This window comes from Vulpes vulpes, chromosome 1 (genome assembly GCF_048418805.1).
Source record: "Vulpes vulpes isolate BD-2025 chromosome 1, VulVul3, whole genome shotgun sequence".
NCBI classification, from domain to species: Eukaryota; Metazoa; Chordata; class Mammalia; order Carnivora; family Canidae; genus Vulpes; species Vulpes vulpes.
In genome coordinates, this window is record NC_132780.1 from 144,647,258 (window position 1) to 144,698,484 (window position 51,227).

A 51,227-nucleotide genomic window follows, 5' to 3' on the forward strand; every position below is an offset into this window, starting at 1 on the left:
CGGGCTCCCTGCATGGAGCCTGCTTCTCTCTCTGCCTGTGTCTCTGCCTCTCACTCTGTGTCCTGAATGAATAAATCAATAAAATCTTAAAAAAAAAAAAAAAAGAACCTAATGTAGTTAACTACACTGTATATTAACTAACTGGAATTTGAATACAAACTTGTAAAAAAGAATTTTTTGTGTAGTGACCTTAAACCTCCATTAAAATGGAAACTATGAAGGTGGAGCCAACTTTGTCTTTTACTGTTGTATCCTCAGGACCTAGTAGATTTCCTGACTTATAGTGGACAAACTGATATTCTTTTCTTTTAAATAGAAATATTACCCTTTTTGTCATATGGATACTATTATAACGTGTAGACAATGTCAGCATCTTCCAAAACATTGTTTTCCTCCTTGAAATTCCAGTATTTGGGCCTCTCCTTGGTCACTTAACTCTGACTTTCTGTAGCTGTTAGTTATCTTTTCATCTAGACTGTAAAGATAACTAACCCTGGAACCTCAGTCTGCTGAATCTACAGAGATTTCATTTTTTGGCAAGCCTGAATTTATACACAAGGTATAGTATAAATTCTACAGTGTTGCCTTGATTATAGTAGAATCTATAGGCAAATCAAGGAAGTCAGTGTTGTTTGTACTGTTCTGTACCTTCTTTCACAACCCATTTGAGCATCTTTTTATTATTCTCATTCTAGCATCATTCTTTGGAGGAACATAGCTTTTAGGTTAAAGAAAATCATACACCTCCAAGAAAGATAAATTTCTCCTCTAAGCCCAGGCTTTTAAAAACTAGGTATCTTTTCTCCAGGTGTAAGTGGGTGAGTGGGAAATGAATTGAGGCATGATTCATGATAAGAATCTTTTCAAAAGTGGAATCATATGGATAGCCAGGAAACAACTTAAGTGTTCATCAAGGGATGAATAGGTAAAGATACTTGATATATATATCAAGTATCACATTTATATATATAAACACACACACATACATGCACACACATATGGAATGTAATATTATTTAGCCATGAGAAAGAAAGAAATCCTTTTGTAACAACATGAAAGGATCCTGAGGGAATTATACTCCGTGAGATAAGTCAGGCAAAGACAAATACTGATGGTGTATCACTTATATCTGGAATCTAAAAACAAAAAAAAAAAAAAAAAAAAGTCAAACTCCTAGAAATAGTAAAAAAGTGGTTGCCAAGGCTGGGTGTTGGGAGAAATAGGAAGAGGTTGGCAAAGGTACAAACTTTCAACTATAAGATAAAGCCTGAGGATCTAATGTAAAACATGGTGACTAAGTTGATAACTCTGTACTACTAGACAGTTGAAATTTGCTAAGAGAATAGAACTTAAATGGTCTCACAAAAAAAAAAAAAGATAAAATATGTGTGGTGATGGAGCTATTATTAATTCAGTGGAAGGGAATCTTTTCACAATGTGTATGAAAGCACCATCATGTCCACTTTAAATATCTTAGAGTTTCGTATGTCAGTTATACCTCAGTAAAACTGAAATTAAAAAAAAATGGGATCATATGATTGGAGAAGCACAATTATGGTGTTGATAGGATAGGATAAGATATTTAAAACAGATTAAATTGGAAAATCTGGAAATATTTATTTTTAGGGCCTGGTCTGAGCTCACCTTATCTTTAAGAAGGCTTGCCTAAAATGATTGTGTTTAATTGACATGTCACATTTTTTCCCTCTAAAATAAATGGAATTTCTCTGTTTTCTCAATGAAAACTTGTTTGAAGCACTTTTATGTGTGGGTTAAAGGCTTCACTGGCTTAGTCAGCCAATGTTTAACAACATTCTGCTCGGAGCTGAGCAGCAAAGCCTTGCACAGGTGCTGAATTTCTCTGCATCTCAGTATTCTCATTGTCAAAATAAAGGATAATGACAAAACCTTCCTCAAAGCATTGTTGTGGTAGTGTGTGGAACGCTAGGCACTGGGCCAGTTATGGGGAGTGAACCTGTTCGGTGCTGGACATTCCATCCTGTGGCTGCCTCATGCCAAAGCACAAAAGCTTCATTTTTAGTGCTTGACACACCTTTTAGGGCTGTAATCCAGGTCAGGACAAAGTGTTAACTTCTATATTTTAAAAATGACGTGTGAGCTTCTCTTTTTCTATTTTAGTGGTCTTTCTTAGGCAATTATATGAGGCAATTGAACAGAGTATGTTTTGGTTTAAAAAAAATGGCCTAAGAAGATAATTAATAAAAGCTTTAGGATTTAATTCTTTATTATTTAAAGATTGATCTGAGATGTTTAAAATTGAAAAGAAAAAAAAAAAAAGCAAGAATATGGTGTTTTAAAGCACAGTCAGCAAACGGTGTTATTCTAGTTTCTGATCAATATAGGGGCCAAGGAGCTGCTGCTGGTTTTTTAATCACCAAAAAGTTAAGCTTCCAAAAATTGCATCTCTCCTCATAATTCAATAAGATGAGATTATTTTTTCCAAAGATATGATTGGTCCTTTCAGCCAAGGGGTGGAGAGAGCAGGAAAGTCTAGAAAATGAATACCTTTCACTTGACAATGTTTAAAAGCAGCTGAAGTGCCCAGTAATAGAGGTTGCTTTGGAAAGAACCAATAAGAAGACATAGCAACATCCGAGCAAACCCAGCCTGAGAAGCCCAGGGAAAGAAACTTCTTTCTGGCAGTCTCTTAAATTGGTGAGTTTAAACCAGAGGATGAAATAACTAAGAAACAACAGATTCTAAGATTTACTGTTTGGAAAATAGGACTTTGAATTGAAAGGTCAGTCGAAGGGAATTACTAGGGTAGAGGATAGGTGAGGCATGATTCATGGGGTACATAGACAATGGGATCCCCCTTTGTCTTTGTGGCCGTAAGAACTAGTAGCAAGTTAGAGTCCTCGGTCTGAATCTTTATTCTGAATAGAACTGTGGAAATTGATGAAGTTAATTGGACTTTTTTTCTCCTGTTGAGTTTAGGCCGAAATCTATCAACTAATGCTTACCAACTTTATATGCTACGAAGACATCTCAGAAACAGAATTTCAGATCAGGAATAAAACAAGGCAGGCGCCGAGCAGTAGAACAATGAGAAACTGTAAAGCTGCTGCTGTTTCTGATCCGTGTGAAGTACTCTGGGTTTCTTGCCAAAAACTGTGTGTCTTTTTGTCTATTTGTTCCTCCCTGTTTTTTTTTTTTTTTTTTAAACCTTGTGTGATGTGGTTTATTTCTTTTCGAGAAGAAATGAATAGATTCAATTGCTTGAAATTCTTCATGTACTTGTGTTGGCCATTATAATTACTGAGGGCAACTTCATTACCATAGATCACAGCTAACTGGATCTGTAGAGGTGTATGAGCTAGAGTATGTGAATTTGAGGAATAAAAAAGGGAATTTCTGACCTTTTTTTAAAGATGATTTTATTTTGTTCAAGTGTCTTTTTACACTAAAATTTCAGGGCGAGGATGCAGACAAAAATATTCCCAGTCCGAGCAGGATGCGCAGGTCTGGTGTTCTGTAATGATGCTGACAGGAATACTGAGGTTCTGGTTTAATCTCTGGGGTTTACAGTTTCCATAGGCTCACGCCAGGCGCTACCTTGATTATCTGTAGACTTTTGAGCTGTTGGATTGCTTCCTTAGGAAGGGCTCTTGGGTGTATTAGGTCCCCTGGGAGAGGGAGAGAAGAATGGGCCTCAGGTCAGAGCCAGGCAATGTCATCTGGAACTTGAGTCAGAGGAGCCTCTTGTTCTGTGAATGAAAGGTATTGAGGGCTGGCAATTCAAATAGTAATTATTTTATAAAATTTGGGCCTCATCCCTTTTACCTGGGGGAAGTGAGTGGGTTGGAAAGAATGTGGGGGTAAATTAGTGTAAAACTTATTACTCAGAAATGCAGGAGATGAGAGATGGTTGAAATAGAAGTTATGACAGTTGATACTTAAAAGAATTAATAGGAACAATTTATGATAATACTAAAGCAGGCCTTTCTATCGCTCACAATTCTCCTGTTACCTGAGGCTTGTCAATTTGCTTCAAGCTGAACCTGCTTAGGAATAAATTGACCCAGTGGTTATTATTCTGAACAGACAACTCTGCTTGTTTTTTACTTGACTTAGAAGTTATTGAGTTGAATTGATTGCTCTCTTGCTGGCTTGGTTTTGTAGGGGAAAATATTCTTTTCCTTCCTTTTTTGCCTCCCTCTATCCTTTCCCATGTTTCCTGCCCTATTTCTAGTTAAGTGGGTTGAAAAGATTCGAGGTATTTTATTTTCTTCTCTAGCATCGTATTTAACCATGGCGGAAAAATCCAAAGAGTGTATGTGCAGTTTTGTGTGACGGCTAACCTCAGCAGATCAAAAGTTTTCTTTGTGGTTGTGAACAGTTCCCCTGAAGAGAAGGCAGGGATCTCATTAGCACCAACTAATAGGTAAAGGTTCCCTCTCTGGCAACCCGGATTGGGGGTTTCTGAGCCCCAAATTATTTTATTTCTTGATTGCTACTTTCCCTGTGGAACTGCTGTAGCTTTTCTTTTAACATATAAAAGAAAAAACACAATATCCTTAATTATGCCGAAGAATCCAGATCTTTGGATTTTGATTTGATCGACAATATATTGGTAAGAGTATTGTTACTGCTTGATACACAGAAAGCACCTGTAGCTGCTGGCACAGAAAAAAAAGAAATCATTTATGAAGAGCACGGCTTGTGCTTATTGAATTCATTAAACACTCAGTGAGAAAGAAGAGACACAATTATTGGGGAGAAAATCCCCAAGGTGTCACCTGGGGCTCTGACCTGTGGCTGACACACATCCAATGCAGTGCTGGCACATGATCGGGAGCATGGATTTGAGCTGCTACTTGTGTGGTGGGATTTCAGACTCTGAGTAGAATCCTTTGCAGAAAAATCTTCTATCTCAGCTCCTGTGACGTGCCCCATTAACGGCAAAGCCCTGGGGGAAATACCCCAGCAGACTCTGTAGGGGCCCACCACATAATCTGTGGTCATTAAATATTTATATAAATGAATGTGTGGATAAATGTAAAAATTTCACTAATGTTATAAATAATTTGTAACAAATTCTTTGTTAGACATGTGGACAATAAGTCTGGAGGTAACATAGCAATGTTGCATAAATAGAAAATGGATATATCATCAACCCCTCCCAATAAAAAGTAAAGAAAAACTTACTCCTAGCATCCCTATACGTAATAACTATATGACATTATTCATAATAAAGCTTGAATCCCTTGACATATAGTTTCCTAAATATTTCTTTCTATACTCTCTTAAAAAAGTTTCATAGTTCTTCAATAATTAGGTTTTTTTTTAACCAAATATATTGTGAGCAACCTACTATGTCAACAGAATGTATCAACTCTATCTTTTTAAGAGAAGAAATTGACAGGAAAGGAAAGGGGCCATGGCAGGAGATACCTATGCCCAGCTGGGAGGCAGACTGTGAGGTTGAGGAGGGCAGAGTAGAACAAAGGAGCCAAGGAAATCTCTCCTTCCTGGTCTATAATAATTTCTTTCCTGCAAAATGATGGACCCATACTTGCTGATCACTGGGGTTAAGGAGCAAAGATGTTTGGTTCTGTATTGGTGGCCCCTCACTATAAAACAATAGCCTAATGAGTAGCACAAATTTCTGGAGTTGATATCAAAATGAATCTAACCACAGATCCTCTCTCTTGTAGGCTTATTGTGGGTAACCCTTAAAGATAGTAGTAAAAATGGGCAAAAACCCACTTGATGAAGACCTATAGAAGTCATCCACAGGACTTCTAAAATTTTAAAAGCCTGTGTTGCCTTGCTTAAGTTTTATCAGCATTAACACTAAGAAAATTTACTCCTAAAATTTGAATATTTCAATTCTTACTGCTCATCTTTCTTTGACATCCTTTCCCTAGCTCCTGGTTGCTCCTTTGTTAACTTTCTGGATATTTCATGACCTTCATGCTCTTTCAAAGGTACCCATGGATTAATTGTTTCCAGCTCCTTTCTCTGTGCCATAATTAATAATAGCCATATCACAGCTAATTTCAGCTCCATTGGCTGCTGCAAGGTATCAAGTGACTAATTTCATAAACTCCTTCACGTTAAAGTTTTCATGGGGGTTGATAGAGTAAAATCTTTTATTCTCAGATAACATATACCTGGCAATAAATTTCTGGCAAAATTCCTTAAGGCAAAAAGTGGTAAAAGTCTCAGAGGCCAGAGGAGGCCGAAAGCACGTGGGGAAGCTTGTTTTGAGCAGAACACTCTCAAACATCTTGCATAAATAGCCATCCGCATGCCCAAGCCTTTTGTTAATTCCTGCTTGACACCAGTGACAATTTAGCAGATCAAAGGGAAGATTTCTTGCCTAACTTTTTTTTTTTTTTTTTTTTAAGATTTTACTTATTCATGAGAGACACATAGAGAGAGGCAGAGACACAAGCAGAGGGAGAAGCAGGCTCTCTATAGGGAGCCTGATACAGGACTCTCTTGGGACCCCAGGATCACAACCTGAGTCGAAGGCAGACGCTCAACCACTGAGCCACCCAGATGCCCCTTGCCTAAACATGTTTTGCAGTTAATTTTAATACTGAATAAAGTGAACAGAATTGTACTACCATCCTTGATAGTCATTGTTTTTATTTCCTCTTCAGAGGTGCTCCTTTGTCATTCTCTTTTCCTTAGCTGCTAAATAGCTGGTTTTGTAAGTGTGTTCAGTTTAGACATGAAGATTTGGGTCTGGCTATGCTTCAAGTTACCTTTCAGTTTTTATTGTGGAATCATAAAGGATTTTTTTCAGGTTTATTTTAGTAAAACAAAATATTTAAAATTTTTATGAGTGATGAGAGTGAGGATGTTTTCAGATTTTTCTGTACTAAGCTATTATGAGAGCAGTCTTGATAGTATAATTCATGGTCAAAAGGACCATTAATTAGCAAATGTGAGGGCAGTAGAGTATATTTTATTGCTTAAAGGCTTATGCTGATGTGAGTAATGTGAATAATCACATATAATTTACTCCAAAAGGTTACTTTATATCTTTGCAGAGAATCATAAATTCAGCAGCGATCTTGAGAGGTCATTTATTTTTTTTTCTCCACTGTTAGACAAGATGCTTCTCTTGCAACCTTCTCACACCTTCCCTGAAATATTAGACTCTTCAAATAAGTTCTTCTGGTATTATGCAATCTTTCCATAGCAGCCAAACACTTCTATACTTCAACTTAAGGCTACCTTTCTCTACATGCCATATACTTTTAGAAACTCTAGTCACAAATATGTTATTTTAGTTCTTGATTTTTAATGCAATTTATTAAAGCAGCATTTCCCCGGGTATGCTGTCTCTCTGAGCACTAGTAATAGGAGATACTGTGACAGAAAAGAAAGTTTCCATGGTTACAAAATTTGGTAGGCTCTGAATACTATTGGACTCTCTTGGAAATGATCTTTCTGTAGCTCTCACACAGTCTCTGGAAGTTGTCCCTAGACCACAGTGTCTAGAAAACAACTAGAACACAACCAATAGCTAACATTAAAACAAGAGCAAAAATAAGTGTGCAGGTGATTCAGATGTGTAGCTGGTTGAGAACCACTGGTTTTGATTGCAGAATGCTATCCCAGGGAACGGAAATATGGCGGTGAGGGTTCTGAGCTCATAGGAAGACGGAATGGGAAGCTATGTGCCATAGGCAGTCTTCAAATACAGGGATAAAACAGGAAAGCAAATAACCAAATAGTCTTGTGGTACTTACACAGTGAAGTAACTCAGGCCCATTCAGTACCAGAAAAGGAATTCCCTAAGATGGATCTCCGAACAAGCAGAATCATGACTTCTTTTAGCTTACTCCAGTGATGAAACAACATACCCACAGAGTAATGAGAATGATACCATTGCCAGTGATTGATTGATTGATTGATTGATTGATTTCTTCCTTCCTTCCTTTCTTTCTCTTCTTTTTTCTTTCTGCCTGTATTTCTGTCTATCTGTCCATCTTTCAGATTTTATCTATTTATTTGAGAGAGAGGGAGAGCATGCCCGAGAGAGAGCATGAGCAGGGTAAGGGGCAGAGGGAGAAGCAGACTCCCCAGTGAGCAAGGAGCCCAACACAGGGCTTGATCCTGGGACTCCAGGATCATGACCTGAGCTGAAGGCAGATAGATGCTTAATCCACTGAGCCACCCAGGTGCCCAGGATGCTCTGTTTCTATGCATTGATACCTCTGCCTTTTCCCTGTAGAACCAAGAGCTTTACACATGGGTAGGTAAACAAGAAGAATTAAGTAATTTAAGCATGATGAAGTACCACTCAGGAAATGTTAAGGAGTGAAGAGAAGAGAGGCTCTTTTCTCAAGTAGATATTGAAGGAGCCAGATTCACCTTCTGAAGGATATGGACTATGGATGGGGGCCTGAAGGTCAAGTGTAATAAGACTAGGAAGAAAGGGAATAGATGCTACATGTAGTGGGAACCCCAGGTGCAAAGTGTGGAGTTGAAAATGAGCTTGCAGTGTATGAAGAAGAGTCCCCAAATAACCAATACATTTAGGGTTTCCTACTTCCTTCTCTTACTCTGCTTTAGGAAACTACCTAAGTTGTATTTTTGAAAAGAACTGGAAACAGCTCCCCTTAAAGGATTTATTGCCAAACTTGCATAATACAAATTCTGATCAGTGGATCCAGAAAAGAATAAGCCCACATATGATATGTCAAAAGCAACTTCTCTGCCAGGCCCTCCAGAACAAGACCCCATTTCACCAAGCCAAGATGGCTCTCACTTCTCACCATCATGGGCCCTCTTCCAGTGAAGCAGATGTCTTCCATTCCTTACACGCTTTACACTAATTTTTGCCTCCAAATACTTGCTTATGTCATCCCCCCACTGAAAATACCCTCCATTGTTCTTATTGTCCAATAAAGCTCCCTGTCTAGTAAATTTTTCAGATCATATAATTATTTCCTTGCTTTAAAAATTATTGTCTAAAGCCAAATATATCAGCATTCTATTGTTTTATATTCTCATATTATTCTTTTCTTTTCCCCTTTAACAAAATTAAACTCAATTTGCCAACATATAGTTCATATTATTATTTTCTGATCATTAATTGTGTTTTTTTTTTTCCTGTCCAAAATGATAATCATACTCCTTAAGTCTAAGCAAGTCTATGATACATACATCTTATCCTACCTTATCTTGGTTAATAGTAGATGCTCAGTAAGTACTTCAGTTGTTACTCAAGGATACATTTATTTGGCATGGAACCCTGAGGAAATTCATCATTTAATAGTTGCATTCTCATGGATGGGCAAGTTTGGGAAAAGTGTGTCCCAGCATGTAATAACCAGACAGTACTCCCTATTTGCAATGTGCTTTCACATCCAATGTTGTATTGTTTCTACAAGAAGCCTGAGTGGTGGGTAAGAATGACATTACTCATTTTATGAATGAAATGACTGGGGTTCAGAGAATTGAAATAATAGAGGATGTATATCACAGTAGGTCTCAAATCCTCATCTTATGATTTTAAATCTAAAGTGGAGGACAGGACTGGTCAGGTAGTGGGAGTGGGGAATTTGTGGTGAGGAGAGAATTTACCAGAATACCAGAAGGAGATGCAATTAAAAGGAAATCAGGAGTTCTAAAGATAAATTTGGATTCAGGGCAAGACTTGAGATTTTGGGGGATGTCTAGGATAGTGAGGTTGGGGAGAGGGGGGAGGTTGGCAGCCAGAGGTTTCTCCTTCTGGCAGCTCCACTTCTTACAGCTTGTAGGAAGAAGGATTTTGAATGAACATTAACCACATGACTGTCCTCAAACTGTGTGTGGAAGGTGACAGTAGATTCAGCCACTAGGCACTAGGAGGGTCATGGGTGGGTTGAGAATTCCTATGAAGCTATAAGTTGGAAGTTAGAAAAAGATTTAATCTGTGTCTTTTGGAGGTTGAATGGCTTCCTTAGACATCCACTCATCAGTCTTGCCACCAATTGTGGGGCATAGGACTCTATCTAAGTTCTACGGGAAGGCTAATGGGTTCTGTCCTACAAGGCTTCCTAGAGGGCTGAACAGTGACATCTATTGGTTCAATTGAAATAACAAGCTCAAAAGTGGTAGAAACATTCATGATTCATATTTCTCCCTTGCAAAACAAACAATAATAATCATTCCAGAGGAAGTTATGACATCAGCAGTATGTTTTATCTCCAAAATAACACAGCAGTCAACTTTCAGTATTAGGGGTAGTATGTGACTTTTTTTTTTTTTAGGGATCATCAAAGACTTCTGAAAGGCTTTTATAAAATCAAAATTCAATAGAAACACTTCAAAGGCCTGTGTGTTTTGGGAGTTTCTTATCGCTCAGCTCAAGATTTCATCCTGGAACAGGGCTGAGCAAATTTAGGGAATGGATTTGAAGGGTGGTGGTGGGAAATAATGAAATTGTTTTCTGCTTTAGGAAACTATAACCCAAATCATCCTGTACATGAGCCTTGTGAATTACAGACAAGATTGAATTCATTTCTAAAAATTTCAATATATCCTTTAAAATCTCTAGTTTTTAACTTCACTTAGTGAAGATTCTATGTTCCTTTGCACTCAATGTTCTAGTAACTAATGACTCTATTTTTTCTTTTGGAAAGCTTCTAAAGCTCATTGAACATATAAATAGAGATGCTCTTCTAGGCAATTTGGATAATGAAAAATATATTCATACTCTGGTAAATTAAAAAAATTATATATTTATATTTTAATTATTGATGGAATGTTTTCCCTCGCTCCCCTTTTACATATAGATATAGAGATCTATATAGACATATAGATATAAGTACACTCTCTATAAATCTCTTAGCTCAGACTTTTATAAAACTTGCTAAGAAACAGTAAAATGGATACGGTTTGGCCTTCAGTGTTTTATTCACCTAAGGGAGAGGTGAAGAGACACAAGAGAGTAGCATGACAAAGAAATGACATAATGTAGGCTTGGATACTCTATCTGCACACTGAATAGTTAATTAAATACTGATATATTTGGGTCATTGAAGAAAAGTGTTAAGATACTCACTGTTTATTAATTAGGTAATCAATCATGATCCTAGAAACTCATTTTTATTTTAAAATAGGAGTATAAGGGTACCTGGGTGGCTCAGTTTTTTAAGCATCTGCCTTCAGCTCAGGTCATGATCCCAGAGTCCTAGGATAGAGCCAGCCCCACATTGGGCTCCCTGCTCAGCAGGGAGCCTACTTCTCCCTGCACCCCCCCCCCCACCACTCCTGCTTTCTCTCTCTCTCTCTCTCTCTCGGGTAAATAAATAAAACCTTTTATTTTATCTTTTATTTTTTTTTAAAGATTTAATTTATTTATTCATGAGAGACACACAGAGAGAGAGAGAGAGGCAGAGACACAGACAGAGGGAGAAGCAGGCTCCATGCAGGGAGCTCAATGTGGGACTTGATCCCAGGACTCCAGGATCACATCCTGGGCCAAAGGCAGGCGCTCAACTGCTGAGCCACCCAGTGTCCCAAATAAAACCTTTTGAAAAGATAAAGTAGAGGGCATGGTTATGAGATGGTTCAAGTCGGCTTATTCGGGTCTGTTGCCATCTCTACTGGTTTGCCTTCCAGACTCCTGGTCGATTGAGCACAGCATGGCGCTAAACCACACTGCCCCGCCCCAGGATGAGCGCCTGCCACACTACCTTCGAGAAGGGGACCCCTTTGCTTCCAAACTTTCCTGGGAAGCGGATCTAGTGGCTGGCTTTTACTTAACAATAATTGGTAAGCTTCCTTAATTTTTCTGTGCAAAGCCTGCATCTAGAAAATTCACAGGTTAATATGTTGATTTTGCACAAAGATAGATATTTTGACTGGAGGTGGAGAGTGGGAGAAAGGTAGAAGTTGGGGTGGCATTGTGGGGTTCAGTGAATGTTACATGCAAATGACTATTATCTTTATAATTAGTGATGGATATCCCTCGATAATCAAAGAAGTTTTACAGCAAAATCATTTATCCTGAGACTATTTTGGTTGCCTTACAAGTAGGTTTGTCTTTTGAATAACAAAATTAATGATAATGAGATCTTATTTAAATAGAGTGCTTTTACTTTTAAAAAAAATGCTGTTGGTATAATTGTAAGATGATAGGCTCAGAACAGACCTTAGAAATCACCAGATCAAATTCCTCTTATCACAACTGAGGAAACCGTCCCCAGGCTGTGGTCACAATGGACACACTAAGTTTATTGCATTTAAAGTAGAGTTGCACCATGATGGTATCACTAAGTGATTTTGGTGAGAGTTGAAAAAAATGTATTGGTAATAAAATGGGAGTCAGCCCAGGGTCAAAAAGTTTTGTACATCATCCAAAACATGGTGCACCTGTTTCCAGACTATGCTATCCAATGTGGTGGCCACTTGTGGCTGCTGAGTACTTGAATGGTGACTTGTCCAAAAGATGTGCTGTAGTGTGGATATATGGGAGACATTGAAGACTTAGCACTAGCGAAAATAATGTAAAACAGTTCATGAATAATTAAAAAAATTGACTACATGTCAAACCCATAACATTTTGTCTGTACTAGGCTAGCAATATTATTAAAATTAATTTAGTGGTATTTTTACTTTGTTTAATGTGGCTATCAGAAAAAAATTGAAATACATATTTGGCTCACTTTTCTGCTTTACATTGTATTTCTATTGTACAGCACTAGTCTAGGCCATTAGAATTAGACCACAATACTTCTTAAATTTAAAACTGTTGTTTTAAATTTGGGTAACCAGTGCACAGGTGGGTTATGTCTTTAGGTGTGTCTGCCTTTAATCTTTTCAGATTTGGGTCAAGCTTTCTCTCTCTTCCTCTCTTTCTTCCTCCTTCTCTCTCTCCCTCCTTCCTCCTTTCTCATCTATTTATTACGGGCTAAGAATTTCATTTAACCTCCTGAAATTAGCAAAACTCATTAGAAAAGTCTGGAGACACCTCTATGGTCAGTGCTTGAGGCAAAAGAAATCAATGAGATTGAATCAGAAATTCCACTGTAACGGGGTTCCCTGGGTCCTTGGCTTTATGATTAGCTATTATCACACTGATTTAAATTCTATTTCTTATAAATGGACCCTCATGTCCTTTCAAACACAAGTATATATTGACTGCTCATTCTTTGCCACTGTTTAAGTTTCTGGGAATATAGCAGTGAACAAAATGGGCAAATTCTCTTTCTGCACAGGGACTATCTGGTAGTAAAATCTACATTGCATTTTCATTAAACATAAGTACTTTCAATTATCAGAAAAAGCAGAAAAATTGACATCTTATAAATTGAATTTGTCTCAATCAATTGCAAAAATTGACTTAAAACATAGCACTCCAGAAAGCACAAAAGAGGGAGGGATCGCAGTCCATTCCCCGCCCTGGTATGGAGGAGCTCAGGAAGAGAGGCAACCAGGAGGGGTGGGTGGGGGTGTCAGGAAAATTTGTCACTTGTATGTGGGGATGGAAGGAAAATCCACAGTCAGATTCAAATGAGCATGCTCAGGTGGAGCTAGAAAAATGGGTCCAATAAGAGTCCCCAAACAAAGGGAACATTAGGTGACTCAGGGAGCTAGGGGTGGAGCCAAAGATATGTTCCAGAACAGTCATTCAGAGCGAGGCCAGGGTCATTTGCAGGGATTTGGACTCATCTAGACTCAGTCTTGGATTTGGTGCTATGTCTGGTTTTCACCCCTCCTAGGATAGGTATGGAGATATGCCCCGATTCTTTTTTTAAGGGACCAGAGTGGAATGACCTTCTTGGTGAGTTTTGTTAAATACAGGAAGTCTTAGGGAAAACTGGAAGATGAAAAGAGAAATCTGAGTTTGGAATAGAGGAGAAATAAATTCGAGACCCATTTCCATCAACTCTTTTACTATAGATTAGATACTTGATTTATTAACAGTTTATATATGAGATTTCATCATTTTGTATTCCTAGGAAGATTCAGGATATTGATAATCATAAAATGTCCCTCCCCACTTCCACTCCTGCCTTTACCCTTTAGCTTTTTTAATCTTGTTTTCCTTTAACTATCATCAAATATGTTTGCATTCTTTTGATAATCCCCTACAGATAAGGTTGCCTCTGGGAATAATCTACATGCAGCTCATAGTTGACTATTTTTTGATAATGCTTTGGGCACTGGGTAAAGCCTTATGAAACACTAGTAAAGATAATTTTAAAAAGGACAAGTAAGAAAATCAATATTCTCAAAGGAGTAGTAGCAGGGCAAAGAGTGTTCAGAGGAGCTTTGTGTATCAAATGCATGCTTATTTTTAATCTTCTTGGATACAAAGTAGAAGGCATTTGTTTAAAAGTCTTCAAGCCAGGTTTTCACATTTTAATTTCCCAGTGTGCCTTGCTAGCTGGTTTCCTTTAATGAGATGCAAGTTTCATTTTAGTTGGTTTGCTTGAGAACTCCATAATCTCTTCTATTTTTTCCTCTTCTCTCTTAAGAAAGCTAAAGAGGTTTTAACAGACCATTAGGCAGCACTGACTCCAGGGATTCATAATTTCCTGAGAGCACAATGCAGTCTGTTCCTGGTGGTTTCATACCATCAGTGGAAACACACATTTCTTTCCTTGCCCCCAAAATGAATTGTGGTGGAGAAGTAGAAATTAAAATAGAAAAATCTGGGTTTCTCCTGTTAATGCTCTCCTTATTCCTTACTACTAAAGGCAGCTGTACCAGATTCTCATTTATACACAGCTACACTATGAAGCAAGAATTCCTGAAGAAATCTACTCTACATGTTAAGCTATGGAAGTAGGTGTATTCTTTTCTTAAATAAAGTCAGTAGGGATTGGGTCTTTTTGGATTTAAACTGGGTTTGTAAGAACTTTTGAACAGTATCATTGTAATGCCAAAGCCAAGTAGTCATTAATAAAAGGATATAAAAAAGTGGGAACACATTTATACCATTATTGGTAGGTTGGTGGGTTGAGGGTCACTTTCTCTCCCTTTGGCGGGAGGGGGAGAGCCCATATTATCCACTGTCACCTACTTCCCCTTCATACCTAGTCCAGTTGCAGCTGCAGACACCCAGCGTCCATGTGTCCTCAGGAGGCAAAAAGTCCTGGGATGTGTCCCCAGGAGAGACTCTCCTTGCGGGGGGTTATGCCAGCCCAACCTGGCCTCTGCCTCTCCTGAATGCTGGGGCTCCCTCAGGCGCCCACAGTGGTAGTGAGAACACCTTGTCTGGTTGGGGTCACTTCAACTTCAGAATTTATCAAGAGCCTAGGGGCTAACCCTACTTCTTAGAGGGAGGGAGTTCTATAAAGCCGATACTCGGTAAAAAATGGCTGAGGAAATACTCCATCCTGGGGGCCAGTACAAGAACTGACCATGGGGATTCCCACACCCTCCTGAGCTTCACTGGGAAGTTAGCATTTCCTTTTTCTGGGTAAGTTCAGTCTTATAATCCCTGACTCCTCTCCCTTTGGAGGCAACCCATCCCTCACCTGTCACTTGCAACTCATGCTTTTTACTTCATCTTCTTAATTTAGATTTTTATTTAGAGTCCTCTCACTACCCTCCTAAGTCTATGGTGTCCATTTTTGAAGTTGAGAAGTGTTTCATATCTGAGTGAACTCCAAATCCTAGTGTTAACGGTGGGAATTTATATTTTTCCTTGTAGGGATTCTGTCCACATTTGGAAACGGGTATGTCCTTTATATGTCTTCTAGACGAAAGAAGAAGCTGAGACCTGCGGAAATAATGACTATCAATTTAGCAATCTGTGATCTGGGGATTTCAGGTAACACAACCGTTTCTTCTTTGGGGGTTTGAGCTCTGCCCCATTCTAAAGTCCTCAGAGGTCTCAGAGGTCACCCCTCCCCCATCTCCTTTAGCTCCTCCCTTCACAAATCATCTTTACTGAGTTTGTGGTAAGTCAACTGAGTGAGTGTCATCAGGCCAAAGACATCATCCATTTAACATTTCTGTGTGCCCAGCACGTTACATGCTAAGACTACAATTTGGAATAATGCATGATACCTTGTAATGCTACACCTCAAAGTGAACCTGCTAAATGATTTAGGAGACAGAAACTTACAGATCCCTGTGTTGAGCTCCTTCACACCTCTGCCATCCTTATGGGACACAGTTAAAATAAACATCAAGGGGCTAGGTCTTGAAGCTTAAATGATGGGTGAAGACAGTCTGAGAGGTGAGTGTAGGAAGACAGGAGAGCTGCCCCACTGGTACATTCAAATGTGGCTTTCAGACTGATTACAAGTATAGGAAGCCTCTGGTTCAGTCGTTTTTGGAGTTGGACGCACAAAAAAGTCACGTGGGGAACTTAAAAAACAAAACAGAACAACAGAAAAGAAAAAGAAAACTTCATGGCTGGGTTTTATACCCAGAAATTTTTATTTGATTTGTTGAGAATGTTACCTGGGCATCAGGATATTTAAAATTAGTATTATCAGGTAAGTTAATGTGGGGCCAAAATTGGAAATCACTGGTTTATTTCTTGCTTCTTTGGCTTCTCTGATAACCCAGCCAAGGAGGAATGGGAAAACAATTTCTCTTTAACTGTAATTCATTTTTATAGCTATAAATGATTTTAGATAAGTAGCCTCCCTTTTTTTTCAGTCCCAGGGTTGGCTAGATACACTCAAACCTGACTTTGGAAGCCTAAATTCTGCTAAATTGGGGAAATTTGGGTATGAACAGCACACAACTCCTCTTTCTACTGGAAACTTTTTTTCAGCAGTTTCCCACCAAAAAGGCCCCTTTTAAAATGTTTTCTGATATTTGTTTCTCCCTTCATAAGAGGATTTTTTGTCACTGCCATTCTCCAAAAACAAGGCTCAATAATAAGCCTCTACCTATGGAGCCAGTATTTATCACTAGCAGATGTGATGCTCTTTAGAGTCTTCATTACTTGGGAAAGCTTTACTCAGTATGGACAGGGTAAATATCATGAGCTCTTATCAGAAATGCTCATGCACATTAAGAGAAGCATATTATGTCAGGCCTCCTCGGTGAAAATAGCTGAAATGAACCCTGGGCAATATGCGAGGCTGCAGAATGGTTGCTATTCCAGTAATGGCCACACGATGGCAGTGTCGCAACATGAATGATGGCTCTCCCGGTCCTCTCCCCGCTGAGCCCCGACAGCTCTCTCCCTGGTACTGAACGTAAAATGCTCGAATGAAACCTGCCATTTCATCCACATCCTTCACTGGCGAATAATACCAGGTTCATGTTTAGGCTGAATTAGACGAAGCTTGAATAAAAATGGCCTTAATTGGTCTGATACATTGAAATTGCTTTCCACCAAGCAAATCTGCTCTAGAGTTGCACAAATCACCTCATTACTCTGCATGTGTCTTCAGAGCAATTCAACAAGAAAGCATTTTCGTCCACGTGATAGCTTTTGCTGATGAACCTAGATCATTTTTCAACGTTGAGTATCTCTAATACATTTCCCATTCCAATAAATCTTAAACATTTCTGTTTTTTTTTTCTTGGTCAATTATATATATTCCATTATAAACACCTTGAAGTACATAGAAGAGACCAGGTGTTCATCTATATAACTAGTATTTGTTGTTTATATCCTGGTGGCTCACAAGTGTATAAGTGTATTAGGATCACTGGAGAGCTAAAAAGAAAAAACAGTATATTGAAATATACTGATGCCTGAGCTTGCTCCCAATAAATTAAATCAGACTTTCTAGAGGTTAGGCTCCTGGAAATTGATATTTAAAGTAAGATAAAGCCAAGTCAAGCAAAGCAGAACAAAACAAAACAACTCCTCCAGTGATTTTAGTGTGCAGCCAGGCTCAGAACTATTAAGTGAAGAAGAGGGAGGCAATCTAGATGACATTCCAAAGGTTTACCAAAGGCTCCACTCCAGAAGGAAGCTTAAAATAGTCCCAGGCACAACAGATAACTAATTTCACTGCATCCGAGTCACTTTCACTTGTCTTTTGCTGTCTTTAGCACCCACCCAGCTGACACCTAGCTCAAGCTTTGCATTCGTGTCTCCTCTGCCTACAATATTTCCCCTCTAGACATTTGCCTGAGATCTCTACCAGTGATTTAGACATCTCCCTAAATGTCACACTCTCAGAGAGGTCTTTCCTGATCCCCTTATATAAAATAACAGTTTCTATCTCCTTTGGCTTCATTTTTTTTCCCTCACAGCACTAATCACTATCATTCCATCATATAATATCTTATATTTAAAATTATGTATTTCTTTTATCTGCCATCCTTACTATAAAATATGTTTGTTGATCTCGACCTCCACGTTGTCCTCTTTCACCTTGCTCTGTGGTTGTTACATAAGAGGCACGGAATAATTATTTGCTGGATAAGGAACAGTTTTAACACTTGGTTTCCTCACTGACAATGGGGCTAGACCTCTGGGATCAGGAAGTTCTAATATGGGGGTGCACAGTCCAGCAAGATGGAATGCGACACTAGCTATCCAGACAACCAGAGGAGGTGTTGGTTCTGACCTACAGAAGCACTCAAGAAATATTTTCTGACCTATAGAAGGCACTCAAGAAATATGTGTTCACTGACTACACTGACAGGAACTTGAGTGTACCTCTGCTATGGAAGAAGGGACACACCTTGGAGGGATGCGGCAGGACTGGCTCCTGTGAATATGTTTTCCTCAGGTGATACGTTTCAGGAACCTCATGATACATAGATCACAAAGAGCAAATAGAGGCCATGGAGAGCTTCCTCAGCACATTCCCTTCTGGAAGGGTGAAGATGGAATATAATAGCTGAATATGAAGGGCACGGGGTGTGACTTAAAGTAGAAAAATGCTTTCTAGAAAGCAAAAAAACTCAAAAACACTAATGGAAGCTGAGGAATAGTTTATTTTTAATTATTTTGAAATTTTTGCAATTTAATTTTCTTAAAGTTTAAAGTCAATTAATTAACATATAATGAATTATTCGTTTTGGAGGTAGAGGTCAGTGATTCATCAATCTTATGTAAGACCCAGTGCTCATTATATCCCATGCCCTCCTTTCTGTTTTTTTTTTCCTGAAGATTTTATTTATTTATTTGAGAGAAAGAAAGAGAGCCTATGCAGGCACAACCCAGGGGATGGGGGGCAGAGGAGAAGCAAGCTCCTTCTGAAGTGGGGCTCAATCACAGGACCCTGGATCATGACCTGAGGAGAAGGAAGATGCTTAACCGACTGAGCCACCCAGGCACCCCCTTCACATGCCCTCCTTTTTATTTTTTATTATTTATTTATTTTAATATTTTATTTAAATTCAATTTGCCAACATATAGTATAACACCCAGTGCTCATCTCATCATGTGCCCTCCTTAGTGCCTGTCACTCAGTTACCCCATGCCCCCGCACCCCTCCCGGTTCCAAGAGCTCAGTTTGTTTCCTAGGATTAACAGTCTCCTATGGTTTGTCTCTGTCCCTGATTTTGTTTTTGGGTCTGGTTGTAAACAAATTGAACCTTAACTTGACTAAAATAGCTGTCTCTTGCCTGAGTAGAATATAACTCAACAGTGAGTTGAGGCAGGTGGGTGATTTTAACTGGAGGGAACTTCCCTTGACAAATTGCTTGGCGCTCTAGTTGTAGGCAAACCGTTCACGATCATCTCTTGCTTCTGTCACCGCTGGGTGTTTGGCTGGATTGGCTGCCGCTGGTATGGATGGGCTGGATTTTTCTTTGGCTGTGGAAGTCTTATCACCATGACGGCTGTCAGCCTGGATCGATATCTGAAAATCTGCTATTTATCTTATGGTAAGTACGAAGGTTTCTCATTCCCTGATAGTCAAAACTAGTGGATTGTCAGACTGTAAATACTGTACTGATAGGTGATGAACAAAGATTACTAATAACCTAGGACACCAAGAGTATCTCCATTTCTAGCCTATTTTGTTCTAACATAAGTTTAAAGCTTTAAACCTGTGCTGACGTAGATTTCTTTTAATACTACTTTTATAGGAATGTCTGATGTTTGGCTACAATGCTTTTGGCAAGTATCATTTCCTTGTATGACGTGTATAAGCTTCTACCATATTTTGTCATGCAAACAGAGAGATAAGACGCATTGAAAGGATGTTAGGTCTGAGATGTTCTAGCTGGTTCCCCATATGGTAAGTGTAATTAGAAGAAAGATGCTTCTGATCCTCCTTTCAGAGATGAGGAATTCCAAAATGTCCAGCTCCAAGTTAGAGAGCCGTGCAGCTGTGCCGGCAAGAAAGGACACAGACAGAAATATCACTCAACATTCTTTTTGTGGGATTGTAGGTAGAAAGATGAGTGACTATAAGAATTGGTGAGGGGAGAGCCAGCTATAAAAAAGTTTTCGGAGGCTCAAGATTTTTAAAAAAATAATGTTAAAATAAATTTTTATTGTTTTTTCTTCTTGGGGTTCTGGGAACTTATTGAATCCAAAAGAGAAGCATTTGGGCTCTTAAGTTTAATACTGAGAACCAGGTGCAACTGGGGAATAGTATTGGCTCCTTCTGGAAAAAGCTTCTCTGTTTGTTAATCTGTCAATCAGAACAGTTGTGACCATGGAGATGGAGGATGGCCTGGAGCCTGAGATGGGAAAGATCAAGTTGACTTGATACTCTCAATGTGGTAGAATTTTCCTTTATATTTTAAAAGTTTATAGTCCCAGACTCTAAGGAAACCATGCAGGGGAGGGTAAGGTCATGGACCATCATCTTCACGAACTAGCACTATTTTTTTTTTTAAATCTGCATCTCTTTTTCTAAAAAGCATAACACTTCCAATAGAAATAACTTAAATCAGAGTTTCCAATAATACAAAAAATATTCAGTTATGTATATTCTGGATGACTTCAGAGTCATATACTTTCTATAAAATTGTTTTTGGTCATAAAAGTAGATTTTAAATATACTTAATAGATTTTACAAATGAGAAGTCAGAATTTCAGCTTCCTGGGGATATTTGAGGAATACTATACCTTGATGTCTCTGCTTTTAAAATATTTTCTTGAATTTAGGCTTGGTGTCCATTAAAGAGGTGAGACTGCCCACTCCCCAGAATCATTGCAGGGCATCACTCCATATGGGAATTGTGTATTTTTTTCCAGCTTCTTTTAAGATTGAACCTCAATAGAACGGTTTCACCATTTGATTTGACTCATGATTAAACCCTCTACACAGTGTCTTAAAATGTTGGAATTAGAAGACCGCTTGGGAACATGGAGACCTTTCTCCCATTAATGTGATAAACTGTTTTAAGGCATCCCTGACAGACAGCCACTTGGCCTCTTCTTGAATAATTCCAGTGACCAGTGACGGGGAGCTTACTACTGCATAAGGCAGCCCATTCTCTGATTGGTCTGCTCTCATTGTTACAATGTTATTCCTTATATTGAGACAAAACTGCCTCCCAGTAATCTCCACCCATTGGTCCTAGTTCTGACTTCTGGAGCAACACAGAACCAATCTACTAATCTACTCCCTCCTGTACTTGACAGCCTTTCACCATACTCGAATGTAAGTATACAACACCTCACCAAGTAACCCTAACCATAAATGCTTATACGTATGCGTATGCACATTCCCCTAAATATATGTGGTTATCTGTGCCAATGTTTAATCCATTATAATGGATAATCAGGAGCTGACATATATTGTGGTTACATAATTGTTACCTCCCTCTGGTTGGGCTTGAGAAATTTGAATTTTATAATACAAAATGCCATATATTTTTTAAAAAAGAGACAATAGAGTATAGACACACAATCCATTATATTTCTTGTTAGTGCTGAGACAAACACAGGAGTAAAAATTCATGTTAATATAGTCCTTCATAGTATGCAAATCAGGCCTTGTATTATTTGAGTGAACCCTTAACAAAACCTGTAAGCAATGTATTCTTATTTCCTTCATCTTACTGCTAAGAACATGGGCATCTAGAAAGGGTACATGAAGAGGGTCAAATGCTAGAAATGAGAAGAATTAGGCCCTACTGACTTCCCCAACAGCATATGGCTCTAAGCGGAAGCAGGCCTTGTGTCTATGTTGAAGGGGTCATTTGGCTTTTGTTGTCTGTGTTCTGATATTTTTTTCTGTGCTACTCCAAACCCAAGGTAGTGAGGATTCACTACTCTGACCCTTTCTCTTTGAGGTGATACATGGGGGGATGGAGATAATTTTCTTAGTGGGCCACAGCAGTATATCAGGCTGCCCCATTTTGGTGGTTATGTCAAACTTTGGAAGATGATCACTAGTGCTCTACAGCTTTTCTTAGATGACTACATTATTTCTTCTTCTTGGAATGCTCTTTTGGTTGATGGAAACTAGTTCTGAAAAACCTGGAGCTCATTTTTTGTTTTTCTGAAAGTATTTTCACAGACTTACTTTTGCAGAGCTTGGTAAAATCTACCTAGATTCTCTACCTCTCTTGCTATGGCCATGTGAACATGACTGCTGTGTTAGTCATGTTTGAAGATTCAAAATTTGGTCCTGTAATGCAGGGTCAGCCAATTTAATGTTAGTGCACACAGTCATGGTCGTGGCCCACCAACCCCCAACAACAAGTACTTAGGAGGATGCATGAGATGAGAGACATGAAAGCCTTTTGGGAGAAGGGTATCTAAAGGCACAAAGAATGTGTTATTATTTGTCACCTCCCCAAAGGAGTCTACCTTGGATGAACCATTAATAAATGCTTTTGGGGGCTTGGTCCTTCTATTCTACCAGTTGGCCCCGTATTGGATAGGATCTCAAGGACATTCTGGATGCTTTCTTAAGCATTGTCTTCATTGTCTTTGGCATCTTCTTATCTCTCTACTGTCCCCTTTCCTCAGCTTTTGTCACTTACCCGTCCTAAGGCTCCTGCGTGCCTATGGAAACCTTCCCTGTGAAAGCACTTCTGATTTTATTCTCTTGGAAAAAGGCCCATGCTCTGGAACTCTTCTCCCTTCATTCCACTTTCCCTCAGAATTCAGTTACCTGACCACTTCTCCCAGAATCCAATGGAATAACTCTTTGGATGTGGAATTTGACATATCGAGGGGAGGTATTTGGGTGTAGGGCAGATTACATCCCGGTAATGCTTTTCTTCTACCTCCAGGGGTTTGGCTGAAAAGAAAGCACGCCTACATCTGCCTGGCAGTCATCTGGGCCTATGCTTCTTTCTGGACCACCATGCCCTTGGTAGGTCTGGGGGACTACGCACCTGAGCCCTTCGGAACCTCATGCACGCTGGACTGGTGGCTGGCCCAGGCCTCCCTGGGTGGCCAGATTTTCATCCTGAACATCCTCTTCTTCTGCCTCTTGCTCCCAACGGCTGTGATCGTATTCTCCTATGTGAAGATCATTGCCAAGGTTAAGTCCTCCTCCAAAGAAGTAGCTCATTTCGACAGTCGGATACATAGCAGCCATGTGCTGGAAATGAAACTAACCAAGGTAACTACAGGAATAATTTACAGAGGGGTTTTCTGATCGATTAAAACTTCATAGGGCAAAAAGGTTAGGGAATGTTGGGGACTGAGAGAACTTAGAACCTCTATTCTTTATGGACTTCTGAACTTTGCTATTATTTATCCAAACCTTTCTAGTATTTCTTTTCCCTGTTTCTGTCTCTCTCTCATTTACGCACACACACACACACACACACACACACACACACACACTCACACAGAGCATCACACATTTCTAATATCTACTAAATTTGGATCTACTGGGAGCTTTTTCTCTCTATTGAATAAGACATTCTTGGTTCTCAAAAATTAAGTCATAATAATAATAACTTAATAATATTATTAAGTCATAATAATAATGACTTCTATGCATCATAAAATGCCTCATAGTACTTACTATTTTGTATGGACTTTGGTGGGTGTGATTAGGGACATCCTGCCACCCCATATTATTTACAGCATAAGAGCTTACCACATCTACTATCCTATGGGAGCTTAACATAAGAGCAATTTCTGCAGAGCTTCAGAGTCAACAGTTCCTTGGATATTGTAATGTAATGAAAGGAACACATAATTTGGGAACAGATTAGGGTTCTCATTCCATCACCAATACTTGCCAGGTTTGTGACCCAGAACTAGATACTAAACTTTAAATCTATTTTCTCACTTGTGTGACAAGAATTGTAACATCTATGTCATTGGATTATGGTGGAGATTCAATGAGATAAATCATGTTGTTCTGTCATTTGGGGCCTAGAAGGTGTTAAAGAAACTGTAGTTCCTTCATTCTCTTGCAACTTTCAGGAATTCTGGGGAAGTATAAGGTAGGGATCCTCCCACTTTCATCCTGTCTTACTCTTTTTAAGAAAAATTTATTTATTTTTTCATGAGAGACACAGAGAGAGGGAGAGAGAGGCAGAGACTCAGGCAGAGGGAGAAGCAGGCTCCATGCAAGGAGCCCGATGTGGGACTCAATCCTGGGTCTCTAGGATCACACCCTGAGCCAAAGGCAGACGCTTTAACTGCTGAGCCACCCAGGCATCCCCTGTCTTACTCTTATATTGAAAGAGATATTTTCCCAGCAGGTATCTCAATATAAATGACATGCAGCTAATACCATCAAACTGTATATTTAACATTAGCATGCCCTAATTTCTATTTTACTTTTAAAGATAAAAAAATTAAATGTAGATTGAAGCTCTAACTATTCCTTCTGGTATCCCAATCAGTCATATTATTGACATCCCAACTTCACGTGTCCTCACAGCCTACTTTGGAGACCACTTGTCTCAGGACCTATAGTAACAATTTCCTCCAGACCTGAGATCACTTCTAGTAAGTCAGGGCCTTCATTTTAGTAATATTCCTCTCTTTGAATTGCAGATGTTTTGAGATGGTACAAGGATCTTTTGGGTACACAACGTGAGCTAGAGATTTTTGTTGGTTCCAGTTGACCTTTACTTCCTCAACTCCATGTGCTGAGTAACAGCTCCAGAAAGTTTTCAATACTTTAAATCTATACTCATAATCTCATAATAGAGAAGTCCTACCTGGACAAAAACACAGGATCAGGAATCATTATCTGCTTTTTATCTTTTAACTGGCTATAAAATAGAAAAAAAAAACTATTTACATAAAATCCAAGGTCATGAACTAAGTTCTTCATTTCTAGGTCTCCTTTTAGGTCTTACCTATAACTTAAAAAAAATTAACCCAAATAAATGAATCCAAGATAAATTTGGATTACGTATAATCCAAACCCTACTCAGAATCAAGTACTGTCCTAGGAACAGGGTGAATGCAACAATAATAAAAATTTTCCTTTTTAATACTTTATGGAAGTATGTTCAGGAAAATGATGTGATATCCATCACATTATTAAGTGGATTTGAGTTTACTTTGTAGTCCTGCAGTTTGGCATACCAAAGCTGCTGAGATGTCATATGACTCTCTCTCTTCTTGCCACCTTCCAGTGGTGTTGGACTCCAGACATTTTGATGGTTTTGATTAGCGAGCCTGGATCCTTATTTCCATGAGGTCCTTCTCCAGTTTTTCTGAGTCTGTTGTTCATCATCTGCTCTCCTGTTAGTTAAATTGCCTAATTCCACCCACAGTTAGCTTTTATAAATACCCTAGCATCTGGTTCTTTGAGTATTCTGGACGGTGGGCAATTTGCTTAGTGAGGGATTCTGAAGCTCATTATACATATGAGGTGAAACTTGGCACACACTGTTTAATTTGGTTTGTGGTTATTAGTCTCCTTGACCTGGAATGGACTATATAGATCCAATAGCCAGACTCACCCAGACCAGATTAACCAAAGAGATGTTAAATGAAAAGTGTAGGGCAGCCCGGGTGGCTCCGCGGTTTAGCGCCTGCCTTCAGGCCAGGGCATGGTCCTGGCGTCCGGGGGTCAAGTCCCACATCAGGCTTTCTGCATGGAGCCTGCTTCTCACTCAGCCTGTGTCTCTGCCTCTCTCTCTCTCCCTCTCTGTGTCTCCCATGAATAAATAAATAAAATCTTTAAATGAAAAGTGTAGGCATCTATATGTATGATTTTATTTTATGCATATCTTCTTTTGACATATACTAAATGACACTATTACATATAATGTCTACATTATATAATATATTTCATTTTTTTTTTTTTTTAAATTTTATTTTTTTTAAATTTTTATTTATTTATGATAGTCACAGAGAGACAGAGAGAGAGGCAGAGACATAGGCAGAGGGAGAAACAGGCTCCATGCACCGGGAGCCTGACGTGGGATTCGATCCCGGGTCTCCAGGATCGCGCCCTGGGCCAAAGGCAAGCGCCAAACCACAGCGCCACCCAGGGATCCCATATAATATATTTCATATATTATACAATATGTCTGTACCTCATTTATATATATAAAACTTATATTAAAATAACCTGAATATAAAAAGCTTCTAATTATTAAAACTTACGCAAAAAACATAAATCAAAATTCAACCCACAATGATAAACATAACTTTCTATTTTGGCATCTCTGTGCTAAATTTAAAATGTTTTCAATTACCATTTAGTTTTTTTTTTTTTTTTTTTTTTTTTTTTTTTTTTTTATGATAGTCACACAGAGAGAGAGAGAGGCAGAGACACAGGCAGAGGGAGAAGCAGGCTCCAAGCACCGGGAGCCCGACGTGGGACTCGATTCCGGGTCTCCAGGATCGCGCCCTGGGCCAAAGGCAGGCGCCAAACCGCTGTGCCACCCAGGGATCCCTACCATTTAGTTTTTATCTTAACTTTTTTCTGAGTAAAAATAAGTAAAAAAACAACCTTACACTGCACCTTTTCATAGTCTTAGAAAGCTTTTCCTGCAACTACCTCCCAGGATTGGTGGTTTGCTTATTCATTTGGTGCTTTTGATCTTTTAGAACAGCCTGGTCTAAAAGCTTACTACTTAAAGGCCACCTCCTTGGATTCTGGAGTCAAAATAATTTACTTTTCTGGGTACTCTAATGATTTCCAGCTGGGTTATTATCTGGGACTGCATTTTGCCAGTCTGGTCTTATCCACCTGAAAGCTGACAACCCATCTACAAATATCTTTCTGCTTTGTAATTTCCCTTGAATTAATTTTTTTAAGAACCATGGTCTTGCTAGACTTTTGTAGCAGGCTGAAATTTAACAGACTGCCAACAGAGGTCTGTAAAAAAAGCTCAAGAAATAAAAACAAACAAAGACTCTCTTTATATTTCTAGGACTCCGTACCATCTCATTTTCATGTCTGCATTTGACTTTGTAAAACAAACTTAATATTAAACAATGAAGATAAATTCAGTTGAGGAGGATTTTCCTCCTCCTCCCAGGGCCATGTATAAATTCTAGAGAGGCTTTTATAATTCTGTGGTGTTAATGGGTGGGGGCTCCTGGTCTAGTTGTTTTAATTTATTGACCATGGTATTGCTGAGATATTTAAGTTTCTTTCCGGTCTCAGTCATCAGTTGTCATGAGTCACTTCGCATTCTTTTTGTTCCAACTGGAAGTCCTCTTTAGGTTCATCAGCAATTCCAGCTATTTCTCTGTCCTTCCTTGTTTTTTGACTGCATATGTATGTTGGGAGTTGGCTGGGACCCTGGGAAGCAAGGCACAAGTGTTTGGCTCTGAGATCCCCAAATGCATTGAGGATCTTTGCTCCCCTAGCACCATCCCTGGCCCTTTGTGCTAAGCTCAGTGGAGTAGCATCCGGACAGTTTCTCAAGGTCAATTACCAGCTCCTCCAAGGTCCTCCCTCACCTTCAAGCTGTATTCTGTAGTTCCTTTACACACTTTGGGGTGGGGAACCTATAATCATGTGCATCCCTCAAAAACTGTTCCCATTTAGTAAGATTAATGCCTCTGGTCCTACAAGTTCTGGCTGTGGATACTCTGTCCTTTTTTTTTTTTTTTTTTTTTGCATACTCAAACCCCCTTTCTCTCAAGTATTTTTTTTTTCTGTAAGTTTCAAATTTCTATTTTAAAACTCACAAGCTGAGAAATGAGTGTTTTACTTCTTTGGGTTTTTCTGCTTGAAAAAAAATCTTCACACAATGCAGTGAACACTCTTGCTTTTGCTTTAATGAGGGGGGCGGTGGAGTAACAGGCAGAAAATACCAGAAGCATAGACTAATTTTTCCAAATATTGTTCTGCTGTGTGGATTAGTACTTAATATTTGTTTATTTAGCACAAATAGATTATCTATAAGTTCTAGGTCTATAAGTAGTATCTTGATCCTTTGGCATCTGGATTTCTTTTATTTTCCCTTATTTCCACCAGAAAGCCTTCCTGATCCTCCCTGGCTAGTTTAAGTCCCTCTGCAATTGGTCTTCAGAGCACTTCATACATTCACTTTATTGAGCCACACGCTTGTCCTTCTTTGCAAGTAGTAGGTAGGTGAACAGTAGTGTAACATCCTGTTTGCTACTGAGCCTCACTGGCACCTACTAGATGCTTAATCAAGATTGCTATAATGAATACATAATTGAATAAATTAAGTTAATCTAATTACCTTGATGAGTGTTAAGTGGTCCCTTGACCCCTGACTTGAGTTCCTCTGTCCCTTTTATTACTGACAGGCATTTTGTTTCGCTTTGTTCTTTTACACTGATTGTGGAGTCTTTTTAAAAATCATAAATGTAAATCTCTGCTTTCCTCAAATGATTCCTCTCTTTGCTCATCCAGTGTTATTTATCACTGAGGGTTCATATTCAGAGAACCTTTTAGGAGAACTCTAAGGGCAGTTTGTAGGAAAGCTGAACTGCGTTGCTTTTTATTTTTTAAACCAATTAAGTTATTTTCTCTGATTCTTCGTAAGTGTTCTTATCTTAAATGCCACTCCCAGAAAAGTATTCCCCAAATTCAATTCAGATCTTCCTATTACAATGTGTCAATGCTGTCTTTACATTTTTTTAAAGAATTGGGCATAATTTATAATTAATTTATAATCACATACTTATTTTTGTGATTATTTGCTCAATGTCTGGCTTTAGCATTAGTCAGTAAGGCCTGTGGAGTAACAACCATATCACTTTGTTCATTTTGTGTCCCTAGGGTATAGCACAATGTCTTGAACATTTTAAATTAAACATTATAACATGATATGACATAAATCAGATAATATATAATTAATTATGTTATATCAATATAAATGAAATATAAAGATATATGTAAGTAAATGCATATAAAATATGTATTTGTTGAAGGAAAGAATTTCAAATTAGGGGTGAATCTGTTTTGCCACTAGCCCATGGAGAGTCTCATATAGCTGACATTTGTTATTTTAGTTGCTAGTGGATAAATTCCTTTCTGTGCTGAGGAATTTCCAACATTTTGAATCTTGGGGAATGGAATGGCGGGGAGCAAGACATCTGAGCAAAGGCTGACTCCTAAATTAAAAGATACAAAAGGACCAGTCACTGATTTTCCAAGATTCCTTTGCAGTTGGAGTACAACTATGACCCTAGGCTCCAGCCAGTGTATCTCAGGAGCTAGTGACTCCAGTGGAGGAGCAGGGAGATGTCTCCTGAGGGTATGGCAGCAGCAGCAGTGGTCTCTGTATCAGAGCTGGTTTGGGCCACCATTTTGGGTATCATTTCTGTCTGCTGGGTCTCAGTTTTGAGTGTAGTGCTCCCAATGATGCTCTAACTAACCCATTCCTTTCCTGTCTCACTCAGCCAAAGTCAATTTCTGTTGTTTGGAACTCAGAATCCTGACTGATTCACCTTGGACAAACCACTTTACCTCACTGGGCCTTGTGTTTCTCATCTGTGAAAGGAGGTGGGGGAGGGGAACTAAATGCTGCCCAAGTTATCTTCTAAAACTCTTAGGTTGTATAAAAATGGCTAGATTGGTTGAATTGTTTAAGGGTAGACAGCAACAACTCTTACTGCTAAAACCACCTGGCCTCACCACCTATGTTACCCTGCTGAGTAGCAATTTCTTCACCTTAAGGGTTTGGTTCATCTACAATGAACAGTAAAATCTCTCTCATTTGGTTGAGCCAGATAGAGATTTGTATCTCTTATTGTTTAAGCCAGCCGCTGCCTCATTGGGGAATGTTGTGTTCAGTTTTAGACCCAAACCCCACAACACAGATGTACAGAGTGACATGACCTAATTCACATCCTCTCCTTTCAATCACAGCTTTTGCTTGTTTATAGAAGAGTGGTATTTTAAGATTTGAGAAAATTGCAGTGGGGAAGTACAGACCCCTCCTTCTATGTCTTTTTTTTTTTTTTTAAAGTACAAGTTAATATTTTCTACTTGGATCACAACCAGGGCTCACATGATGGTAGACACAGCAAAGCTCTCAGAATTCTTTTCTTTCTAAGTGCATGAAGAAGGACCTAGGACAGTTGTCTTCTTTGTCATTCTATCAATAAATAGAAGGAAGGAAGATACTCAAATTACACACGCTTAGGGTCAACATTATTTCTTCAAAGATGGTGTGAAAGCTAAATATCACCCCTATTTTTATACATGTCAGGAACTGAGGGCCAAAGAAGGTGGATCATGGTTGCTAAGCAACCCCCCCCCCCCAGTTGGTAGTGTCTCTCAATGGCAGGCTGCCTGCATGTGGGGGTAGTGGCCTCATAACTAGCATTTATTCTTGCATTATCATCTTTTCATATCAATTTTTTGATCAGTTGGGAGCAAATCCATATGCTTGCCAGCTAGACTCAAGATAGGAAAACCAAATCTTATTATCCTCGTCTTCTGGTCAATTGTACGCTCTCCCGCCATTTTCTCAATGCATACATGTAGTGATCTTGCTCCTTGTGGTCTTGTCTCATCCTAGCCACTGCAATATCCTTGTTATCACTAGTTTGGCTGGTTCTAGGATGTGATCAATCTTGTTATTGGTGGGGAATTTATTCCATCTTATTGCCTCTCTTTTTATTTTTTTTTATTTATTTTTATTTATTTTTTTAAATTAATTTTTATTGGTGTTCAATTTACCAACATACAGAAAAACACCCAGTGCTCATCCCGTCAAGTGTCCACCTCAGTGCCCGTCACCCATTCCCCTCCAAAACCCGCCCTCCTCCCCTTCCACATTCATTTGGGGAATATGAATAATTGCCTCTCTTTTTAAACTTCACTTCCACATCAATTCCATGTCCTCTTTTCAACCGTTTTATTATTCAAGGTAGTACACAACTTCAAACATTGGCTGAGGCCCTACTCATATCCAGGCAAAGGAGCCTGATGGAAGGAACCAAAATGGTTGTTTCACTCACACTGGTCAGTGGAGTTGAACCACAATTGGAATCCAAACCTGAGTACATCTATCCGTGATGTTTGTGCTATTCCACACTGCTTCAGCACAGAGACAGGGCTGGACTTTGCTTCTTGGAAACCATATCTGCTGGAATGGTTCAGATGAATTAGGTCCAAAGACAGAGCCTTATATAATATTTACTTCTAAGCCCATAGTTCTATTAGTACTATGTACAATATTGCCTATGTGACACTTAAGTTAATGCCTATTTGAATTGTAGCTAGAACATATAGATATTCCTTAGTCCTCTGCAGCAAGATCTATTTAAAGTGAACTGGGTTGCAGATGTGTGATTCTTTTGTAGAAGCAAAACACATATTCTGTGAATTTCCTCCCACAAAAAATTGCCTAATTTAAGAATTGAAATTTTACTGCTTTTCCAGTAAACCAAAAGGCAGTGATAAAAGTGAAGTGACTAAAAAATAAACAACTTAGAAAAAGTTGACAGGTACAGGTGTCTGTGTTAGAACTGGTTTAAGGATATCTGGAATAGAAATTCTGGAAAATGAAAATGAGGACACACTCAGAAATGAGGAAAGAACTGACTGATGAAAGATTAAACATGTTCCACATTGAGTAGAAAGCACTGGGAAAATGGTGTAACATGCAAGTTTTGTAAGTTTTTATAGAGTATATCTTAAAATGCCTTTAATATTTAATGTTTTAATATTTTGTGGAGTATATTTTAATAGGAAAATATTGTAAAAAATAAATGAGCCTCATGTTAACTTTGTATTCACTTCAAATACATAAGTAACATTCTGCAGCGTTTTTAGATCTAGGCTTTTATCCCTCTTTCTGCCTTTTAAACTTGATTTCTAGTCATTCAATTTAAGGCACTTAAATCCAATGTCCTTTTAAAAAGGATAATGTAATGCACATGTTTGAAGTCCTTCCTCTTCCCATTGCACACCCTCATAAAAGCAGAAAATATGTAAAATGTAGAAAATATTATGGACTAAGTGCTAATCTATTTTTTTGTCAATGACTTTGACAGCAACACAAAACTTTTGAGACACCGTGAAATCGTCAGATGAGTCACCAAAGAGAAAGGGTGGAGCTATGTTAAGTTCCCAGACATTTGCTAAAGCAAGTTTTATTTATACAGTTATTGGGAATTGTTTATTGGGAATTTAGAAAAAAGACCCTCACTTTGAGCCTTGAGGCATCCATTCCATTTACAAATGTAAGTCACACAGACCAAACTAAACACAATTTCTACTGGGTAACCCTCTGCAGAGAGGTGGAAAAGCAAGCAAGCAGGAGATCGCACATATGATCTAGGCCTGCTTGATAACTGTTAAGCATAGATAAGAATTTTGGTTCAGGACCCTAAAGCAAGGCTGCAGGACCCTGGTGCAGGGCTTCAGGACTTGAAGGAGGTCTGAGCTCACTTCATTCATTTCTTTGAGATTTAGAATATTTGTAAAATGGAGTGAAATGGTTATAACTAAGGTGTGTCTCAGCTGCAGTTAATTTTTAGAGATGAGGCTTGAACTTCTTGGGTAGAATTTTATGACCTGAGACGTATGGTGGATTTTCCAGGCTTCTTTCTTGACACAGCCCACAGATGTGGGATTCTCAGGACAAACACCCTACTTACAGGCTGTTCCACAGGTCAAATAGGGCTATGGATCATTCCCTGCATGCCACATCTCTGTTCTCATGGAAGCATATTGAAATGCATATGGGCGTACAAATGACTTTGTTACAAAAGAACTTAGCCAGTTGGATTACTAAAACAAAAAACAAGCATAAATATTATTGCTTTAATTGTTATTAATAAAACATTTTGTGTCTTATTCCTTTTCATAGATCCTCTACACTAGCTTGTCATGACTCTCATGTTAGGAACACTATTTTTTTCCCTCTTAAATGAGACTGGGGAAAGAGGCAGTGGTATCTGCCCCAGACAGCTCCATGTTTTTGTCTTCTCTGGGTTTGGGGGCACTTGGATAAAAGGATGCTCCACTCTTCCTACAAATCCCTTATAAAATCACTAAGATGAGTCTGATTATGCTCTTTCTAGTCATCTGCCCATTCCTATTCTTGCTATTGTAGCTAGGGGCATGAAGTCCTCTGGTCAGGCTTTGGTCATATGATGCTAGCTCCATACAATTGCCTACAGGTAGAAGGGATACTACTGGTGATGCTACAGTAGAAGGTTTAAGAAGAAGAGGAAAATAAATGCAAACAAAACCAGATGTCCACTACAAAGAGCACTCATTTGAATATCATCTCATTATTTATCTTACAAAAAATACTCTAGTAGATAATAGTATAAAAATACTTCAAAGTTAGTGCACGCTCTCTTAACTAGGACCTGAAATAGCTCATGTTTAAGATAAACACTGAAGCTCAAACTTCACTCAAAGTAAGAGCCCTTTCACTTCTTGTTTAGACTGTTGCTTAAACAAACCTGTTAAAAGTGGAAATCCTATGTGGCCAAGGATTGTGTCTGCTTTGTTCTTTACTTTATCCTTGACACAAAAACATGTAAGAGATGCCAATGATGCTTGTTGATCGAATGAATAAACAATGGTTTTTCTACCTCCAATTTCTTCCTGCACTATTTCACTAGTTAGGTTAATCTTCCTAAACACAGCTCTCATTAAGTCTCCAACCCAAAAACCTACTAGTGCCTCAAAGCATATGGAATTAAGGGCAAGTACAGTCATATGTAATAAAAAACCCTGAATATACAGATATTATCTTTCTTTCCAGCCTCATCTCCTATGCCAAAGTGAATTGCTTGCTAGTTTTAATTCCTTTTTTCCCCTCAAAAATATGGAATGCTTCTCGAATTTGCATGTCATCCTTGCACATGGACCATGCTAATCTTCTCCGTATTGTTCCAATTTTAGTATATGTGCTGCTGAAGCAAGCACTTGCTAGTTTCTTTATAAACCTCACATACACCTGTGTCTTTGCTCACGCTGATCTCACTTCCATTCCTTTATTTCAACTTGCCATCATGCAGGATATACGCCACGTCCCTCATGAAACCAGTCTGAATTTGCCCTGTACCATGTAATTTGATCCTCTTCTGATGGTACTTAAATCAAGGGAAGAAGACTTCCTTGTACAGTAGTTGTTTGTATTCCAGAAGGATGCAATTGGGCACGAAGGTGTACTGTTGTCCCCAACAGCACTTGACATTGTGTCTGGCACCAAACACTTGCTAAAAAGGGATTATTGAATTCAAGTGAGATAATCTGTAGGGTCAGGTATGTAGTTACAGGGCACTAATTAGGGCTACATTAGAGGGACTGGGTTGCAGATGGTGAGAAACTAGTGGGGGTGTTTAAAACCCTCTCTCTCTTCTTTGATCTGAAGTTAAGAGGTTCCTAAAGTAATTATAATTTTGTGAGAGAAAAAATTTAAGTTAAAACTCGGTGATTCTATTTTACTTTATATCTAGTGAGTTTTCACTATCAAAGCCTCATACTTGAGAAAATGAGCCAAAAGAAGTAACACTTAATAGAAATCTCTGAAGAAGGTTCATATTAAAATTTCCAACAAGGGCAAAGTTTCTGTTTCCTGAGGCAAATAAGAGTGATTTAAAATTTCTTCAAGGTGAACATGTTTTCCATCTAGCTCCAAATATGACGGAACATATTTTCTATTAATGTGGGTTGAGAAGTCTGGAAATTTCAGGGGCACGGATGTCTTCTTAGCATGACTTCCTACCCAATGTAAAATCTGCCAATTTCTTTAGGGTTAAACTTTGGGTCTTTTGGTACATTCAGATTCTGGAGTAAAGAACGAATAGGATATGGTCACTGGGATAAAGCATTATAATAACTTTCTCTGGCTGAACATCTCGAAGTCCATAGGAAATATATCCACAGGCCAGGTAAATGGAAAAATAATAGACTTTCTTAGATGTAAATCAGCTGCTGGTCTCCCCCACTCCCATCATTTTCATCAGTTGTCTTGACTCTGTTCTATTGCTTTCCCTTACCAGGTAGCAATGCTGATTTGTGCTGGCTTCCTGATTGCCTGGATTCCTTATGCAGTGGTCTCTGTGTGGTCAGCTTTTGGAAGGCCAGACTCCATCCCCATTCAACTCTCTGTGGTGCCAACCCTACTTGCAAAATCAGCAGCAATGTACAACCCCATCATTTACCAGGTCATTGATTACAAATTTGCCTGTTGCCAAACTGGTCGTTTGAAAGCAACCAAGAAGAAATCTTTGGAAGACTTCAGGTAAAATTTCAGAAGCCAGAAATGAATGATATCATTTCAAAACCCTGTGGGGTTCAAGCCACTCTGAAATATTGTCTCCTTGGGATTAGAGCTCACTTAGGAGGAGTCTAAAGAAGACTGTATTTTCTATTCATCAAAATTCCTGAAGTCATCAGATATGTTGGGTTGGATGTCATGGTAGATAATGAGAAAAGTAATTCAATTTTTGATTGTAGAGCAACTAAGATAGGAAGCTATGTCCATTCAAGCAACCACTATTGCTCACTCTTCCTTATCTGGGACCAAATCCATTTTACTCTAAGAATATGATTCCACATGGCATTGATTCAAAATGAAGTTCTCACAACAGAAAGGATTCTCCTGTTTGGGATATTTCTATCTCTAGCTACAAGTATAGGATTTGGGCAGGCAAAGGAAGGAGAGAAGGGAGGTGACATTGTACTCTCAGGTTCTTTATGTTATTTTCACAAGAGGCCCTATTGTACCTTCTCTCTGTCAGATAAGGAAATGAAGGTACAAGTAGGTTAATGTTTAAGTGAGCTGTCTGTGCTTAACGCAGCCGGGAAGTAGCAGAGCAGAGATTTAAATTCAGATCTATTGGGTTTGGAAACACTCTAAACTACTTCTGCTATAAAATAAGCAAGGGAGTTTGGGGATCCAGCATCATTTTTACTCAAGGCTCAGGGTGAGTAAAGAGTCAAAGATGATGTGTGGGTTTGTGTTCATTCAGGACCAGTCCCAGCAGTAGAATGTGGATCAGGCACCTGAATGCATGGTCTGAGGTGAGGGGTGTCAAGAAGGTCGAGGTTCTCTGATTTCTATTAATTCTTACTCACTGGATGTCTAGTTATTTTTCAGTACTATTTTTCTTGATTAAGTAGGAGACAGAAGAGAGAAAAAGGTAGAACTAGCTAGGAGAGATTGTGGGTGTTTATCTTGTTCTTTAATTATGCTTGAGCAAGTGACAAATCTTTCCTTACCATATAGGGTACAGGATCAAATGAAAAAAAAAGGCACAAAGAAAAAGTAGTATTGTCATTGTTGTGGTACAGGGGAAGAAATACACAATTTGGAGGTAGAGACCAGTATTTGGTTGATTTACCTGTATCTTTTGGCAAAAGAACTACTTAGAGCCTAGAATTGCAATGAGCTGATTGCAACACTCATCTTTTGAAACTGTAAGAATTACACCAAATGTGTGTTTGGAAAGGGCTAGATAACAAGTGTTAGCAGGTTTTTTTTTTTCTCTTTCACATTGTTGATGGCTAATGCCTTTTCTATTGAATTGAATAAATTTGAATGCTCAAATGCATCTATTTTAGCAGTAATAACACTTTGCCCTTATCAACTATTAATACTTTATTATGAATCCAGGTTAGAGAGGGTATTTTTAATAGAGCAATTGCAGGAGAAAATAATGGGCATTTCTTCCTCTGAAAGAGATGATGGGAATTTGACAGGAATGGCTGAAGGCAAATTTCACCTACCTTGTAATCATGCCTTGCACTGATCCTGTGTTCTGTACATTAGCTCTCAAGTGTGAACAGCACATAAATATTCAACACTCAATAATGAAAAGGGAGAAATTTATGAGGAAGGCAGTGACTTGAGGCCGCAGACCTTTGGGACAGCCAGACAGGCAAGAATTGGTTCAGCTCGCCTGCTACCATTAGCCATTTCTACGAAATACAATTGCTTTGCTGGAGGAAGACAAGTGCTATTTCCTTATTCTAGAGTCTTGCAGATTGCAGTGGAGAAAACAGGTGGTAGCACTAAAGCAGGGAGAAGCCTTTGGGTTTTAAAGTTTGGAACATTTTCAGAAAAGGAATGCTGAAGAGGTGTGATGAGTTCCTGATTTTTGGAAGACTCTTGTTTCAGAGAAGAATTTTCTAAAGAAGCAAAAGAAAAAAAAAGTGGATAATATTGAGGCTTATAGAATGAGGTGAAGCGGTCTGAGGGTAGTCCAGAGTGGTTAATGCATCACCAGAGCAAGTCAGTCAAATTAAACTAGATTAATGGATATTCTTGTTTTTTCCTCTTCTGAGCTCTGAAATGAATTTGCTTATCATGGGAGACCCTCTTGGGAAATATTTTGAATTCAAATAAAAAAGCTAATGTGTTGAATGTGAGACTGTGGAAATAAATTTTGAGTAATTTTTATGGTTTCATTAAAAGTTAACTAATTTTCCCTCCTAAATTGAGTCCTCTGAGATTTCGGTAAAAGCTGATGAACTACAGCAAAAAATATGGCCACGAGCCCGTCTTGAAATGCTCTTATTCATCACATCTGGGTATCCAGATGTAGTCTTCTGTATTTCATAAACAGTGCTTCTCCACCCTGGCTGTATATTAGAGATACTGAGGGAACTTTGAAAAACTGCTGCTTAGACCCTCCCTTGCAGAGATTTGGCTTCAATGATCTGGATTGGGCCCAAGCTTCATTAGTTTTTTTGATTGGTTAACTCTTCCAGATGGTTCTTGTACCCAGCCATTACTAAAAGCTGGTGAGCCAGAGCCCAGGAAAGAAAAATATTGGCAGTGCAGCTCATGTAGTCAGAGGCCTCTCTTCCCACCTACAGAGAGACCAGTGAGTGACAGGGGAACCAGACTTCAGGTACTAGGCCAACCTTACATGCAATATAAATGTTCAAATGACACTGGGGGTACAGAGTGAAGGACTGAGGCATTTTACATTCCTCATATTTGAGTAAAAATGAATAGATAACAAAGCCCTCAATTCTGGCATTGCCCTTGTAATAAACCTCCCCTGACTATGTTAGTTTGAATGCTGTCTTCCAAAGAACACTCTTTGTAGGTAAGTCACAGGGTGCAACTGTCTGGTTGGTCCATAGGTAGGCAATGACTTTTGTTCTGAGGATGGGAAACTCACTGGGACACAGATTGTCATGAACAAGTGGCTTGTTTATGGAAAGCTCTACTCAAGGGACTTCTTGACTTTGACTATTTTTAAGCAAATTATTATTTTCCTTCTCTCCTAATTCAAATCTTGCACATATAATCTTCATGGTAGACATGCCTACTATGGTATACATACACAGTACGTGTTTGTGTGTTTATATATATGTTAAATCGCATTTTCTTTCTTCTGTGTCTAGGCTGCACACTGTTACCACAGTCAGGAAGTCTTCTGCTGTGCTGGAAATACATCAAGAGGTATGAAGATGGACACAGCCTCACTCATGGACACAATTATTCACTTGTTTGCCTCTTCACTGCTGTTGATGCTTGATTGTGATTACACTTTTCTCTTTATATTATATTTTTATATTTTGTACACTTTCCCTCTTTTTCCTTCAGCCAGGATTTGCTGGGAAATTCCAAAGGCCAAATGGAAATTAGATTATAGGATACTATCTAACGAATATTAACTAGGATGAGCCTCCCTGGAATTTTCTTTTTATTATATTTTAAAACGTAATTGTCATGCCCAAAGTATTCTGAGATACTAAGAAAAATGTTTAATTGTTTTATTTATTAGAATGTTATTTAACTTCATTACATCATCATTATTATTTTTTAATGGAGGGCCAGGATGGCAGTTTTGGGGTCCATTTAGATGGGTGATTGTTGGGACTGTGGTTCTTTGACTGGTGGATGCTTCTGATTCTTGCAGCCATTCTACACTCATGCTAACAGTGGATCACACTCTAATGGTAGTGATTCCCACAAAGCAGTCCTCTAGGGAAATCAATTTTGCCTTAAACCCCTAAATGGAAAACTCTCTTGTATCTCAGCATTTGAGAACAAACACAATTCCCACTGATGATAATTTTACCCACATGGATTTTCCTCATTAAGCTGCGCATACAAACAATGTGGATGTAACAGGGCATTACTAGCTATAATTACTCAAGAAACAAATGTAGTGAAAATAGCTATACATAAGTATTTTTAAAATTTGTTTGTTCTTTGTTAAGTTTGTTATTTCCCTTGTTCATTGGTTGTTTTCAACAAATACCGTGTGAGATGTACAGATGAAGAAATGCACATAAGAATGGGATAGAATGATTTCAAAAGGCAGATGCTTGCTCCTTAAAAACTAATGAAAGGTGGGGGCACACATGTAAATACCAGGTCCAAATTGGCCTTCAAGACATGGCTATCTGATTTTCCTTCCTAATCCAAGGAGTAGGACCATCTTTCTTGCAGTTATTTTCATTCCAGTTCTAGGTAGGTGTCCCCATGCTCCTTGCCCCGTTTACCTCCTCCTTTTCCTATGACCCTAAGTCTTGCTCAACAATTCTTATCCCACCTTGCTGATAACAGCTGGTGAGAGAAGAGGAAGAAGGAAGGTAGAGGCCCCTCCAATGCCTTTGATAATCTCTCCACATCTTCCATCTGAGGATTTATAGAGATCAGACCATATTCCAAGGTTTAGCCCCCAGTATGTGGTACCTTGTTTTTGCTTTTTGTTTTGTTTTGTTTTTTTGTTAATTAGTTTTCTCCAGAGTTGGAGTGAAGATGGAGTTGTTGTACATCAGTGGTTTATGATAAAGGCTCAGTAGATGTGTGTATAAAACACTCTCTGATTATTTTTTTATTTAAAAAAAAATTTTTTTTTTTTTTTAAATTTATTTATGATAGTCACTGAGAGAGAGAGAGAGAGAGCGAGCCAGAGACACAGGCGGAGGGAGAAGCAGGCTCCATGCACCGGGAGCCTGATGTGGGATTCGATCCCGGGTCTCCAGGATCGCGCCCTGGGCCAAACGCACGGGCCGAACCGTTGCGCCACCCAGGGATCCCAACACTCTCTGATTAAAGCCAAAGAAGTGACCACTCTGCCTGGGACTTGGGACTGCTTACCCAAGTGGGAACAAAAGAGGCAAGATTATCATTAGACTGGAGGAGCAAGGGAATTGTAGGCAGATGAGTAAAATACGGAGAGGTGGAAGAGCATGGTATCTCAGGTGGAGGCGGGTGCAGGTTCAGAGCACAGTCAGACTGCCTTGTGTCTCCAGCCCCTTGCCCTTCAGCAAACCCGTAAAATGAGGATAGTAACAACAGCTTGCTCACAGGGTCCTTGTAAGGCTAAGATGAGAAAATATGCACATAAATCACTTAGCACAATAACTATAATGAAGGAAGCAGCCCTTACATATTAGCAATTGCTATAATTATTATGAACATGTGGGGTTGTGGTTAGAAGTGGGGCATGAAATTGTGGTCAGGCCTTGTTCTTGATGCTGTTATGTGGATCTTAACCTCAAAGGGGATCAGAGCCCTGTGGGATTTTAGGCAGGGGAAAGAAGTGATGTGGTTTATAACTTTTAGAAAGACCAGTCTAATGGCAGCGTGGAGGGCGGATTGTTCTTCATGGGGATGGGGTTCAAGAGTAGACTTTGGGAGACTAGGTGGGCAGCTTTATAAAGAAATGGCAGCTTACGAGGGCCTGAATTAAGGACTGGTAACAGACATGGAGATGAGAATATAGGTTTAAATTATTTTAAGTGGGAGATCTTGGCAGTTGATTGCATGGGAGGTGGAGGAACCAAGGGATGCGGAACCAAGCTGAGGAAACAGTGAGGTTAGTGGTGTCTACAAAGGGGCAACGTGCAGGAGGGCGGAAGGATGGAGGCAGACAACGAATCATATTTGAGAGGTTTGTCCACAACACAGATGAAGATATTTAAAATAACAGGTGAAAAAAATCTAAAATCAGACCTGACATATAGGGATTAGAATTTGCAAGTTAAGCAGGTAGGAAAAGAATGAACATTATGGTAGAGATTGCTGGTTTCAAAAGACCTCAAGAAAATGACGTGAAGAATTTTTCATTTTGTTTTGAAGGAATGATTATGGAAGCGAATGGTGAAGGGGGGTGGAAAAGAAGATTCAGATTAGTGTCTAAAAGGTAGAATTCATTCACATTGACACTGTACAGAAGCCTCTGAAGGTAGACTACATCCTGTCATTTGTTAACTGTTTGACTAGGGTGTGGTCATTTAATCAGCTGGGAAAAAAATGTATAAGAAAAGATCAGCATACTTATGGGGTCTGGAGGAAGAAGGTAAACACTAGAATCTTTGGGGGAAGATCTGAAAATTCACTTCTGCTTCCATTTGAAAAATATGATTTAAAAAGTGATTCTATATGCTCTGGGTTCCACGTTTTTTCTGGGAGCTGGGAGGCACCAGGATTGTTACCAGTATTTTTATTTTTTATTATTTATTTATTTTTTTGTTACCAGTATTGACAGGGAAGGAGAAAGCTGGTCCTTAGGGTAGAATGGAGAAGAAAAAAAATGAGCCCATGAGGGTTGGCTTGCATATACCAGGCTGTTGGTGGATAACTGCCCCTTCCCCTGGGGCTTCCAATGATTTGAGAAAGCTCTACGTGTCCCCAAACACTTCTACAAATTCAATTTAAGCTTACTATAGCTTAGAAAAAAGACATTACATTTTGTGCCAGTGAGGCTGTGTGTAAGAAACTGAAACTTTGAGCAGACATTATACCTGGTCTCCTTTGGGTTCTGATGGCTGGCCTAGAGCCTGCCATGGGAAGGGCACTGGGAAATTGAATGGTCGGAAATCAAAAGAGTAGCTGTCAGGTTTGAATAAGGAGAGATGTGGAAGTGTGGAATAGAGTACCAAATTGAGAGTGTAAAATCCTAGATTTAATTTATACTTTATTTTAAATTCACTTGCTCCCATGTACCTGTTTAAGTATGACTGTCTCCTTAATAAATAATGAATAAATGAATTTGTGAAATGGAGATTAAGAATAGAAATGCCCTATTAACTTGAAATGTTGGATTTCAAGAATCATATAAAATCCAAAAGTATTTTGATTTTTTTCTGAGTGAGGGCATAGGAATATATTATATAGCAAAACCCAATTATTTAACTCTCAGGAAGGCAATTGTTTCAAGAATCAAGCCTTATACTTCTTTATTATTTTTTTTTTAAAGATTTCATTTATTTATTCATGAGAGACACAGAGATACAGAGAGAGAGAGAGAGAGAGAGAGAGGCAGAGACACAGGCAGAGGGAGAAGCAGGCTCCATGCAGGGAGCCTGACATGGGACTTGATCCCAGGTCTCAGGATTAGGCCCTGGGTTGAAGGCGGCGCTAAATCACTGAGCCACCCGGGCTGCCCCTTATACTTCTTTAGAACTGAAATGGTAACTAGAATTTTTGTCTCATTTATTTTTCCCTGGAAAAACACAGTACTATCTTTAATGATTTTTTTTTTTTAGAAATATGAACCCCAAATATGCCAATGGGAATGCTTCTCCATTAAGTTAGTGCGAAGGACGAAAGAAAGAGTAGGAGGAGGGAGAGAGGAAGAGATGGAGAGTGAGTGGGATATTGAAGGGATTGCTGATGCCTGCAGAATAAAATGTCTGAAATTCTGCTGAAATGTCAGAGGATGATTTATCTAGAGTGAGGATATACATCATTATAAAATAAAGGTTAGTGAAGGTAGCATGAGCTTTTGATTCAATAACTAATTTTGTAGAAATTGAAGCAGGCCTCTTGCTCAGAAGGCCAAAGGATTGACTTTTCTGCACTCCTTTGGGAAAAGGAGTGAATGGCAAGAAATATAAGAGCTAAAGGAATTCGGTACGAAAACATACTGGAGAGATGTCCAGTGTCAAGGCATGAACCCACATAGCAAAACCATTGGTCACCACTGTGACCTTGAACAATTTTCAAAGATTTTACAACTTTCAACCTTCATTAGGTTGTGGAACTCTGAGGAAGATACACCTAAAATAATATTATCCAAGAGATTTAAATCAGAATAAGCACTGGCTTTTAAAGTACTGTTCTTGATTACTTTGAACCTGTTTTTTTTAATCATGCCAGAGAGACGAGATGCAATAGTAGTAATTGTGTATATAGACCTTCTCAATTTGATCATAGACTATATATATGTGTCCATGTGTGCCCATTTTTGTGTATATGGTACTGTCACGTGTACCACAGGCTCTAGAAAAGACAGACATTATATACATTAGATGGTATTTGAGAGCAAAAACGATTCTAAATTGTATATTTGAATTAGTATTTCTTAATTGCTTTTGCTCTAAATACTGCATTTACTTATTCAGCTTTGAATTGTGGAAGCTTTTATTAAGTGTCTACAGTACACACAATCCTGAATGTTTTGAGAGATACAAAAGAAGAAGAGAATGTGTTCTTAAAAAATGTGGAGATTCAGCAAAGTCTTGACCTCTATTTACATTGCAAAGATTTTAATAGTAACAATTTTTAGTTGGGGATCAATAGATGCCGATAGGTTTTATTTTAATGGGATACTTTGAGAAATTGCAAAATGTCAGGACAGATCCTGGGAATTGATTTGTATGTGTGCCTCTGTGCCCCAGATGAGGAGGGAAATATGGGGCTTCCACCAACTCCTCTAGAGCCAAATTCATTCATTGCTGGGGCAATGATCTCCTGTCATCTCTAGGAATTGGAGGGAAAGTTCACAAATCCATTTTCTTTCTAGTATACAACAAAATTGGGCTGGTCAGGTGATTTGGTACACTGAGAACTGCACATTTTCTCTCAAAGACTAGAACATCAGAGAGACAGCATCATATAAAAGTATAGTACATTTGCTGAGTTAGCTAGGCCTGATCTCAAACTCAGGGTCTGTCATTTACCTGCTGCATGGAAATGGGCAAATCCTTTGATCTCTTAGTCTTTTCAGTTGTCCTAGCAGTGAAGTAGGGACAGTCTTACCCTTATTAGGATTTATTGTAATTTGAATAAAGTTTGTAAGATTTTTAAGACAGTTCTGACCCATTGAAAGTATTCAATAAATGGAAGCTATTATTATCATCACTATGAGAAAAACCATATAATTATTCCAAGTGGGTTCTATAGTGATAACTGTAAATGCTTTTCTAAAGGTAATATGAGTATGTTCTTTAAGCTGTCCAGTAACTATAGATCTGGCAAATGTTCAAGCTATTTGAGGTGGTGAGAAACATGACACCAAGATTCTGTGGGAGTGGCCACTGGTATCTCTGCCACAGGGAACTACTAATGTTAAGAACTGCCATCTTGGAAAGATGCTGGCTCCTCTGAGCCATGGCTGGGGGCAGCAGGTTGTGGTTTAGAACAAGAGAGTAGAGGTTTGCTCTATTACAGTGGGAGTCATCTTGGAATAAGGCAGCCAGAGTACTTTGTCTGTTTAGCTCTAATGGAAGGATCAAGATGATCAGTCTTTTGTAGACCCTTCACTGAGGTGAGAACACTAGAATTTCCCACTATGTTTCTTTGTGGGAAAGCGGCAGAGTCAGAAATTCTGGGGGTTGAGTTAGTTATAGAAATTCTTAGTTACCTGACCCCTGCTTCCTAGCTGGAGAGTGTATTTAAAGCAGAAAATATCCCATTTTGAAGGCCTATCTAGGATTTTTAACCTACTAATGTCTATGTATGATTTGTATACAGTGTGGTCTAAATTCTTGCTGCCCAGAGTGTAGTTTTTCAGACACAGAACCTGGGTGTTTCTTTGGAGCTGGTTAGATACCCAAAACTTGGGCCAAACCCTGATCTACCGAATCAGAATTTGCGATTTAACAAGATAGTTTGCATGTCCATTAAAGTCGGTGGTTATGTTAAGACTAATGTGGTTATGAGTTTTTCCCCACTGTACATGGTAACAAACAGAACTTGCCTAGTAGTAGCACCCAGCTAATGGGCAGCTGGTATGACAGGAGGGAACTGGGGTCTTGAAAGTGTCCTTGGACACTGGGGATGAGAGTCTTCTCTGAGATGGATACCCTCTAAGCTGTGTTCTATTTTCAGGACAAGGGTATAGTATGACACCAGGTGTTCTGGAGGGAGAAATCTAAGACAATAATTCCCTCTGGAATGCTGGGTACAAGGCTCCCATTCTCCTTCCCAAGAACCAAGGGAAGGGAATAAGAGGCTGTTGGGTGAGCCAGCATGTTCCTTAAATACAGCAGTATTAGTAGGGTTTAGCTACCCAGAGCTAACTTGTTCACAGAGAAGGATATATATTTTTTAATACCAAGAGTTACATTTTTGTAAGTATTTTCTATTTTGAAAGAGTCATCCACTTGTAACACCCACCCTTCCCACATATACACACACCCAAATGAACAAAATCTAATTTTGTTAGAGGAAAAGAAAAGCATCTGATCCACTTGAAAAATGAGCCAAGTTTGGCAGCAAGCATGTGGGATTTATCCAAACTGCCTAGAATTATATCTGAATCTACAAATTTTGACACTCCATCCATGTAGAAGCAAAGCCATATATGAGCCCAGACTGATAAAAAGCTTTAAAGCATTGGAAGTGAGGAATAATAGTATTAAAACAGCAAGTCACTCTGAATACTCCCAGTGAGTGGAGAAACTGGCACCTTTCTCTAAATATAGGCCCAGGCCTGGAGATTATACAAGCACTTCCAAACTAGTGTTTTGCAGGAATGTGCTGCCAGAGGGGAATTGGCAGGGCATCCATCCAAAAGATAATCCAATTCTGCAGTTGAGCCTGAATGTGGGGGCATAGATGAAGCCCTTGGCTCAGGATGGGGATGAAACTGGGCACTCTCCAAAGATGATACCTTTCTGAAGAAGAAGATAGTTCAGGGTAAGAGGAAAGACCCCAGCCACCTCTTTTGAGTGTTTTCCTGCTATTGTTTGCTAAGTTAGCTGGGGAGGCACCAATTAGGAGCCTGCAATGGAAGATGAGGGAACTGGTAGGATGACAATCCTGGAAGTTAGCAGTCAGGTTAGCCTTGGAGCCAGAAGACCAGGTAGGCATCTGTGTAAGAAGCAACTGGCTCAAAAGTGTTCGTGGCAAGGGTCAAAGGGCCTACAGTATAATGGGTTGAGCATGTGGGCATAGAGCAACAATTTCTAGGTAAACCCTACAAAAAAATTTGCTTGCAAAAGTTGATATAGAAAGGAGGCAGCTGTGGCCTCTTTAAATTCATTAAAAAATATTTATTTTTAGCTCCTAAAGAAAATACCAGAAGGATTAAATTATTGTATTCATAATTTAGTTGCACAAGCCTTCTGCCTCCCTGCATCTTGAACATCTAGGTATTGGCCTCACCCTTTGTGTACTCTACTTTTTCTAGGTAGTGGCATCAATGCTATGACTTGCTGTTTAGAAATAACTGAAGAATCTTAAATATATATATATAATATAATATATTTATTTATATTAATTATATTTATATTAATATATTTATTTATATTTATATATTTATCTTTAGGATAATCCTAAAGATATATTATATCTATATCTTTAGGATTTTTTCTATATACATATTTTATATATATAAAAATATATTATATATATAATTAGAGATACATATATAATTTTTGTTACTATAAATATAAATGTGCTATAAGTGTGGAGAAAAGAAGTTATTTATTCCATATTTAGCAGTTTAGCATCTTAATTTCATTCAGTGTTGTCTTGATTTAATTTAGGACAACTGTTAATTAAACGTTTATCACTCAATATAAATGATTTTCAAACAAGCAAAATCATTCACATCAGTCAGGCTGCTGCTATTGCTGCATGTTTCCTGTTACAGAGTCTTACAAGTTTTTTCAAATTAGGTTCTGTTTTTCAGAATGATTGAAATTACAGGGGGAGCTATATTCTCCCAGAAAATATTCTCCTGGTTTTATTTCTGGTGATCAATGTAAATAAGTACTGATGGGAAATCCTCTGGGCTTGTGAGTCTCAGGTGGCAGTCCATTTTGTATTGATTCCAATTAATACAAATAGATGAGATATGCTCTCATTATAGTGGGAGCTATATGATTAAAGTTTGAATAAAAGGTCAAAACTCAAGTTACTTGCCAAGAAATAAATTTTTCCAAAGGAATATAATAACAGCCACAATATTACTAAGTTTAACATGTTGCAAGCATGCAGAGGTCAGCAAACTACAACCCTCAGGTCAAATCCAGCCCATTGCTTATTTTTGTAAATAAAGTTTTGTTGGAACACAACCACTCATTTTTTTTTACATGTTGTCTGTGGCTGACCTCCTCTTTTGAGGTGTAGAGAGAGAAATTGTCTGGAAGAGTCTAAAATATGTGTTTTCTTGTACTTCACAGAAAAGATCGGCCCAAATCTGCTCTATTATTTTACATGTCTTAAAAACTCTAGAGGATATTCTTTGTTCCCTATGAGGAAACCAAGGTGCAAAGAATTTCTGCAACCTGCTCAAAGTCACACAGTCATTGGAAGAGCTGGGATTCCAGCTCTCTTAGGCTGCCTTCACAGCCTGTGCCTCTTACTGCTGTAGGGGCTGACAGAGATTTGTTCTGTATTTAAATTTTCTCTTTCCCTCTTGCTTGTTTTAAAATCCCACTCTAGGTTTTTTATAATAATTTTACTTCTTTGCTCAATTTACAAAAGTAATAGGAAATTAAGAACCAATTTCCATTCCTTTTATAGAATCAGGAGGTGAAAGTCATGTCTGTTTATTTTTCATAAGGGAATCAATTGTATGAGGATGTGTTAAGGTGAAATAAACTCAAGTAAACGTTATTTAATGAGTACATAGGAAGGTATACAAAAAAGAAGGCATGCTCTTTTATGAAAAGATGTCATGGTCTGGTGGAAAAACAGATGAATAAAGGATGATTGTCTTATCTTGTGGGGAGTGCTATGAGAGAGGCAGCTCAATGAGCTGTATAAGCATAGGAGGGCTCTCCTAAACCAGATTAGTGTTGGAAGGAATGAGACCTGTCCTGGAAGAGGAAATTTCTAATAGGAGTTGGTCAGAAGAAATTGCTGGAAGGGTCTTCAAAACTAGAGAGAGTTTTGTGAGGAAAAGTACACTCTATGTAAAGGCATGATATGTTGCAGAGGCTCCAAGAAGTTGAATAGAGACAAGGAAGGGTTGTAAATTCATGAAGGTCTTTGAACATTATGACATCAGGGTCAATAGCTTCTTTTGTTTCCAGCTGACTGTGGGAAACTTGTGTTTTTAGTACATGAAGATTGTTTTCACAGTTGCACTTTGGACCATATACTTTGAGGTCAATTTGATTTACATTCTCATCAAAACACAGCAATTGGAGCACCTGGATCACAGTTGCCTTGGATGCTTGTTTAAAATGTAAATCACCTGGCCCTACTCCATACCTCCCACATCAGGCTCTCTGTGGAGTGGTGCCTATTTAAATCTGTGTGATATTTAAATCTAGTGGTATTTATTTAAATTTGCATTTAAATAAACACCCCAGGTGAGTTTTATACACTCCAGGGTTTGAGAACCATTGAAGGATGGTTTTAAGAAGGAGTGGGGAAAAATTTATCTAACTGAAGGCTGAAGAGTGTCTGAATAGTTGTACCTGGGTTTCAGAGGAAAGGATGGATTAGAAGTATTTTGGAATTCAAAAATGACAAGAGTGGCTAATTAATTGGATGTGGTTAATGGGTAGCAAAGGAAAAAGAAATGTCCTCCCTGATTAAAAAAATTCTGGCTTAAGTAATTAAAATAAGACAGAATATTTTTCTTCCACTTAAGATTGCAACTCCTTCTGCCTTCTCTCCCAAGGCAATTCAAATACTTGCTCAGTAGCTTCACTATTTTTCACTCTGAAAATGAGCCAGAAAGCCTGGAAATGAGCACCCAGTTTAGTTTCCCTAAAACACAAAACTATGTACAGAGTAGTTGGAAAGCATATTTATTGAAATGGAGATCCTGATACATAATATGTTATATTTTTTTGCAGTTGTCACGCTAATGTGAAGGATGTGGAGCCTGGCAAGAAGAGCAGTTTAGTTAAATTAAGGAGTCTGATTTGTGGGCAGATTGGCCATGAGAGGACTAGTGTAGACTTGTTTATGAACCAACATCATATTAGTTATTTTTTTCTGAGGAAATGTCATTTGATTGATGGTTTTTATCATCCCACACTTCTGTTGATCAGATACTTCAAACAAAATCCTCAAACTTCACAAATTTGTAAACTGATCTGATAATCCAGAAGTGGTGTAAAAAATCTCTTCTATGTGTGTGAGGGATACGCTTTCCAGGATGTAGTTTGCCTTGGCTGTTCTGAATAGCACAAGAGATAATAGCACAAAACTCTGTTATGTTTCCAGCAAAGCGCAGGCAACATACTTATTAGAAAGAACATCGTTAAGGGAGTTTGAAGAACTGGGGTCTGCCTCTGGTTAGTTGTGTGACCTTGGTCCAGCACATGACTAGGTAGTGATGTTGAATAACATATGAATTCAACCCTCAAGGAGCTTATTTCCTAACAGGAAAAGTAGGGTCAGGGGATGGATAGACAGTTTGGCTTCAAGGAGGAAGTATAGTTTGAGCATAATCTTAGGGGGTCAATTGGTTGTTCAGGCTCAGTAGGAGGTGGAGGCACTGGTGCCTGAGGCATACCTGAAGGATGGAGAACAGTTTGTATTAGTTGGATCATAGAGTGTGTAGGAGAAAATTAGGCTGTGCAGATGATTAGGGTGCACATCTTAGAGGGCCTTTTGGGTTAGTCTTGGGAGGTTGCATTTCATTCTAGGTGATGTGTAGGAGTAGAATGCAAGGAAATGAGTTGGGAGACTATGGAGGTGGATGGATAAGAAAAAGGGCCCAAACTAAAATAGAATGTCCAGGAAGGAAACAGAATGATATGCATCCAGAAAGCTCAAACCTCCAGAACTAATTGCATCTAGGAAGAAGGTGAACAGAGTTCACTGAATAGCTGTCCTTTATGACAATATCCATCCTAATCCCTGTCCTGGTGTGTGTGTGTGTGTGTGTGTGTGTGTGTGTGTATGTGTGTGTGTGTATGTGTGTGTGTGGTGGGGAAAGTATGATTAGATGATTAGGGTCTGAATTTAGCTTTGGAATCTGTCCACTTACCAGTGGTATGTGTCTCCCTGAAACTCATTTTTTTCTTCTCTACAAGAGGAATGACACATGTACTGGACATGAAGAGTGCATCTAAAATGCTCCCATTTGGTCTGGCCCATACAGAGAAGTTAGCCTGCAAATGTTAGTTCTCTAGCTGCCCAATCCCACCCTATTTCCTTGTCAGGAGAAAGTAATTAACAAGGAATACCCAAGTGACAATGCACTCTATGAATATTGAAATCAAATATATTAGCTGCCTATATTAGGCAGAGTTATCAACTACAGAGTGCTGGAAATTTGAGCTTCCGACATTTGCTGATGCACATGGCAATCTAGTGTGTAAGAGACTCATTTCCTACTGAACTGGAACTTAAGAAAGCTGGTCTAGATACAGCGTGGGGTAGAGGAGGTTAATCTGAGTCTCCATCTGGGAAAACTTCACATATGTAATTTGACTTGTTTTCTTGCAGATGAGGTGCTGGGCAGAGGTGAGTGTGGACTGGTGAAAAAAAATCTTTATAACTGAAAAAGTAACGCAAAGCGTCTTCTGCTGATAGGAAGGGTCACCAGAATAGGGAGGCAAGGTTTGGTCCTGATGCTTTCTCCATAGTATCTGATCACCTCTCTGGGGTTCTGGACCACCTCCATTTCTAGTGAGAATACTGTGGGCCTTCTATGATCAAAATGTGCCCAGTCATTATACTTTCTGTGTAGGTTATTGCCCTGTTCCAGCTGCAGTTTTCTAGAAGTGGATCCTGAGTAGGCAGAAATGGTCTGATTCTTATAAACGAATTACTTCCTCTTTTTCTTCCTTCTTAAGGATCTTGGGAGTGCCCCTTATTAGAACTCTTTGGAGGAAAAGAAATGAAACCAGGGTAACCTGAATCAATTTTTTTGTAAAGAGCAAAACAGAGACCCATTATTCCTATAAATTTCAATAGAATAGCTTTTGTTTTTCCTTTCCTCTCTCTCTCTCTCTCTCTTTTGG

At 38.8% G+C, this 51,227-nt stretch overlaps 1 protein-coding gene and 1 non-coding gene across 2 annotated transcripts; one reads left to right on the plus strand and one right to left on the minus strand.

Annotated features, from left to right (window-relative positions):
* The first annotated feature begins 11,615 nt into the window (after positions 1 to 11,615).
* On the plus strand, positions 11,616 to 38,574 carry OPN5 (opsin 5). Its single transcript, XM_025991216.2, has 6 exons — positions 11,616 to 11,745; positions 15,635 to 15,754; positions 19,567 to 19,737; positions 23,053 to 23,387; positions 35,153 to 35,394; positions 38,511 to 38,574. Exons 1-6 carry the CDS (start codon positions 11,616 to 11,618, stop codon positions 38,572 to 38,574), a joined length of 1,062 nt encoding a protein of 353 aa, XP_025847001.1.
* LOC112914265 (U6 spliceosomal RNA) lies at positions 33,967 to 34,073 on the minus strand. Its single transcript, XR_003233815.1, has one exon. It is a non-coding gene; the product is annotated as a U6 spliceosomal RNA (small nuclear RNA).
* Positions 38,575 to 51,227: the final 12,653 nt, after the last annotated feature.

Bases quoted from the DNA above. Each gene is read 5' to 3' on its own strand.
- OPN5 (XM_025991216.2), top strand. From the start codon at position 11,616: ATGGCGCTAAACCACACTGCCCCGCCCCAGGATGAGCGCCTGCCACAC. The intron at 11,746-15,634 runs GTAAGCTTCCTT...TTTTCCTTGTAG, and splicing joins CTTTTACTTAACAATAATTG to GGATTCTGTCCACATTTGGA. The intron at 35,395-38,510 runs GTAAAATTTCAG...TTCTGTGTCTAG, and splicing joins AAATCTTTGGAAGACTTCAG to GCTGCACACTGTTACCACAG.